The following is a 72,089-nucleotide window of genomic DNA, read 5'->3' as shown; positions in this document are numbered from 1 at the left end:
GAAGGTCGATGTTGTTCTTCCGGGTAGGTCAGTGACGAGTTCGTTGGGGACTCCGGAGAAGCCATGAGTGCAGTGCGATAACACGTCGGGACCGCTGGCGGCACGCATGCGCTGTCGGATGGAAGGGCTGTGGTCGCGAGGGTACACGACCTAGTATTCAACCGGATCCAACAAGCCTGAAGCTGATTGGATTTTAGTCCGAGTAGTGAAGCCTCCACCATTGTGACATCTCGTGGTTCTCCAGTGACGAGTTCGTATTGCTGCTCGCAGTGTCGCCGAGACGAAGAGCAGCGAGTGGAGCGCTTGGGGAAGGCGGATCTAATTAGCTTTCCTCGACTTCTTCTTGCTAATTGCTGCATTCTTTGTGTTACTGTTTGTTAAGTTCAACCAGCGGTATTTTTCCTGCCTGGTGGCCGCTAACGCCCCACTCACCTGCCCTGTAGGTTAGTGTATGTAACGGCAGTGTACATTTCCTCGCCTTGCCGCTGCTGTCCGATAAGGCGTGTAGTTTCGACAGTTTCCTTGATTTGTAGGTCGGTTGGTGTTTCTTCTGCTCTGGTTGTAGTGGTTTCTTTCGCTTTCGGACATTCTAAACACAGCCGTCTGAGAACGTAGTACTGACCGCCGGTTCCGGCCTTGACGTGTTGTTCCGTCGTTGCATTGGTCATCGGACGTTAAGTATCTTCAACAGATTATCATTAGTCATTCGTTAGATTGTCACTAATCTGAGTTACCATCTTGTGATGTGTATGCAACTTTTAGCTGCCTTCCTCATTGTTCGTGAAAGTGTTTTTGGCCTGATCTACTCACAGATCGACTCCTGGAGCACCGTCTGTGACTGGCCCTTGTGTTTTATTGTATGTTATTATTTTATTATTGTATTACCATAGTTACCATTATTTGTCTCACCTGTTTGGTGATCAGTTGCCTGTCTTTTAAATTAACTTTTCCTATTGCCTTGCTGTTCGACTGTATGTTTGTTAATTTTTTTTAATAATTGCCATTCTTGGCGTTTAAGGCCTTCAGCCGTGAAACAACTCTTAATTTATTGCCAGTAAGGCCTTCAGCCGTGAAACAATTCTTGCTTTATTGCCATTACGGCCATCAGCCTGAGTGGCGTTACTTGTCTTAAAATTCAAATTTGGCAATTGTATTTTTGCAGCGAGCTTTAAGCCGTTTTGGTCACTTGTCTTTTATATTTTAATAACTGTAATTGTAAGTTGCAGCAAGTTTAAACAATTCTTAAATTATTACCATTATTTTTGTTCCTGATTTTGGATAAATTGTGTATGATAAAAAAAGTCAACCAATAGTAACTGATTACGGACCCGTCCACAATCGTAACCGAATCCTGCCTTCCTTGGTTACCATTTTTCAATGATTTACATTTACAGAGAAACAGGATGATAAAAATTTAAGAAAAATTGAATGATTTGTTCAAGAGAAAGTGTTTCACATATTGAGCAAACCAATAACATGTTGGCCTGTCTTCGCCCCTTACGCAAGCAGCGATTCAGCTTCATATTGATTCATAGAATTGTTGGACGTCCTCCTAAAGGGTATGATGCCAATTCTATTCAACTGGCTCGTTATATCGCCAAAATCCCGAGCTGGTTTGAGGGCACTTCTCGCAATGCTCTAAGCAATTGGGGAAAGATCAGGTGACCTCGCAGGCCAAGGCTGAGTTTGGCAAGCACGAAGACAGGCAGTAGAAACTCTCGCCGCATGGGGGCGGGCAATATCTTGCTGAAATGTAAGACGAGGATGACTTGCCGTAGTGGCCGAGCGGTTCTAGGCGCTTCAGTCTGGAACCGCGCAACCGCTACGGTCGCAGGTTCGAATCCTGCCTCGGGCATGGATGTGTGTGATGTCCTTAGGTTAGTTAGGTTTGAGTAGTCCTGGGTCCTAGGGGACTGATGACCTCAGATGTTGGGGCCCATAGTGCTCAGAGCCATATGAACTTGCCGTAAAGGGCAACAAAACAGGGCGTGAAGTCTCATCGACGTAGCACTTTTCTACAAGAATGCCACGGATAACAACCAAAGGGGTCCTGCTATGAAAAGAAATAACACCCCAGACCATGACTCCTGACTGTTAGGCCATGTGACGGGCGAAGGTCAGGTTGGTATCCCGCCGCTGTCCCGGGCGCCTCCAGACACCTCTTCAGCCTGGCATCTCATTGGCTAGAGTTGGGGTGCCTTCAGTAATAATGAGTCCCGCTGCGAGCTGATCCCCGATGACCACCGAGGATCTCTCCCCAACTGAGAACGTTTGGGGCTTATTGGGCTGAGCATCTCCAACCATCTCGGGAGTTTGACTATCTAACGCGTCAGTTGGACAGACTTCGGCATTCATCAATTCTGTCATTCAATGCCAAGCCGCATAAGTGCTTGCATAAGGGCCAGCGATGGAGCATGACGTAATTGACTGAATGTGTTTGTGAACCTCTTTCTCTTTTATAACTCATCCAACTTTCCCGAAATCGTAATCATTTGTTTGCACATGTACATCACATCTATCGTTTTACGTCCCAACCAGTTTTTAATGAAGAGCTGACTTTAGTAAAAACTATTGCAGCTGGTAACGGCTAGGAACCCTTGTTACTTTAAAAGATCTTGAAAATTAAAACTGACGATAAAGTGACCAGTTTAGGCATCAGTGCCGTTTCTAACAGTAACGAGTATAAAAAAGTGTTTTCGATTACATTTTCAGGTCCTATTTCTAATACGATTCGTCGTTTTCTAGCTAAAAAGTATGGGTGCAAAGTTATCTTTTCCACGACCAATAACTAGCATAAAAATCTTATTCACAATATCAAGTCCACAGTTGCTCCTATACACAGTTCAGGAGTTTACAAAATTACTTGCGATACGTGTCCCGTTATTACATAGGACAAACTGGAATATCTTTCAGCGTCAGATACAAGGAATATTTATAAGGAAAAAGGGACATTAACCTGCGTAATTCCACTTTTGCTGATTATTCATTTGTTAATTTCCGGTGACAAGCCAAAAGGCGTTGAAGAAATTTCCATTTTACATAGGGAAAAGAAGGGTTTAAATGGCTCTGAGCACTATAGGACTTAACATCTGAGGTCATCAATCCCCTAGAACTTAGAACTACTTAAACCTAACTAACCTAAAGACATCACACACATCCATGCCCGAGGCTGGATTCGAACCTGCGACCGTACCGGTCGCGCGGTTCCAGACTGAAGCGCCAAAACCGCTCGGCCACATCGGCCGGCGGAAAAGAAGGGTCATAGGCTCGACGTAATCGAAGAGCTGGGGATTTTCAAGCATATTTCTAAGAACGAAGGCTCCATCCTCAATGACCAGTTACAACTGCGTAACAAGTATTTTGTCAAAGGCTTTAATCCACTACTCCTGGAATTTTGATTCCTTCATTTTCTACTATCTTTCCCTGTCTCTACGGGAGGACGACGGTTCAATCCCGTCTCCGGCCATCCTGATTTAGGTTTTCCGTGATTTCCCTAAATCGCTTCAGGCAAATGCCGGGATGGTTCCTTTGAAAGGGCACGGCCGCTTTCCTTCCCCATCCTTCCCTCACCCGAGCTTGCGCTCCGTCTCTAATGACCTCGTTGTCGACGGGACGTTAAACACTAATCTCCTCCTCCTCCTCCCTGTCTCTAGTTCCGAAACACCTTTTTCTTCGAATCTCATAGTTGTGTGGTACTAAAGTTACCTTCACGCAGATATTTTTTGGATTGTACAGCTGTTTGTATTAATATTCTATAATTAACGTTTAATTCAATTATTTCTGTTATAATGTCTCAAATGGGCGCATGTCACTGTCCGCACCCGGTAGGCCGCACAGCTTGTATTGTTTCCGTGGTAGCAATGTAAGCTAGCGGGCCGATCAGTCTGATGTTGTCCCTACCAAGGCATACCTGCCATAGGCTGGAACGAGTTTAATTTTAATTTTTCACTTGAGCATATCTGCTCAAAACTTTGACCATTGCCGTGTCGCAATGTAATTTTACAAAAGTAATCTTTGTATGTCATGGAAATTTTCATCTTGGTTAATGTTTTTGTCAAACTTAATTTTCTATGTCTTATTTTATAGGGTTTCTTAAAATTTCATGGCAGTGAAGACATCCGTATAGGTGTCGTCGACGCCTGGGTCAATATATCAACCAGTTGGCTGTGTGATTCCTATGCTCAAAGTTATATACGGTTGCTGAGAGACAACCATGTTTAAAACTGTATTAATTCAGTTTCTTCATTTGACTGTCCAAGGACTAGCTTCCTACGCAGTATGAATTACATATTATCAGTGTACAGTGTATCACTGTAAAAGCAGGCAGGTAGTGCTTTAAACACATACTGACCCAGTAGTTTCACAGATTCAGATTCACATTCATTATTGGTAATGTTGTGTCCGATTCACTGCTCTTCCTGACTCACCTTGTAGTGGACGTGATACAGTGTTGTACATTATGGTTTCGTATTCGAATCGAGAGATCCGGCCGGCCGCTGTGGCCAAGCGGTTCTAGGCGCTTCAGTCTGGAACCGCGCGACCGCGGCATGGATGTGTGAGATGTCCTTAGGTTAGTTAGGTTTAAGTAGTTCTAAGTTCTAGGGGACTGATGACCTCAGATGTTAAGTCCCATAGTGCTCGGGGCCATTTGAACCATTTGAATCGAATTGTCGACGTGGTGTTTACTTACGGAAATGGAAATGGCAACGGGCGGCGTGCAACAAGGTTGTATCAGGAGACCTATACCCGCAGATAACAACCACAACATTCAATGTTTGCAACAGTTTTAAAAAAAAAAAAAAACTTAATTGCTAAGGTCATCAGTCCCTAAGCTTACACACTACGTAAGTTAAATTATCCTAAGGACAAACACACACACCCATGCCCGAGGGAGGACTCGAACCTCCGCCGGGACCAGCCGCACAGTCCATGACTGCAGCGCCTTAGACCGCAACAGTTTTACGCCGTTTGTCTGAGACAGGTTCGTTTCAGAAAGCAGGAAATCATGAAGGACGTACGCGAAATGTTCGGACACCAGACCAGAAGGATAATGTGATTACACTGTGGAAGGCTACTGCCGAGTCTGTACCAGGCAGCCAGCCCACTAGTACAGGGTAAGCCAGACGACCGTGTGGAACATTCTCCCTGACAATTGTTACTACCCTTATCATTTACAGCGTGTGCAGGGCTTACCAACGACCGATTTTCCACATCGGGAGCAGTTTTGTCACTGGTTTCTTCACCAGGCAATCACGATTCCGGGATTTGTTTCATCAATCCTATTCACAGATGAGGCAACCTTTACGTGGAGTAGTACTTTCAGCTTTCATAACAGTCATATGTGGGACAGTATGCAGTACTCCCATGTTGTGGTGACAGCGTATCCTCAGTATTGGTGGAGCCGGAATGTGTGGGTCGGGATAATTTGCGACCGCATTTTGGGACGAGTCTTTCTTCCACGACGCATAATAGGCTGGAACTATCGTCATTTCTTGAGGATGACTTTGCCTTCCAGGCAGGAAGAAGTGCCATTGATGATTCGAAAGGATATGTGGCTGCTACATTGTGGTGATCCAGCCCACTTCACCGTTAACGTCCGGACGCATCTCAGTCGTGTCATCCCTGGTCAATGGATAGGACGAGGGGGTCCAGTTGCATGGGCTGCTCGTTCACCGGATCTCAACCCGTGCGATTTCTGGTTTTGAGGCCATCTCAAAAGTGTTGTGTATGCTGGTTGTGTTCCAGAGGTGGACAAAATGGTTCAAATGAATCTGAGCACTATGGGACTTAACATCTGAGGTCCTCAGTCCCCTGGAACTTAGAACTACTTAAACTTAACTAACCTAAGGACATCACACACATCCACGCCAGAGGCAGGATTCGAACATGCGATCGCAGCGGTCGCGCGGTTCCAGACTGAAGCGCCTAGAACCGCTCGGCCACACTGGCCGGCCCAGATGTGGACACACTCGAGAAGCTTATTCATGCTACCTTTGGCACTTTTCTGATGCAGCCTGGCCGATGTGAACGTGTGAGACAGAACATGTTACGGCGCGTACACACGTACGTCAAGGTACGTGGAAACCATTTTCAGCATGGTACAGGGGTATTAGACTGTAGTCTCCGTAACAATGAAAGGTTGAATAAATGGTCTCTAGAATGGAAACCAAGCATTTCCGGACATATGTTCATTAGAACTATTTTGTTTTGTGCCCTTTCATTGATAAATTCCTATAATTTGTACACGGTGGATAACTCACCCTGTATAAGCTTAGTGATAATTTTAACAGGAAAGGAGAAATAATTAAACTCAATGGTATATGGAAGTGGCTCTACAGAATCGATTGATTTTATCCTTGACAGGTGACAATCGATGGTTAAGTTTTATCGCTGACAAAGGTTATCTCAGCTGATCACGTGTATATTCGACCAACCGTACTTTACGCAGCATTTATGTCTCTCTCCGTATACCAAGTCGCTAGTCGGCAAGAGTTAGCGTCGCCAGGAGCACCTCCGAAGACGTCCAGCGCCGTTCTGAATGAAATACTAGGGACCGAAATGTTCCTTCGACCACGGCCTTACAGCCCGAAAGAGTTATCAGGAACTGTGATCGGCCGTCAAAGCCTTCACTGTGTGATCTAATAGAGAATGTCACGGAAATGCTGAAAGAGCTGTCACGAAGAAGCCTGGCACTCTTCTACTGCAGCCTGGACGATGTGAACGTGTGAGACAGAACATGCTATGGCGCCTACACACTTACGTTGAGGTACATGGAAACCATTTTCAGCACATACTGTAACTGTGACTGCATGATACAGAGGATTTCAAGGAACATCTTTAAGTGATGATTATAGGAATACACTATAACCCTCTGCGTATCGCTGCCATAGGTATCACAACGACTAAATCAAACTAATTACAACGGGCAGATAACCGTTTAAACAGTCATTTCTCCCGCGCTCCATACACGAATGGAATGGGAGGAAACCGTAATAACTGATACAATGGGAATTACCCTCTGCCATGCGCCTATCTCTGGTTTGCGGAGTATGGATGTGGAATTACGGTCTTGTATCTCACAAGGGAACCTCCCCATCGCATCCCCCTCAGATTTAGTTATAAGTTGGCACAGTGGATAGGCCATGAAAAACTGAACGCAGATCAATCGAGAAAACAGGAAGAAGTTGTATGCAACTATGAAAAAAATAAGCAAAATATACAAACTGAGTAGTCCACGCGCAAGATAGGCAACATCAAGGATAATCTGAGGCCAGGAGCGCCGTGGTCCCGTGGTTAACGTGAGCAGCTGCGGAACAGGAGGTCCTTGGTTCAAGTATTGCCTCGACTGAAAACTTTACATTCTTTTTTTTCGCAAAGTTATGATTTTTCCGTTCGTTCATTGACGTCTCTATTCACTGTAATAAGTTTAGTGTTTGTGTTTTGAGACCGCACCGCAAAACCGTGTGATTAGTAGACGAAAGGACGTGCCTCTCCAATGGGAACCGAAAACATATTGCCCACGAAATACATCTCACGTATTTAATGCACTCTCGTCCAAAGTAGCGAACAGGCAGCTGCCAGCCAGGGAGCCTCGTTAGCAGGAATACTGTGCGCTGTAGTCGACTGACGTCGCGTGTTTCGATGTTTGTTTAGGTGTAGCGCCCCCATACTACGGCGCAGTTACCTCGCGTCGGACGGATTGTCTGAAAATGAAAAATTAAAATTTTTCACTCGAGGGAAGACTGGAACCAAGGACTTCTCGTTCCGCAGCTGCTCACGCTAAACGCGGGACCACGGCGCTCTTGAGCTCACGGCATCCTTGTTGTTGCTTATCGTTCGCATGGACCACTCAGTTTGTATATTTTGCTTATCTTTTTCATAGTTCCACACAACTTCTTCCTGTTTTCTCGATTGATCAGTGTTCAGTTTTTCAAGGCCTATTCACTGTGCCAAATTATAACTAAATCTGAGGGGGGTGCGATGGGGAGGTTCCCTTGTCAGTTTAATTAACACAAAGAAGTCGCCATTATATTAGCAATGTTTCTGGGATACTAAAAATTCTGCGATATGTAGGCCTTGTTATTATTGCACGAAGTGTTTGTAAACAATAATGTGCTGTTCCATACATGTACCTGGAGAGCATTGAAAATGCAGAGTTGTTGACGACGGTTTCGATTCGGCGGAGAACTATGACGTGCGGGCCGCTTCTCTGAATAGAGAGCAGGTGGCGCCACTGAATGAAAGCGGGCGCTGACCCAGAATCTGCCCGTTATTCATGCCGCAGGAGTCGGCGGGAGGGGACCCGGGATATTGGCAGATCATGTATGCTGGCTGCTCTGTGTCACGTTCCGGCCGTGCTCCGCCCGACATCTCCGCGAGAGGCAGATTTTGCGCAGTTCGTAACCCTACCGAGCTCAGTTACTCTGCTTTCTGCTCATGGGGTTCATTTCCCTTGCAAGAACCAGTAACAGACCCATCTCCGATTCTTTAAGTAATCGAATCCCTGTAAAAAAAAAATTGCAAACGTCTGATTCTTTTTACAAATGTGTTAAGGTATGGTAACTGAAGAAAGCTTCGAATACCAAGATCGATTAAAAAGCATTCTATTGAATGGCCGGTTTCGACAGAGCTGTCCTGTCATCATCGGATCTGCAAGAGGACAAACGAAAGTTGATGGAAAAAAAAGTCTGTCATGATATTACCACTTGATAAACTGTCTTGTTACATAACCTATGGAATTATCATGCTTTTGAATTTTTACAACATATTATCTGCTAGTGTTACAAATAGCTTCATATTGCATAAGCAGTTCCCACTACCACGAAGCTCACCACACATCGGCAAATTAAAAACTATTACGTTCAAACATAAACGTAGCTATATTGCGCCGACTAGAAGTATTCATGTTCACTACTCGCCGGCAACTGACAGAACTGGTGTACACACCACGGCTTCCACGCACGTCCACTGGATGGCACTGTGGCTGTTGACTGGATTATCGTCTTGTATACAGCATAAAACATGGATACATAATTCTACGTAATTGGGAATACATTATTAAGGACCATTTCTTTACATTATTATAGAATCAAAATCAGAGAAATATAGGAACTTTTAGATATAATTAATGAAAGTACGGAGTTCATTCAATAATTATAGAAACAAATAGGTCTGAGAAAAAAACTGTTAGTAGGGCAAGTTTGGTACTTTAAAGGTATTAAGTTGACATCACTGGGATGAGTCCTGATCAGCTGATGCATCAACATTGTTTTGTTTATAACCTCAAAAATACATTTCAAGATGGCGAGTCCGCTTGAAACGCCCACATTAGTTGAACAACGTTCTGTTATTTGATTTTTACTTGCTGAAGGCGAGAAATCAGTGAATATATACTGTCGAATGTTTGAAGTTTATGGTGAAAGTTTTATGAATCGAGCAAATTTTTACAAGTGGGAAGAGCATTTCGAAAATGGTTGCGGCTCAGTGACTGACGAACACTGTTCTGGCCGACTCCCTGACTTGAAAGTCGAATTGATGACATAATTCGTGTCGACCAGCATGTGACTGTGGAAATGCTAGTTGATAAGGTTCAAGTTACTGGTACAGTAACATTGTCTGTAACAAGCTGAAGTACCGTAAACAAAATGGTTCAAATGGCTCTGAGCACTATGGGACTCAACATATTAGGTCATAAGTCCCCTAGAACTTAGAACTACTTAATCCTAACTAACCTAAGGACATCACACACACCCATGCACGAGGCAGGATTCGAACCTGCGACCGTAGCAGTCCCGCGGTTCCAGACTGCAGCGCCAGAACCGCTAGACCACCGCGGCCGGCAACCGTAAACCTGTGCAAGATGGGTCCCAAAGCAGTTGACGCGGCTACACAAGGAAACAAGGTTGATAGTATGCACAGAGCTAAAGGAACGCTATGAAAGAGAAGGCGAGCATTTCGTCAACAAAATTTTAACTTGTGATGAAACTAGGATTATCTAATACGACCCAGAATCAAAAAGCATGGAGTGGAAGCACGCAAACTCACCTGTCAAGAAAATTGCAAAACCCAAGCATCAACAGGAAAAGTCATGTTAACGGTGTTTTGGGATGCTGAACGTCCAGTTTTTTTTGTGATTATCTCGAAGAGCATCGTACAATGCCAATACTACTCGGATTTGCTTTTAAACAAGGTGACGCCAGCCATGAGAGAGAGACGTCTTGGATCTCAGAGGAGAGGTGTGATTCACCACCAAGACAACGCACGTCCCCACATTGCTCAACTAACCGTAAAACCGTAGACAAAATGGGCTGGGAAGTATTGCCTCATCCCCCTTACAGTCCTGATTGACCACCTAGTGATTTCCATTTGTTTGCTGCACTGAAGGAAGCATTACATGGGGAAAGATGTTCCAGGACAACGAGGACGGGATAAAGTTTGTGGGAATTTGGTTCAAACATCAAGATAAAGAGTTCTTTGCAGCCAGAATAAAAAAAATGCTTGTAGCCTGTCGCAACAAGTGCATAAATGTTCAAGGAGATAATATTGAAAAGTAGATGAAGTGTTGCTTTGTAAAAATAAACGCTTTTTTCCACAGACTGATTCGTGTCTTTAATAATTGAATGACTCTCGCATCTTTGATAATTTTGAAGGATAAAATATGTATGGCATACATTAGGAAAGGTATCAGATAGATTATATAATGGTAAGACAGAGATTTAGGAACCAGGTTTTAAATTGTAAGACATTTCCAGTGGCAGATGTGGACTCTGACCACAATTTATTGGTTATGACCTGTAGATTAAAACTGAAGAAACTGCAAAAAGGTGGGAATTTAAGGAGATGGGACCCGGATAAACTGAAAGAACCAGAGGTTGTAGAGAGTTTCAGGGAGAGCATAAGGGAACAATTGACAGGAACGGGGGAAAGAAATACAGTAGAAGAAGAATGGGTAGCTTTGAGGGATGAAGTAGTGAAGGCAGCAGAGGATCAAGTAGGTAAAAAGACGAAGGCTAGTAGAAATCCTTGGGTAACAGAAGAAATATTGAATTTAATTGATGAAAGGAGAAAATATAAAAATGCAGTAAGTGAAGCAGACAAAAAGGAATACAAACGTCTCAAAAATGAGATCGACAGGAAGTGCAAAATGGCTAAGCAGGCATGGCTAGAGGACAAATGTAAGAATGTGGAGGCTTATCTCACTAGGGGTAAGATAGATACTGCCTACAGGAAAATTAAAGAGACCTTTGGAGATAAGAGAACCACTTGTATGAACATCAAGAGCTCAGATGGAAACCCAGTTCTAAGCAAAGAAGGGAAAGCAGAAAGGTGGAAGGAGTATATAGAGGGTCTATTCAAGGGCGATGCACTTGAGGACAATATTATGGAAATGGAAGAGGATGTAGATGAAGATGAAATGGGAGATACGATACTGCGTGAAGAGTTTGACAGAGCACTGAAAGACCTGAGCCGAAACAAGGCCCCCGGAGTAGACAACATTCCATTGGAACTACTGACGGCCTTGGGAGAGCCAGTCCTGACAAAACTCTTCCATCTGGTGAGCAAGATGTATGAAACAGGCGAAATACCCTCAGACTTCAAGAAGAATATAATAATTCCAATCCCAAAGAAAGCAGGTGTGGACAGATGTGAAAATTACCGAACAATCAGTTTAATAAGCCACAGCTGCAAAATACTAACACGAATTCTTTACAGACGAATGGAAAAACTAGTAGAAGCCGACCTCGGGGAAGATCAGTTTGGATTCCGTAGAAATACTGGAACACGTGAGGCAATACTGACCTTACGACTTATCTTAGAAGAAAGATGAAGAAAAGGCAAACCTACGTTCCTACCATTTGTAGACTTAGAGAAAGCTTTTGACAATGTTGACTGGAATACTCTCTTTCAAATTCTAAAGGTGGCAGGGGTAAAACACAGGGAGCGAAAGGCTATTTACAATTTGCATAGAAACCAGATAGCAGTTATAAGAGTCGAGGGGCATGACAGAGAAGCAGTGGTTGGGAAGGGAGTAAGACAGGGTTGTAGCCTCTCTCCGATGCTATTCAATCTGTATATTGAGCAAGCAGTAAAGGAAACAAAAGAAAAATTCGGAGTAGGTATTAAAATCCATGGAGAAGAAATAAAAACGTTGAGGTTCGCCGATGACATTGTAATTCTGTCAAAGACAGCAAAGGACTTGGAAGAGCAGTTGAACGGAATGGATAGTGTCTTGAAGGGAGGATATAAGATGAACATCAACAAAAGCAAAACGAGGATAATGGAATGTAGTCGAATTAAGTCGGGTGATGTTGAGGGTATTAGATTAGGAAATGAGACACTTAAAGTAGTAAAGGAGTTTTGCTATTTGGGGAGCAAAATAACTGATGATGGTCGAAGTAGAGAGGATATAAAATGTAGATTGGCAATGGCAAGGAAAGCGTTTCTGAAGAAGAGAAATTTGTTAACATCGAGTATAGATTTAAGTGTCAGGAAATCATTTCTGAAAGTATTTGTATGAAGTGTAGCCATGTATGGAAGTGAAACATGGACGGTAAATAGTTTGGACAAGAAGAGAATAGAAGCTTTCGAAATGTGGTGCTACAGAAGAATGCTGAAGATTAGATGGGTAGATCACATAACTAATGAGGAAGTATTGAATATGATTGGGGAGAAGAGAAGTTTGTGGCACAACTTGACCAGAAGAAGGGATCGGTTGGTAGGACATGTTCTGAGGCATCAAGGGATCACCAATTTAGTATTGGAGGGCAGCGTGGAGGGTAAAAATCGTAGGGGGAGACCAAGAGATGAATACACTAAGCAGATTCAGAAGGATGTAGGTTGCAGTAGATACTGGGAGATGAAGAAGCTTGCACAGGATAGAGTAGCATGGAGAGCTGCATCAAACCAGTCTCAGGACTGAAGACCACAACATCAACAACATTAGGAAACAAGAATTAGGTTCGCAATATACTAAATTCAGACAATTTTTAATACGTGATTCTTCAAGCAGTATGTCTATTCTGGTGCACTCTGTGAAGTTACCAGTCATCGAAGATCGTCCCCAGACTAATGGTCAGGGACATATAAATATGTTAAACATTTTGTTTTAAGCACATAAGCACAAAAAAGTTAAGGAGAGGTTTGAAATTACACTTAAAGTTTGTTGGAAGTTGCCTAGTTTTTCAATACAGGGTGAATACAGTTTTAGTAATTTGCGCTCCATTTTAAGCAAAATCTAGTTGGTCACGCATCACAGTGTTTGAGGTCATATCTCCTGAACTGTGTGTCGCACAACGATATAACTTTGCAGATACGTTCAGTGGTGTATTTCGATGCTGTCTGTAAACTGTGGTACGAATAGAGTAGACAGTTATGAAGGAATAAGTTAAGACGTCATGCCTGATGCTGTAGTTTGACTGTATAAACAGCGAAAATGTGGAGTTTTCAGCGGTGAAAAATTTTTCAAAAGCGTTTAAATTATTTGTAACATCTGTTGATGTCGCTAAGTGCTGCCATTCACAAATAGTGGGTGAATTTAGGCTGAGTGTATGCGAGTCGTCAGTTACGCTGCCGCGAGACAAACACTCTATCTTTAATGCTTGTCTTATTGTGTTAAACCTTCAGCATATGATAATACGTCCTAATGAGTAGTTTATATCATAATAATACACTAGTGGCCCTTAGAACTGCTACACCACGAACATGACGTGCTACAGACGCGAAATTTAACCGACAGGAAGAAGATGCTGTGATATGCAAATGATTAGCTTTTCAGAGCACAACAACAGAGATTAAGGCTGGCGCCGGTGGCGACACCTACAATGTGCTGACATGAGGAAACTTTCCAACCGATTTCTCATACACAAACAGCAGTTGACCGGCGTTGCCTGATGAAACATTGTTGTGATGCCTCGTGCAGCCTCCGTGGCTGCAGTTCCCCTTGACGCTGCATCACTGACAGAAGCGCCTGCGATGGTGTACTCATCAACGAACCGGGGTGCACGAATGGCAAAACGTCATTTTTTCGGATGAATCCAAGTTCTGTTTACAGCATCATGATGGTTCAAAATGGTTCAAATGGCTCTGAGCACTATGGGGCTCAACTTCTGAGGTCATCAGTCCCCTAGAACTTAGTACTTAAACCTGACTAACCTAAGGACAACACACACGCCCATGCCCGAGGCAGGATTCGAACCTGCGACCGTAGCGGTCGCGCAGTTCCAGACTGTAGCGCCCAGAACTGCTCGGCCACTCCGGCCGGCATCATGACGGTCGCATCCGTGTTTGGCGACATCGCGGTGAACGCACATTGGAACCGTGTATTCGTTATCGCCATACTGACGTATCACCCGGCGTGATGTTATGGGGTGCAATTGGTTACACGTCTCGGTCACCTCTTGTTTGCATTGACGGCACTTTGAACAGTGGACGTTACATTTCAGATGTGTTATGACCCGTGGCTCTACCCTTCATTCGATCCTTGCGAAACCGTACATCTCTGCAGGATAATTCATGACCGCATATTGCAGGTCCTGTACGGGCCTTTCTGGATACAGAAAATGTTCGACTGGTGCCCTGGCCAGCATTCTTCAGATCTCTCACCAATTGAAAACGTCTGGTCAGTGGTGGCCAAGCAACTGGCTCGTCACAATACGCCAGTCACTACTCTTGATGAACTATGATATCGTGTTGAAGCTGCATGGGCAGCTGAACCTGTACACGCCATCCAAGCTCTGTCTGAGTCAATGCCCAGGCGTATCAAGGCCGTTATTACGGCCAGAGGTGGTTTTTCTGGGTACTGATTTCTCAGGATCCATGCACCCAAATTGCATGAAAATGTAATCTCATGTCAGTTCTAGTATAATATATTTGTCCAATGAATACCCGTTTATCATCTGCATTTCTTCTTGGTGTAGCAATTTTAATGGCTAGTAGTGTATTAATATTGTGGTATATTAAGAATAGAGAAGGGAAGAGCTGTCGTATTGAACAGGAGCATGAAATTACTCACAACACTCTTTGAAAGTAACGTAATTTTGCTGTATAGCAATCTACAGTTTATCTGTTTTCAATTTAAAAAGTTCGTGATAGTGAATTATCCTTGAAACTACGATGGGGATAACAGTTTGCGTGGCAGTGGGCCTACAGATCAAATATTGTTTATCCGCTTATATTTGGTATTCTTGTGTATTTTGCCGCACGAAACGAACAGCAGCTCACTTTTCGCGCAGACAAGTATGGTGAAGTGCGAGATAATACCATACGCTTGCAGGCCGTTATGAAACCAACTTCCTGTAACTGCAGCTTTAAGTCCGCCTGATCCAGGTCATTAGAAGAATCGCAGTAGCTCACTGAAACGTTCTAGTGGGGCTACACCTACGTCTACATATGTACACCGCAAGTCATCTTACGATGTGTGACGGAGTGTAGCTTTGCTACCCCTATCATTTGCTATCTTTTCTGTTCCATTAGCGTATGTTGCGTGAGAATGACTTGTCAAACTCCCGTATGAGCACTGGTTTCTCAGATTTTTTTCGTCGTGGTCATTTCATCTTCGATCTTACATTCACGGAAGTTCAACAGTAGCCTTCTCCGTGCTACACATCACCTCTCGTGTAGTGTCTGCCGCTGGAGTTTCTTGGGCGTCCGTAACGGTCTCTTGATTACTAAAGGATCCCGTGACCAAATGTGCCGATTTTCGATGGATCTTCTCTCTCTCTCTCTCTCCTGATAATCCTTAATCCTACTTGGTGACGGTCCCAGATTGATGAACAATACTCAAGAATCGGTCGAACAAGTAATTTGTAAGCCACTTTTTTTGTGGATGATTTACAGTTCTTTAAGATTCTTCCAAATCAAACTCACAAGGGGACCGCCTCTACTGGTCATCACCGATTTCGATCAAATTTATGATATAGGCACAGCTTGGCCGCAAATGAAAATGATTGAAATAGGAGTTCCAGATGGGCAAAAGTCTAGGAAAAAAAACATTTTTGTCGGGGGTCGTGCGAAGCATGAGCCATTTATGCTGGTGCAGTTCCGAGGAAGCAACTGGCGCAGCGGATCATGTACTGAAAGATAAACAACGGGTGACGGGGTCGAGTCCCCTTGTGGAAACACTTTTTCAGTGTTTTTCAGTGTTTGCGGTACTTACACTGAGAACAGAAAATGAACTAAGTAGCCGACTCGTATACAACGGAAAAATTATTGCTCATGGTCTACAAACTACGCTGTTTTGGTCCGAGGACTCAGAAAACGGTGGATGAATACGCGGCAAAATGTAGGAATGTCGCCATTATTTCGTCAAAAACTGGGAAACTTGCAACATCCTTACACAAAAACTGTTTGGCTGATGTGATGAAACCCTGCCCAACGACCTGGCCACAATTGTAACACCGGTTCCCGTCGCATCACCGAAGATAAGCGCTGACGGTGTGTGGCGGAGGGTACTTTGAGTACCTCTATCGGTTCTCCCTTCTATTCCAGTCTCGTATTGTTCGTGGAAAGATAGATTGTCGGTATGCCTCTGTGTGGGCTCTAATCTCTCTGATTTTATCCTCATGGTCTCTTCGCGAAATATACGTAGGAGGGAGCAATATACTACTTGACTTCTCGGTGAAGGTATGTTCTCGAAACTTTAACAAAAGCCCGTACCGAGCTACTGAGCGTCTCTCCTGCAGAGTCTTCCACTGGAGTTTATCTATCATCTCCGTAACGCTTTCGCGATTACTAAATGATCCTGTAACGAAGAGCGCTGCTCTCCGTTGGATCTTCTCTATCTCTTCTATCAACCCTATCTGGTACGGATCCCACACTGCTGAGCAATATTCAAGAAGTGGGCGAACAAGTGTACTGTAACCTACTTCCTTTGTTTTCGGATTGCATCTCTTTAGGATTCTTCCAATGAATCTCAGTCTGGCATCTGCCTTACGGACGATTAATTTGATATGGTCATTCCATTTTAAATCACTCCTAATGCCTATTCCCAGATAATTTATGGAATTAACTGCTTCCAGTTGCTGACCTGCTATATTGTAGCTAAATGATAAAGGATCTTTCTTTCTGTGTATTCGCAGTACATTACACTTGTCTACATTGAGATTCAATTGCCATTCCCTGCACCATGTGTCAATTCGTTGCAGCTCCTCCTGCATTTCAGTAGAATTTTCCATTGTTAGAACCTCTCGATATACCACAGCATCATCCGCAGAAAGCCTCAGTGAACTTCCGATGTTATCCACAATGTCATTTATGCATACTGTGGATAGCAACGGTCCTACGTCACTCCCCTGGGGCACACCTGAAATCACTCTTACTTCGGAAGACTTCTCTCCATTGAGAATGACATGCTGCGTTCTGTTGTCCAGGAACTCTTCAATCCAATCACACAATTGATCTGATAGTGCATATGCTCTTACATTGTTCATTAAACGACTGTGGGAAACTGTATCGAATGCCTTGCGGAAGTCAAGAAACACGGCATCTACCTGGGAACCCGTGTCTATGGCCCTCTGAGTCTCGTGGACGAATAGCACGAGTTGGGTTTCACACAATCGTATTTTTCGAAACCCATGCTGATTCCTACAGAGTAGATTTCTAGTCTCCAGAAAAGTCATTATACTCGAACATAATACGTGTTACAAAATTCTACAGCTGGTCGACGTTAGAGATATAGGTCTATAGTTCTGCACACCTGTTCGACGTCCCTTCTCGAAAACGGGGACGACCTGTGCCCTTTTCCAATCCTTTGGAACGCTACGCTCTTCTAGAGACCTCCGATACACCGCTGCAAGAAGGGGGGCAAGTTCCTTCGCGTACTCTGTGTAAAATCGAACTGGTATCCCATCAGGTCCAGTGGCCTTTCCTCTTTTGAGCGATTTTAATTGTTTTTCTATCCCTGTCATCTATTTGAATATCTACCATTTTGTCATCTGTGCGACAATCTAGAGAAGGAACTACAGTGCAGTCTTCCTCTGTGAAACAACTTTGGAAAAAGACATTTAGTATTTCGGCCTTTAGTCTGTCATCCTCTGTTTCAGTACCATTTTGGTCACAGAGTGTCTGGACATTTAGTTTTGATCCACCTACCGCTAAGACCAAAAGTTCTTAGGATTTTCTGCCAAGTCAGTACATAGAACTTTACGCTCGAATTCATTGAACGCCTCTCGTATAGCCCTCCTCACACTACATTTCGCTTCCCGTAATTTTTGTTTGTCTGCAAAGCTTTGGCTATGTTTATGTTTGCTGTGAAGTTCCCTTTGCTTCCGCAGCAGTTTTCCAACTCCGTTGTTGTACCATGGTGGCTCTTTTCCATCTCTTATGACCTTGCTTGGCACATACTCATCTAATGCATATTGTACGATGGTTTTCACCTTTGCCCACTGATCCTCAACACTATCTGTACTTGAGACAAAACTTTTGTGTTGAGCCGTCAAGTACTCTGAAATCTGCCGAGCGCTGTTGGCAAGCCCGGATGCACCCAGCCCTTGTGAGGCCAACTGAAAAGCTACTTGATCGAGGAAAAGCGGATCTTGTCACGAAAACTGACAACGTGCCCCTAGGTTGAGGATGACACGGCGGTCAGTCGGTACCGACGTCAGTCGGTTCAAACTGGTTCAAATGGCTGTGAGCACTATGGGACTTAACAGCTGTGGTCATCAGTCTCCTAGAACTTAGAACTACTTAAACCTAACTAACCTAAGGACAGCACACACATCCATGCCCGAGGCAGGATTCGAACCTGCGACCAGGTCAGTCGGTACTTGAGGTCTTTTCTGACGGAATTTAGACGAAACTGTACGTGTAGGAGGGTTTCTTCTATTATTTTACTCGCGAGAAAGAGAGAAAAATCCACAACAGTGCGACAATATCTATCAAGATGAATAAGGATTGAAATCGTGCAGTATTAAAATGATTCCCCCGAAACGCACTCCGCTAACGCAATCTTTCGATATCTGTTTTTATCGTCACGTAAGCAGTTTGGTCAAGAGCCTTCAAAACTGCTCTTATCTCATCCAGAGAGAAAATCCCGAGAAGACTGCATCAAAATACATTCCGTTGTATATTACCAGGTATGCTCGGAATATTTTACGAAAGGATACGTCAGGTGTGGTTTGTTGCCAAACTGTACGATGTGAGCGACTCTTTTATGATTCGAAACCAAATTTTAAAACAAACGTGTAATTGTAAGAACGAGGCTTTCGTAACGTGTGCAAGATGCAAATAAAGTTGCAACTCCCAGCAAGTGTAATTAATCAAATTGTAATTCATCAAATTTAATTTTACACACGAAATTCTTGTGTACACCTCATAATCCCTTGCTGTAAATCTATTTCCAATCTCAAATATTCCTTTTTCTTTTCTTTTCATGCCTTTCGTAAAAAATATTAGTAAAAATAACATACTGAACATTATTTCGATTTGTTTGCCTTGTAAGTAACGTAAAAATGGAAAATAAAGCTAAGCTTCTACATAGGGACCTGACTCGAAGACCCTCGCACTACCGTTCTGGACTCTTTCCGGTGCGCTAACCGCTGCCTATGAACTTGGCCAACATAAATGGCTCGTGCCTCGTCAGACCCGTGCCAGGACGCTGCTTTCTTTTTTCAAACGCTTGTCTATCTTGAGTTTCCCACTTTGTTCCATTTCTGGCCATGTACCATAAATTTGGGCGAAATCAGCGCTGACCAGTCAGCGTGCCCCCCTTGACAGCCTTTTCCTGCAATCTACTTTTTGGTCATTCTACTTAAACTCGATCCGTTCGGCCACTCCTAGATATTTTACGATTGCTACTGTTTCCAGCGAGCTTTTACCAACAGTGTAATCGAACAGTAATGGTTATGTCGGCTTCTGTCTTGGAGTTTTGTACTCAACGTTTGTTTGATAAGTTTTCTGACGTTTCGCCAGCACGAGAGGCTGCCGTTGTCAAAGCTTTACCGGCCATTGATGGTGGTGGTGGGTGAAGCTTTGACAATGCCAGCCACTCGTGCTGCCGTAACGTCAGAAAAATTACCAAACAATCGTCGGCCGAAGAACCCGAGACAGAAGCCAACAGCCAATTTGCCAGCAAGTGGCCACGAAAGCCTTAACAATTCTGTAGTAATGGATGTCTTCGGCTACTTAGGCCCACTATGTCACGTTTATTGACGTTGAGGGTTAACTGCCAGTCCTTGAACAAATAATGGCTCCTCTACAGGTTACTCTGTGTTTCGCTGCAGTATTCATGCTCTGAAACCTTCCTACAGCCAACAGCATTGTCAGCAAGAAGCCTTTGTAGGAGGTGAGGTACTGGCAGAATTGAAGCTGTGAGCACAGGTCGTGAGTCGTGCCTGGGTAGCTCAGTTGATAGAGCACTTGCCCACGAAAGGCAAAGGTCCCGATTTCGAGTCTCAGTCCAGCACACAATTTTACTCTGTCAGGAAGTTTCAACCTTTATAGAGTTTTCTAAGTTATTCACTACTTATATATATATATATATATATATATATATATATATATATATATATATATATATATATATATATATATATATATATATATATAATGTAAGATGGCAAGAACTATGCCCCTTATGTGAAGTCATTAAAGATCATCTAACTCACACTGAGCGATCAGTAGGGCTGAACAAAATGACTGACAAGGCACATTGCATCTTGTAGAGGGTATAGTATGGAAGTATTGGAATAATTAATGTCGGGTGATGCTTTTAAAATAATTCACATGACATGAAAACTTTATGGAAACGAGTAGCTTTACTGTATGCTAGTTTACCCCAGGGAAGTATTTAGAGTTGACCGTGGCTGGCTGGGGAACGGCGAAGGGAAGCGACAATAGGCAGCTTAGGGCGCCTCAAGCTCTGAGAAAGCGGTAACGCAGCACGGCCTCCAGCCGCCTTAAGATGAGTGACAGCATGGGTCGTTGACCCCTACCCCACGCTAGTGTACCGGGAAGCAGACGGAGAACTTGTACGCCTGTTGATAAATGTCCGTCGTCCCGTTTGCAGGGAAACATGCGAGAAAGCCGCGCAAAGCTACGGTGGGACGGTCAACAGAGGTCAAAATATGCGTGTTCGTGACTATAGCAACTTCACTCTGAATTCACGGTCCACAGAGTCTGAAGTAAATCAGGTGAAGAGCGACAGAATGAAATACGGCGGCCTCTGATGGGAACATAGGACCGAGGAATTTGAAGTACTCTCCTGGGAATCAGAATTCCGGAAAAATTGGTGTTTGCAGACGCTAACCTTGATGGGTGGCCTGGGAGGAGCTAAATAACAGAAGTTGAGTGGAAGGGAAATTTTGTGGGAATTTGTTCACTTCCCAGAGCAGGCATTGGTCGGCACTGGGAAGCGATGCATAATTGACGTGACTTGCGCTGCAATTGGCGTACGTGATTTTGCTGGAGGGGAAACCGAGGCGAAAAGCAGACTGGGAGAAGTCCCCGTAGAGGTCTTCCGTTCCCAGCTTGCCTAGAGTGCGGATGTGGCGTTCTTTACTCAGCTTGCCTGAGAAAGAGTGAGCATCTCTGCAGTTTAGGACTTAGCAAATGGAACGATTGAGCTTGGAGACAGAAAGTTTTGGGTTCAGCTATGTACTGAGCAAGATAGCTAGGAGTGAATAGACGAGCGCAGCCTTGCAGCACCACGAGGTCGGCCGACGTCCGCACAACGACGCCGCTCCGCAACGCTGCATTCGGTGATATTGCGCCCGCTCCGGCCACTGATTAATTTGTTGGGTCACGTCGGCAAAGTTTCCATGAGGGTTTCATGGGCCTTATATTGTAGATTTCTTCTCGCACTTCGCATTGCGCCTGGGTCAGTCGATAGGAATTACTTTTGATTTATCGCGCTTTACTCCACGCAAACGCAATTTATTACCACTGCCTGTTAGGAGAGTCATGTAATGTGATGATTGAAGGTCTTGAGTTAAAATAAAGCTTTACTAATCGACTGCATCTGTTTTGAATCAAGTAGTTGAAATCCCAAGTCAATTTCTTAATTAATTTTATGTTCAACATTTGCATCTAGTGTTCAATAGCTGAATATAACATCAATGTGCACCCCTTTTTAATTAAAAAGGATCAATTCTGAATCAATTAATGTCAACAATGCCACCGCAGTTCAATCAGGAGTCACAGGGCCTTATTATTTTCTTTGCGTTATCCGACATTGCGGCAGTTTTGCACTCTCTGTTGATCTGTTAGTCAATTACCTGGTGTGAAAACACGCCAGAACCAGATAAGTGACGGGTGGGGTGTTACAACAACAGTAAATTGTAAGGTCCACATAGCATTCCCTCGTGGCATTTGTGGATTTCATTCCGTACTGAGTTACGCCTCTGAAAAAGTTCTGAATACAGTCACAAATCTGCTCCTATTATCTGTAAGCTCACTTTTTCTTCACTGTTGTATTCAATGCCTTCCGAAAATCGATGCACAAGGTATCCTCGTGTACTCCTTTATCTACGTCACTCTGGGTTTCGTGGACGAAGAGAGCAAGATCTCCTTTTAAGGCATCTACGTTCGTCTTTAGAGAGGAGATTTTCGCTCTCCAGAAACATCCTTATCTGTGAGTTCGCAATTCTACAGCAGATTGGCGTCAGCGTAACAGGTAGTAATGCGTTGCTTCAGGTAGCGCGTTCTTCTTCTTCTTCTTCTTCCGTATCCGGATGCACCAATTATATATTCCCTTCCCAGTAATTAGCAACGTAGGTTGCTTTGTCATTGACTTTCAAAATATCGTCTTTAGTGCATGTTATAGACATGTATGGGCAAATCAATAGGTGGTCCAAGTCCTGTATTGCTCCGCATTCACACTTATCGCTATTACTGTAGCCCCATTTAAATAGGTTCGATTTTCATCCAGTTACTCCAGTGCGCAGCCGGTTTAATGACCTCCAAGTTGTAAAAGGTAGTTGAAATCCTGCAGATCACTCCTCAAGCAGTTCCATTGGGGAGTGTGGCACCATTTCTTCCCAAAGAGATAGCCGCCTTGCGGCGGGCTTGGTGGCGAGCTCTTCAGTAGTTTCAATGAAACTCCTGCGGGATTTCAGCCGGACACGTTGTTTTCGGTGCATATTCATCTGGTGTCGAGGAGCATTCTTTTGTTTTGATTTTTCGATCTCGGCGGCTACTTGTCTGCGGATAGTGGGTGGTGCTATGCCTATGACGGGATAAATTTTGTCTTTGGGAGTTGGTTTGAGGCATCCTGTGGCAATACGTGGCAGAGTTCCATCAAACTGGCGCCGCGTATTCCGCTGCTGCGATACTCAGCGCCAGACCCGTGGTGTGCAAAACGTGTGGTTGAGCTCCCCACGATGTACCTGTTAGCTTCCGCAGTATGTTGTTCCTGGCACAGACCTTTTTTTTAGTGTTGTAGGTAGCGCGTTTACGCCTGTGGTTCCAACGTTCCCCACAAGTGTTTACCGTAACCGAATCTTACCACAAAACTGGAGCCACGTTACTACGATAGGCTCCAGGGCCACCAGCGACCGACGGAGAACGCTTCCGCGCCTTCGTGCCTCTAATAAGTCCCGCACACGCAGTGCTGTTCACTGTGGTGTTTGCACAACAGACTTTCTGTTTGCTCTCATCTGTTCACAAACCTGCAGCAGCGCCCGTTGGGTATTTTCGCTGTGTGTTTGCTTCGGTTTTATTTCCAACAAATACCGAGGCGCCTTATTTCGACCCCTTCTCTGTAACAACCGTAATATTTACTTAACTGTGGATTGTGCTAAAACCGTTGATCAGCTAATACGGTGCATGCTACTAAACCTCAGGGTGTGGTGTAAGCTGCGCTCAATGTAATTTGCGCTCAGGAAAGATAGACGAAAGGTCCTCTACCTCTTGTATGAATTCCGCAACTTTCCTGATAGGTAGAAGAGCGAAGGCTCTTTCGCAATGTACTAATGGAAAGTACTGTAGATGCCCGAAGAAAAACAGTAATCCCGAAATTTTTAATATCACCAGTACTCATAATTTATTTCATTTTCTGTCCAACACAATCATAGAATTTTTACTTATTCTGGCATCTTGAGAAACTACAATGGAAAAAATAAAAACCAAATTATAAGTATGGAAACTTCCTGGCAGATTAAAATTGTGTGCCTGACCGAGACTCGAACTCGGAACCTTTGCCTTTCGCGGGCAAGTGCCCATTTGGTAGAGCACTTGCGCGCGAAAGGCAAAGGTCTCGAGTTCGAGTCCCCGTCCGGCACACAATTTTAATCTGCCAGGAAGTTTCAAAACCAGCGCACACTCCGCTGCAGAATGAAAATTTCTGGAAACATCCCCGAGGCTGTGGCTAAGCCATGTCTCCACAATATCCTTTCTTCTAGTAGTGCTAGGACCTGCAAGGTTCGCGGGAGAACTGTGAAATTTGGAAGGTAGGAGACGAGATACTGGCGGAAGTACAATTCTGAGGACGGGTTCTCAGTCGTGCTAGGGTAGCTCAGTTGGTAGAGCACTTTCCCGCGAAAGGCAAAGGTCCCGAGTTCGAGCCTCGGTCCGGCAAACAATTTTAATCTGCCAGGAAGTTTCAAAACCAGCGCACACTCCGCTGCAGAGTGAAAATTTCATTCTGTATAAGTACGGCATTTAAAAACCGTATCTTTTTTACTTGACATAGCATACTTCGAAACAAATATAAAATAATTTATCGTCTTTACGCAAGGATCAGCACATGGAATACGTAATGTGCCTAAGAGGCACTGCTATACTAACTGAAAGGCTAGGAGTATATTACCACACTTGCTTTTAATTTCACCGAAGGTTGTTCTGACTTTCCTATACGCTGACTCAGTACTTCGGACAATCATTTCTTTTTCGATTTTTTCACATTTTTCATGAAGTCACTTCGCATCTGCTCCCTTGCATTTGCCATTTATTTCATTCCCAGGAGACCTGAATTTCTGTATTCCTGAATTTCCCTGAATGTTTTTGTAATTTCTATTTTCGTCGATCAACTGAAGTATTTCTTCTGTGACCTAAGGTTTCTTCGTTGTTACCTTCTTTGTACCTTAGATTTTCTTTCCAGCTTCTGTGATTGCCCTTTTTAGTGATGTACGGTCCTCTTCAACTGAACTGCCTAGTGTGCTATTCCGTATCGCAGCATCTATAGCCTCACGGAACTTCAAGAATTTCCCTTCATTCCTTGCGCACTGATCCTTCCTGACTAATCTCTTAAACTACGGATTACTCTTCTTCACTACCAAATTGTGATCTGAGAATGTATCAGCACCTGAGTAAGCCTTACAATCCACTATCTGATTTCGTAATCTAACCGAACTCTTCCGTATCTCCCGGCCTTTTCCAAATATATCTCTTTCTTTTGTAATTGTTGAATAGAGTATTCGCTATTACTGGCTGAAATTTATTGCAAAACTCAATTATCCTTTCTCTTCTATCACACCTAATACCAAGCCCATATTCCCCCGTTACCCTTTCTTCTGCTGTTTCTCCTACAACTGCATTCCAGTCCCTCCTTTGACGTATTAAATTACCTGTTCAGTATGCTCATACTCTCTCTCTATCTCTTCATCTTCTGCTTGCAAGGTCGACATGTGAACCTGAACTATCACGGTCCCTTGCCCGCATCTCGTGGTCGTGCGGTAGCGTTCTCGCTTCCCACGCCCGGGTTCCCGGGTTCGATTCCCGGCGGGGTCAGGGATTTTCTCTGCCTCGTGATGGCTGGGTGTTGTGTGCTGTCCTTAGGTTAGTTAGGTTTAAGTAGTTCTAAGTTCTAGGGGACTGATGACCGTAGCAGTTCAGTCCCATAGTGCTCAGAGCCTATCACGGTCGGTGTTGGTTTGCTGCCGATTCTGATAAGAACAACCCTATCACTGAACTGTTCACAGTGACACACTCTCTGCCCTACCTTCCTGTTCATAACGAATACTACTCCTAACAGATTAATCTGTCGCTGTAATCTCTGACACCAGTAAATAGTCATCCAATAAATTATTGATAAAGGACTGCAACTGATAACTAAATGAAACAATAATTTCAAATAACTCAATTTAGTACATGTAATTAATCAGATTCACAATAAACAAATTGAGATCGATAAATTAAGGCCTTGGCAAGCTTGGACAAGGGATCTGGAATGTTATTCAAGTGCACGCTTATGTGCACAAAAGTTATATTCATGGAGGATATCCTGTGATTGACGTCAGTACACAGAAGGATATGTGTGTGTGATCTATTGACAGCGTTGAAAGCATGTTGAACCGTGTGCACAAAATAAGTCGTCGAGTTGAAGACTGGAATTACTAACTGTGGTGTCACGGGCAGACACCACACTTGCTAGGTGGTAGCTTTTAAATCGACCGCGGTCCGCTAGTATACGTCGGACCCGCGTGTCGCCACTATCAGTGATTGCAGACCGAGCGCCGCCACACGGCAGGTCTAGAGACGCTTCCTAGGAGTCGCCCCAGTTGTACAGCCGACGTTGCTTGCCATGGTTCACTGAGAATTACGCTCTCATTTGCCGAGACGATAGTTAGCATAGCCTTCAGCTACGTCAATTGCTACGACCTAGCAAGGCGCCATTTATCTTTTGCTGGTTCTCTTATAAAGCCTGTACCGTCAGACCTATGTTCTCCAATTATGGAATAAAGTTAAGTATTCTACCAGTTACGTCCTGTTTGCTAGTCTTATTTCTTTGACCTGTTCCAGACCTCACGACAGTTTGCGTGAGCTTTCACAGCGTGCATTTCGGCCTCCTCCAGCTACAAGGTGTTGGCTCTTCTGCCAACACATCACTAACCATTATTACAAAAAACTTCGCCTTTCCCTGACGCTCGCCGGCCGCTGTGGCCGAGCGGTTCTAGGCGCTTCAGTCCGGAACCGCGCGACCGCTACGGTCGCAGGTTCGAAACGTGACTCGGGTGTGGATGTGTGTGATGTTCTTAGGTTAGTTAGGTTCAAGTAGTTCTCAGTTCTAGGGGACTGATGACCTCAGATGTTAAGTCCCACAGTGCTCAGAGCCATTTGAACCATTTTTTTGTAATAACCTGAAGTAAATCGATGAAGAACTTCTCTAGATTTTTGGTAACAATTTTAAACAACGACTAGTCTTTTAGTGTTTTAGATCTAAGCTTATTCGCTACACCAAGGATATCTACTTCAAAGATACTCATGCTGCCAAAGTAGGCAAAGAAAGTCCGAATTTTTTGTGAAAGGGATAAATTACAAAATCATTTTCGTTGCGTAAGAATTAATTTCACACCCGCAGCATCAAGCCCCAGAAGACTATTACTCCCTCCCCCTTTCCAGCTACCACCATCCTCTCATCTCATCATCCAGCGTTGCCGCAGACAGACTAATGCGAAGAGCTGCATCAAACCAGTCTTCGGGCTGAAACTGCAACAGCAACGTTTTAAATGGTCAGTCCACCCCTTCTGGGGAGATAGATATATCAGCGTGCGCTAGCGACCTAAGTCAACAGAGGAGGTAGTTTTGCAGCGACGACAGGTGTTGGAGACTGATAGCTGGCAGTGGAGCGCAGACACACAGTGAACTTTTGAGGGCGGGCGCATGCCGGAGAACGGTGAAGCTGGGCGTAACTAAGGGGATGACGCGGCCCGCCGCTCGGAATCACGCGATTACGCGTCCAGCGCGCGCCGTGACGCACGCGCCGTTTTCCCAGGCGACGCCGACGTCACAGCACGCAGGTGCCACGCACGGCGCCCAGGTATGCGTGGCCGGCGTGCCCTCGCGTGCCACACGCGTCTGCCGGGACACCCTGCGTGCAGGCGCCACCTGCCACACTCTGGCGCGACTCTCTGCGGCACATGACCTACATCCGGACGTTGCCGTCATTCCATCAAATTCGTACTGTGTAGGTGCAGAGGAGGTGCGGCCAGGAGATTGAAGGATATGGCCAACTGAAGAGAGTTTTTGTGTCGAAAGAGGTAGTTAGAAATTAACTTATACAGGGTGAGACACCTAACGTTACCGCTAGATAAACAGGGTGATTCAAAAAGAATACCACAACTTTAGGAATTTAAAACTCTGCAACGACAAAAGGCAGAGCTAAGCACTATCTGTCGGCGAATTAAGGGAGCTATAAAGTTTCATTTAGTTGTACATTTGTCCGCTTGAGGCGCTGTTGACTAGGCGTCAGCGTCAGTTGATGCTAAGATGGCGACCGCTCAACAGAAAGCTTTCTGTGTTATTGAGTACGGCAGAAGTGAATCGACGAGAATCCGCGGGAAACAACTCAGTATGAACGTGACTCGCCTAAGGTGAACGTTTTCTGTGCCATTTCAGCCAATAAAGTTTTTGGTCCCTTTTTCTTCGAAGGTGCTACTGTAACTGGACTACAGTATCTGGAGATGTTAGAGAATTGGCCGTTCCCGCAGCTCGAACAAGAAGCACAACAATTCATATTTCATATTTCACTGGCCTCCAAGAAGCCCTGATCTTACCCCCTGCGATTTTTTCTTATGGGGGTATGTTAAGGATATGGTGTTTCGGCCACCTCTCCCAGCCACCATTGATGATTTGAAACGAGAAATAACAGCAGCTATCCAAACTGTTACGCCTGATACGCTACAGAGAGTGTGGAACGAGTTGGAGTATCGGGTTGATATTGCTCGAGTGTCTGGAGGGGGCCATATTGAACATCTCTGAACTTGTTTTTGAGTGAAAAAAAAACCTTTTTAAATACTCTTTGTAATGATGTATAACAGAAGGTTATATTATGTTTCTTTCATTAAATACACATTTTTAAAGTTGTGGTATTCTTTTTGAATCACCCTGTATTTCGTAAACCACATCAAATACTGACGAACCGATTCCACAGACCGAACGTGAGGAGAGGGGCTAGTGTAATTGTTTAATACAAACCATACAAAAATGCACGGAAGTATGTTTTTTATCACAAACCTACGTTTCTTTAAATGGAACCCCGTTAGTTTTGTTAGCGCATCTGAACATATAAACAAATACGTAATCAGTGCCGTTTGTTGCATTGTAAAATGTTAATTACATCCGGAGGTATTGTAACCTAAAGTTGACGCTTGAAACCTCCGACGTTCAGTTGCGTGTTGTAACAAACACTTCATTGCAGGGGCCCAAGCAGCTGCTACATACATCGCGTTTCTACAGAATGATCTGCCAACGTTGCTCTAAACTGTCCCACTGGAAACGCGTCGACGTATGTAGTATCAGCATGATGGTGCACCTTCACATTCCGCAATTAACACTAGGCTGACCCTTGACAGGATGTTTGACAGGCGTTTCATAGGACGTGGAGGACGCATAAATTGTCCAGCCCGTTCTCCTGATCTTACGCCTCTGGACTTCTTTCTGTGGGGTACGTTAAAGGAGAATGTGTACCGTGATGTGCCTACAACCCCAGAGGATATGAAACAACGTATTGTAGCAGCCTGCGCGATATTACACCAGATGTACTGCGGCGTGTACGACATTCATTACGCCAGAGATTGCAATTGTGTGCAGCAAATGATGGCCACCACATTGAACATCTATTGGCCCGACATGTCGGGATACACTCTATTCCACTCCGTAATTGAAAGCGGAAACCACGTGTGTACTGTACCTCACCCCTCATGGTAATGTGCATGTCCGTCAGTGAAAAAGACCAATAAAAAGGTGTTAGCATGTGGACATAATGTGCTGTTCCAGTCTCTTCTGTACCTAAGGTCCATCACAGTTCCCTTTGGATCCCTACGTAATTCGGTGCTCTCCGATACACACGATCGAACAGCGGAGGAGTGGTACTCAAGCGTCAACTTTAGGTTACAATATCTCCGGATGTAATCAACATTTTCCAATGCAACAAACGGCACTGATTACGTATTTGTTTATATGTTCAGATGTGCTAACAAAACTAACGGGGTTCCATTAAAAAAAACGTAGGTTTTTGTTAAAAAACATACTTCCGTACATTTTTTTATAGTTTGTATTAACCAATTACACTAGCCCCTCTCCTCACGTTCGGTCTGTGGAATCGATTCGTCAGTATATGATGTGGTTTACGAAACATATCCAGCGGTAATGTTAGGTGACTCACCCTGTATACTGCCGGCGCCGGCCGGAGTGGCCGTGCGGTTCTAGGCGCTACAGTCTGAAGCCGAGCGACCGCTACGGTCGCAGGTTCGAATCCTGCCTCGGGCATGGATGTGTGTGATCTCCTTAGGTTAGTAAGGTTTAAGTAGTTGTAAGTTCTAGGGGACTGATGACCACAGATGTTAAGTCACATAGTGCTCAGAGCCATTTGAGCCCAATTACTACTTGGCCGATTTCTCTCCACTCCAAATTTTACCTTCGCTTGTCTCAACACACTAACATTCCTAGAGTCCTCGCTTAACGTTAGCGCAGATGCAGAAGTAACAACAACAGAGAGTCCTTCCCAGGACTTCGGGGGTGACTTGAAAATAAAATTTATTTTGAAAGCAGCCGCCATCCCTTCCGAAGCTACTGCAACTAATTGTTCTTCTGACAAATCACTTAGCAAGGCCTGCGAAGCTACCCTCACCCTTTCCACATACCTCGACAAATCTTCACTAGCGGCCTGCACCTTCCAAATATACTGACATTCTAGATGTTTCCTAAAACCCTCTGTGAGTCTCTCAGCGATTATTAGTTGTCTAAGTTGTCCGAAAGAGCTCTAGAAATTAATTCGTTACACTTCCCCTTTGCTAACGGGTACAGTAGAGCTAGCAGGGTGGAGCGCGATATTCGAAAAGGAAAGGAATGCTGCTCAAAATAAACCAGTAACCACAGAATTTCCTGTATCTTCGCCAACGATTCTACACTTAATTCTCCAACATCCTTTAACAGAAGTGCAATCGGGTTAGGTAGCTTTGCGAAAAACTCCGAGTCAGGTTCAATTCCGCGGATTGGGTTATTTAGTTCGGTTCCTGTTCGTGCCGGATCGACTTGGACCTGCCCACTAGATTCTTCGGAGCTAGACTAACCCAGTTAACCTAACCTGCAACGCTGCCACCTTTCGCTGCAAATTGTTCTAAATCAGAGACCCGGTTAAACACGTGCACAAAATTCGCGGGTGGTCACAAAACCAGTCTAAATGTTGTTGGAACTCACCGACCTCTCCTCCCGCCGCTGCCATGGCTGTCGGAAAGGAACCAATAAATTCCGGTGAAATTTGGACCGGATTGGGCAAGGCATCTTTTAAATCTGCAAGCAACTCAGGAACAGTGCCTTGTTTGTTTATATTACGAATGCGCAACTCATAAGATTTGATTTTATCGCAACAGGCCGAATCCTGGACATTCTCTGGCCGCCATGACAACCTGAAACAACAGCTAAACAGTCACTTGGCCAAAGCGAAATATTACTAAATTATAAAATAAGTAGTACTATAATTCCACCAGTTACTCAAAGAGTAGTAGCAAGAACGCTAACCACGCTCTGCTACCAGTAATGAAGCGTGAATTTACTTTCAAAACCTTTTCTTAAGAATTTACTTTATTTACTAGCGACTCATCAAGAACATTAACACATTCAATCACACTATGTGAGCGTGGAAGTAGTTGCTAGGGTGTAACTGATCAAATCAAAATGAAATTGCTTTTAACAAATGGGAATTTTATTCCTAAATTTTTTTTTAAGAAACAGATTTAAAATTATAAGCAGAAAGCACCCTCTAAATATCAAGTTACAATTTCTTCAGAGACAGGAAGAAACAAATTTTTGACAGTATGAGCTTTCAGGCTGAGAACCTTGCCACTCCCTTTTGACACGGCCGCAGTCACGACCGCTCAGAACAACCTCTGAAACACTACACAGGTCCAAATTTGCAACACACCAGATTATCTTAAAGTTTTAATAATTCACACAAGCACAAAAACTATGCACCCCGTAGGAGGGATGGAAATGGTACAAAACACTAAAATTAAAAGATTAACTTGCCATCGAAGGTGCACCTTGATTTTAACTTCTAAGAAAAGTATTACAGTGGAAGGGTGGCAACTTTATATACTAAAACGATCATTTAAATAAGAGCCAATAAAATGCAATCTTGCATAAAATTATACAAGGTTGGCCAAACATGCTCTACAATACATATATACCGCCTCTCAAGATGAAAGGCAATATAAAAACATATTTCAGGAATAAGGCCGTTACACTTCAAGCAATAAATTCGTTAACACACCGAATACGACAAACATGACAGAGGCAGCTATTAACGTATGGCAGATTGATAGGGGGATTACCGAACAACCCGAACTGGAGGTTGCTCTAACCAACCCCTACTCCACAAGGGAAAAACGGACCACCCAATTCATAAATAACCACCTTCCCGCGGGTGGGCAAACGGAGAAAAATGGTGGGACGACACCAAAACAATGCGGCTGGTGACCTCACCAAGAAAACAAGTAGAATTTAACAAGTAAATGAAACAACATATCACCAATCACTGAACTTCTAGTAAACTGCGATTTTTGGCGAAGACCTGGCGCAGCACCCCCAAAGCCCTCTCCCGAACCGTCCGCTGCCAGTCGCTTCAACGGACGCAGGAATGAGCGCCGATCTCCCGTCTCACGGCATCGCAGCTCGCACCGGCCAGACCGATGTCGCGGGTTGACTCCTGTTGCTCTCGTATCGGCCGCGAAGCCACTACCCCTCGCTCTACGCCGCGGCCCACTGGACTCACGTGGCGACCTCACATGTGCCGACGCTCAAGGCGGACAAGTCATCTCGTGTCTCAGTGCGCGACCGACCACCCGATCGATCCAACCGCCAATGACCGTTGCCTGAGCAAACTCGAGCAGACTGGCGGCCTAACGCGCAGACTCAGATGCAGGAACTAAGCCCCCGACCGAGCGACCATTCGTTGAGTTCTCGCACTGCGCCACAAATTCGGACGAGAGACAGACTAGCAAGCTGGGGACGAGAGACTGACCCCAGACTGACTCGAAACTCACCCAGACTGACCAACTGGTGAGCGCCTAGCGCCCCTTAAATGCACGTGAACAGGCAACCTTTCCCCTTTCCCACCAGAGGGAGACACCAAGGCTGCGACTGCCACAGCGGCGCCACCGCGAGAAACGGAGGGCGACTGCTTCACACAACGCTCTGCGGCGCGCTCTTCAAAACAGCAATTTTTACCACGGTTCAGTGCGTGTTTATGTACTATGTTCACTGACTGTATTTGTTTTTTTAATTTTTTGTGGTTAATTTGGTGACTAGATCTGTATTGAACCCATTGTTTGTTGCTATTTGTGTGAAGATGTCTAGTTCTTTCTGGTCATTTTCTGTGCTGAGTAGTACTGTGTTGAGTGTACGAACCATGTATATGAGTGCTCATTGTTTCTGTGAACGTGATTGATTAAAAGTCTGATGTAGGATTGTGTCAGTTGTTGTAGGTTTCAAAGCTGTTCTGATTGCTTTCTTTTTTAATTGTTATATCTAAAAAGTTTATTTGGTTGTTCTGTTCTTTTCCCATTGTGAATCTTATCTTTCTCTGTATTGTGTTTATATTTGTATGCAACTGGTCAATTTTTGCCTGAGGTTCATCTATTAAACAAAGGATGTCATCCTTGTATCTGACCCAATAAAGTATGTTCTACAGGGCTATTACAAATGATTGAAGCGATTGCATAGATTCACTGTAGCTCCATTCATTGACATATGGTCACGACACACTACAGATACGTAGAAAAACTCAAAGTTTTGTTCGGCTGAAGCCGCACTTCAGGTTTATGCCGCCAGAGCGCTCGAGAGCGCAGTGAGACAAAATGGCGACAGGAGCCGAGAAAGCGTATGTCGTGCTTGAAATGCACTCACATCAGTCAGTCATAACAGTGCAACGACACTTCAGGACGAAGTTCAACAAAGATCCAGCAACTGCTAACTACATTCGGCGATGGTAGGCGCAGTTTAAAGCTTCTGGATGCCTCTGTAAGGGGAAATCAACGGGTCGGCCTGCAGTGAGCGAGGAAACGGTTGAACGCGTGCGGGAAAGTTTCACGCGTGTATCTGGACATGCTGGAAAATTGACTCATGCCACAACTGGAGACCGACAGCGCCGACTCCATCTTTCAACAGGATGGTGCTCCACCGCACTTCCATCATGATGTTCGGCATTTCTTAAACAGGAGATTGGAAAACCGATGGATCGGTCGTGGTGGAGATCATGATCAGCAATTCATGCCATGGCCTCCACGCTCTCCCGACTTAACCCCATGCGATTTCTTTCTGTGGGGTTATGTGAAAGATTCAGTGTTTAAACCTCCTCTACCAAGAAACGTGCCAGAACTGCGAGCTCGCATCAACGATGCTTTCGAACTCATTGATGGGGACATGCTGCGCCGAGTGTGGGAGGAACTTGATTATCGGCTTGATGTCTGCCGAATCACTAAAGGGGCACATATCGAACATTTGTGAATGCCTAAAAAATCTTTTTGAGTTTTTGTATGTGTGTGCAAAGCATTGTGAAAATATCTCAAATAATAAAGTTATTGTAGAGCTTTGAAATCGCTTCAATCATTTGTAATAACCCTGTAATTCTTTTTTGATAACATTTTTGAAAATTAAGTTTTGTACATGGTTTATGAAAATGTTTGCTAGGGCACGTGGCACTGGTGATCCCATTGGTAAACCCATCTTTCTGTAAATAGTATTCATTATTGAAATGAAAGTAGTTCTGTTCAGTTATCAGTTCCAGCAACTTGTGTATTTCTTTGATGTGTTCATCTGGTAGCCGACGATGGTCATCCGGGGTAGCCCAGAACCGCGATTCAGCGCTGACCACAGTGCCACACCGTTCATCAGCAGTCGTGCTTCCTGGTCACGACACCATTTCCAATGCAGCCGTTTGTGTTGTAGTGTTTTCAGCAGCCTATGCTTTGGATGGTAATTACGTGTTCGGGCTGCTTCTGGGCTACGGCCTATGGTGCGTGATGATACAGAATGGTGCAGGCAGTCTGTCACTTGTTCTCGGTTAGCAGGCGTGGTCTACTGGAAACTTGACGACGGCTATACCTGCCTTCACGTTCGCACGCAGTCCAGTATGGTGTCACTGTCACGTATGAATGCTTCAAAAATCTGGATACTGCACGATTCGACCAGCTGGCCAAACGGAAACTCACAACGCGTCCCTTTCAAACTCTGTCTGGTGCTGATAACGCTGCCCCTTCGAGTACATAGGGTCTCCGTGCCCTCCTCAGTGATCAGTTAACATCCGACGCTATTCAAGCCTCTTATGTACCCTACCAGACCTGGCAACAACAGTAAGCATGGCCATCACTACTTCACTGTAGCAGTCGTTCTACCTTAATCAAATGGTTCATATGGCTCTAAGCACTATGAGACTCGAACATCTGAGGTCATCAGTCCCCTAGACTTAGAACTACGTAAACCTTACTAACATAAGGACATCACACACATCCATGCCACAGGCAGGATTCGAACCGGCGATCATAGCAGCAGCACGGTTCTGGACTGAAGCGCCTAGAACCGCTCGGCCACAAGGCCGGCCTACCTTACTCATTTACATACGCGGCGATGCACAAGATTCATGTACGACGTTATGTAGATAGCTGATCATCTCTTACGGATGCTTCACTTCTTTTGTCAGGCAGTGCATTATTTGCCTGTCTGTGCATTTTAGTCCCAACCTTCTGAGGACTGTTAACATTTAATTCCAACTACACTCTCAAAGACTTCCGCAGGTCCACACTACTTGCAAAAAAAAAAAAAAAAAATCAGTCCCCTAGAACTTAGAACTACTTAAACCTAACTAACCTAAGGACATCACACAACACCCAGCCATCACGAGGCAGAGAAAATCCCTGACCCCGCCGGGAATCGAACCCGGGAACCCGGGCGTGGGAAGCGAGAAGGGTACCCCACGACCACGAGATGCGGGCTACTACATGCAAGGTACGCTTTTTTTTATTCAGTATGTCTTCCATTACCAAGGGCAGTGTCATAATTGCTCCTCTTGTACCTTTTCCCATCTTCAAACCAAACTGATCTTATTCCAGTAATTCTTTAGTTTTTCTTTCTGTTCTTTTATATATTGCTCTAGTCAACAGTTTACAAGCCTGTGTTGTTCAGACTAATCGTCCATTACCTTCCCTTTTAATTTGCGCCTGTCTTTTTTGGTGATGTTCTGATTAAGCACTCCAAAGCTGGTTGCGCGTTGCTTTTCATGAATACATTAATTATTTTTTATCTCAGCCGTGACTGCTCATAACATTAAAAATGCCCGGTACAGCACTAATGGTTGCTTTTGCGCTTAAAGCAGAGCAGAGGGCGAAATTATAAAACTCCTTATCACTCACTGACCACCACACTCGTCGATCAGTTAGAATAGTAACAGACGTGTTCTTATTTATGTACGTCACAGGATCTTGAGTGAGGTTTCGCGTGGGTGAAGACAGCGAGGAAAGCATAATTAATCAAAGCAAAAGAATTTTGAAAGCGTGTTCTGTCAGTGCAATAGCTTTTTTGCTTTCACTTCTTATGCGAATTGTTTTCATTAGCAACCACTGATCTTTTTTGATAACCATTTTAGGGAAGTAGCACAGCGGTATGCCTATGATCAAGTGATGCAGTTAATTTATATACATCAGGCTGCCCTCCATGGGGTGGGTGCACGCAACCACTGTGGTTATATTGGGTTAGATAGAGCAGCAATCAGTCGTAGAATTAAGTTGCTTTAATATGACATTTATAGTCACAACGCAAATGAGATTTCGACCTGTGTCAGATCGTTATCAATGCTAAAACAAATACAGGAGTATATATTACAATGTGATTTACAAAAGTTATAAGTCCATCACAGCGTTGTCTTTTAATGTTAACATTACATACCAGTGCGGAATTGTAGCAGTAGTTCGTGCTCAATTGAATGCTTACACAGTTCAACCATTACTGTCGTAAAATTATATGTTGGTTTCACAGTACACATCGGTTTTGCGTATGGCGCCCTCTATGAGCTGCGCCTGAAGTTTACAGTTTTGACGACATTTTTTGTAATATTTATGTTGAGAAGTAACTAAGTAGTAACATGAAATTATTATCTACATCTACATTTATACTCCGCAAGCCACCCAACGGTGTGTGGCGGAGGGCACTTTACGTGCCACTGTCATTACCTCCCTTTCCTGTTCCAGTCGCGTATGGTTCGCCGGAAGAACGACTGCCGGAAAACCTCCGTGCGCGCTCGAATATCTCTAATTTTACATTCGTGATCTCCTCGGGAGGTATAACTAGGGGGAAGCAATATATTCGATACCATCCAGAAACGCACCCTCTCGAAACCTGGCGAGCAAGCTACACCGCGATGCAGAGCGCCTCTCTTGCAGAGTCTGCCACTTGAGTTTGTTAAACATCTCCGTAACGCTATCACGGTTACCAAATAACCCTGTGACGAAACGCGCCGCTCTCCTTTGGATTTTCTCTATCTCCTCCGTCAACCCGATCTGGTACGGATCCCACACTGATGAGCAATACTCAAGTATAGGTCGAACGAGTGTTTTGTAAGCCACCTCCTTTGTTGATGGACTACATTTTCTAAGGACTCTCCCAATGAATCTCAACCTGGTACCCGCCTTACCAACAATTAATTTTATATGATCATTCCACTTCAAATCGTTCCGCACACATACTCCCAGATATTTTACAGAAGTAACTGCTACCAGTGTTTGTTCCGCTATCATATAATCATACAATAAAGGAACCTTCTTTCTATGTATTCGCAATACATTACATTTGTCTATGTTAAGGGTCAGTTGCCACTCCCTGCACCAAGTGCCTATCCGCTGCATATCTTCCTGCATTTCGCTACAATTTTCTAATGCTGCAACTTCTCTGTATACTACAGCATCATCCGCGAAAAGCCACATGGAACTTCCGACACTATCTACTAGGTCATTTATATATATTGTGAAAAGCAATGGTCCCATAACACTCCCCTGTGGCACGCCAGAGGTTACTTTAACGTCTGTAGACGTCTCTCCGTTGATAACAACATGCTGTGTTCTGTTTGCTAAAAACTCTTCAATCCAGCCACACAGCTGGTCTGATATTCCGTAGGCTCTTACTTTGTTTATCAGGCCACAGTGCGGAACTGTATCGAACGCCTTCCGGAAGTCAAGAAAAATAGCATCCACCTGGGAGCCTGTATCTAATATTTTCTGGGTCTCATGAACAAATAAATCGAGTTGGGTCTCACACGATCGCTGTTTTCCGGAATCCATGTTGATTCCTACATAGTAGATTCTGAGTTTCCAAAAACGACATGATACTCGAGCAAAATTATGAGTGCGACATATTGAAATGATGCTTGCAAGCGCTACTAGCGCCAACAAAGTGCATTTTGTAAATAAAGTTCACGTTATATCTTTTGTCAAGTAACAACTAATTGAGTTAACACAGGTCACAACACGACAAAATATGCAATACTTCCTATAACGTACTTTACGTAGCCATATCAGTTTTATAATTAATTTTAACCCATGAGGCGTAAACTGTCACTGTTACGTGCTGTTGTAATTTAAACATCCAGCACATTACAGACATGTGAAAAAATAAGAACTGTAATTTTACATAGTTTTACCCATAATAATTTCATGTTACTACTTAGTTACTACACAACATAAATATTACAAAAAATTACGTCAAAACTGTAAACTTCAGGCGCAGCTCATAGAGGGCGCCATACGCAAAACCGATGTGTACTGTGAAACCAACATATAATTTTACGGCAGTAATGGTTGAACTGTGTAACCATTCACCTGAACACGAACAACTGCTACAATTCCGCACTGGTATGTAATGTTAACATTAAAAGATAACGATGTGATGAACTTATAACTTTTGTAAATCACATTGTAATATATACTCTTGTATTTGTTTTAGCATTGATAATGACCTGACACAGGTCGAAATGTGATCTGCGTTGTGACTATAAATGTCATATTAAAGCAACTTAATTCTACGACTGATTGCTGCTCTGTCTAATCCAATTTAATCCTTTTTTTTTTTTTTTTTTTTTTTTGTAAAGAAAGCTTCAGATGTGAAGTTTTTATTGCCGTGATCGCGTGTATGTACACTTGATTACTAGTTTCAGCAGGACTAAGCTGTCATCCTCAGATCCACAGTGTACAATCTATGAAATTATGCTGTACAATAAACTGCACGCTTATCTTCGGATCGTCGTAACGGATCACAATAAAAAGAGAGCAGAAAATCAAAATATAATGTGTATCTACAGGGCAAGACCGTGTCATTCAAGTGTGGTGTATAGGGAAGTGCCCGGGTTGGGGATTTTCTCTGCCTGGGGACTGGGTGTTTGTGTTGTCCTCATCATTCCATCATCATCATCATCATCATCATCATTTAAGACTGATTATGCCTTTCAGCGTTCAGTCTGGAGCATAGCCCCCTTTATACAGTTCCTCCATGATCCCCTATTCAGTGCTAACATTGCTGCCTCTTCTGATGTTAAACCTATTACTTCAAAATCATTCTTCACCGAATCCAAGTACCTTCTCCTCGGTCTGCCCCGACTCCTCCTACCGTCTACTGCTGAATCCATGAGTCTCTTGGGTAACCTTGTTTCTTCCATGCGTGTAACATGACCCCACCATCTAAGCCTGTTCGTCTTGACTGCTACATCTATAGAGTTCATTCCCAGTTTTTCTTTGATTTCCTCATTGTGGACACCCTCCTGCCATTGTTCCCATCTACTAGTACCTGCAATCATCCTAGCTACTTCCATATCCGTAACCTCATCCTTGTTGATAAGGTAACCTGAATCCACCCAGCTTTCGCTCCCATACAACAAAGTTGGTCGAAAGATTGAACGGTGCACAGATAACTTAGTCTTGGTACTGACTTCCTTCTTGCAGAAGAGAGTAGATCGTAGCTGAGCGCTCACTGCATTAGCTTTGCTACACCTCGCTTCCAGTTCTTTCACTATGTTGCCATCCTGTGAGAATATGCATCCTAAGTACTTGAAACCGTCCACCTGTTCTAACTTTGTTCCTCCTATTTGGCACTCAATCCGTTTATATTTCTTTCCCACTGACATTACTTTCGTTTTGGAGATGCTAATCTTCATACCATAGTCCTTACATTTCTGATCTAGCTGTGAAATATTACTTTGCAAACTTTCAATCGAATCTGCCATCGCAACTAAGTCATCCGCATATGCAAGACTGCTTATTTTGTGTTCACATATCTTAATCTCACCCAGCCAGTCATCATCATACTCAATATTCTTGTCGGAGGCTAGATTGTACTGTGAAAAAAATTGGACAGTGAAATAATTGGGACTTTGTATGGGCGCTGATTCCCGCGCAGTTGAGCGCTCCACAAACCAAACATCATCATCATCATCATCATTAAGAAGTGTCGCATGTTTCTGACTCAGCAAAGGCTACGCACTCAGTACAGTGAGGGTCTGAAGATAGCAGCTTAGTCCTCTCGACACTAGTAACACAGTCTATCTACAGGGTGTTTCAAAAATGACCGGTATATTTGAAACGGCAATAAAAACTAAACGAGCAGCAATAGAAATACACCGTTTGTTGCAATATGCTTGGGACAACAGTACATTTTCAGGCGGACAAACTTTCGAAATTACAGTAGTTACAATTTTCAACAACAGATGGCGCTGCAAGTGATGTGAAAGATATAGAAGACAACGCAGTCTGTGGGTGCGCCATTCTGTACGTCGTCTTTCTGCTGTAAGCGTGTGCTGTTCACAACGTGCAAGTGTGCTGTGGACAACATGGTTTATTCCTTAGAACAGAGGATTTTTCTGGTGTTGGAATTCCACCGCCTAGAACACAGTGTTGTTGCAACAAGACGAAGTTTTCAACGGAGGTTTAATGTAACCAAAGGACCGAAAAGCGATACAATAAAGGATCTGTTTGAAAAATTTCAACAGACTGGGAACGTGACGGATGAACGTGCTGGAAAGGCAGGGCGACCGCGTACGGCAACCACAGAGGGTAACGCGCAGCTAGTGCAGCAGGTGATCCAACAGCGGCCTCGGGTTTCCGTTCGCCGTGTTGCAGCTGCGGTCCAAGTGACGCCAACGTCCACGTATCGTCTCATGCGCCAGAGTTTACACCTCTATCCATACAAAATTCAAACGCGGCAACCCCTCAGCGCCGCTACCATTGCTGCACGAGAGACATTCGCTAACGATATAGTGCACAGGATTGATGACGGCGATATGTATGTGGGCAGCATTTGGTTTACTGACGAAGCTTATTTTTACCTGGACGGCTTCGTCAATAAACAGAACTGGCGCATATGGGGAACCGAAAAGCCCCATGTTGCAGTCCCATCGTCCCTGCATCCTCAAAAAGTACTGGTCTGGGCCGCCATTTCTTCCAAAGGAATCATTGGTCCATTTTTCAGATCCGAAACGATTACTGCATCACGCTATCTGGACATTCTTCGTGAATTTGTGGCGGTACAAACTGCCTTAGACGACACTGCGAACACCTCGTGGTTTATGCAAGATGGTGCCCGGCCACATCGCACGGCCGACGTCTTTAATTTCCTGAATGGATATTTCGATGATCGTGTGATTGCTTTGGGCTATCCGAAACATACAGGAGGCGGCGTGGATTGGCCTCCCTATTTGCCAGACATGAACCCCTGTGACTTCTTTCTGTGGGGACACTTGAAAGACCAGGTGTACCGCCAGAATCCGGAAACAATTGAACAGCTGAAGCAGTACATCTCATCTGCATGTGAAGCCATTCCGCCAGACACGTTGTCAAAGGTTTCGGGTAATTTCATTCAGAGACTACGCCATATTATTGCTACGCATGGTGGATATGTGGAAAATATCGTACTATAGAGTTTCCCAGACCGCAGCGCCATCTGTTGTTGAAAATTGTAACTACTGTAATTTCGAAAGTTTGTCTGCCTGAAAATGTACTGTTGTCCCAAGCATATTGCAACAAACGGTGTATTTCTATCGCTGCTCGTTTAGTTTTTATTGCCGTTTCAAATATACCGGTCATTTTTGAAACACCCTGTATAAGCGATCAAGGCAACAAAAGCTTCAAATCTGACGCCTTCATCACACCGATCGCTCTACAGCCGACAATGTCACGTATTTACAGCAATAATTTTTATTCAGTGTAGTAAACACAATATGTCCAGTAGAAGTAAACAGTTTCACATAGTAAGACGTCTTTTACTTAACTCTACTTGAGGAACTACAATCCTAGAGCTTTCGTACACACATCACAGTACATTTAACAAAGTGACTGAATCTGTAATCATTCTCTGGTTACAAAAAGAGATGCTATCATTGATTTCTTTCTGTGTTATGCACGGTAACAGGACAAATATTCATCGCTGGATACGAAGAGTAAGTCAAATATCGCCCTTATTTGTAGAAAACTGCTGTGACACTTCGACAATAATTTAAAAAGTACAAGAGGCTGAGATCAAGCCAATTGCAGAGATGCGTTTTTTCAGCGGAAATATTTGGTAGAGGTTGGGAGATTCGGTATTCCGCTTATAACCAAGGAAATCCTTCTGATAACGTTGAATGGGACAGGCAGATTGGAGATATTTGTAATTTTTTTCTGCGACAGTATGTTCGAGATAAAATTATGTGTGTTTTTATATCTGTTTGTGTAATACACTCCTGGAAATTGAAATAAGAACACCGTGAATTCATTGTCCCAGGAAGGGGAAACTTTATTGACACATTCCTGGGGTCAGATACATCACATGATCACACTGACAGAACCACAGGCACATAGACACAGGCAACAGAGCATGCACAATGTCGGCACTAGTACAGTGTATATCCACCTTTCGCAACAATGCAGGCTGCTATTCTCCCATGAAGACGATCGTAGAGATGCTGGATGTAGTCCTGTGGAACGGCTTGCCATGCCATTTCCACCTGGCGCCTCAGTTGGACCAGCGTTCGTGCTGGACGTGCAGACCGCGTGAGACGACGCTTCATCCAGTCCCAAACATGCTCAATGGGGGACAGATCCGGAGATCTTGCTGGCCAGGGTAGTTGACTTACACCTTCTAGAGCACGTTGGGTGGCACGGGATACATGCGGATGTGCATTGTCCTGTTGGAACAGCAAGTTCCCTTGCCGGTCTAGGAATGGTAAAACGATGGGTTCAATGACGGTTTGGATGTACCGTGCACTATTCAGTGTCCCCTCGACGATCACCAGTGGTGTACGGCCAGTGTAGGACATCGCTCCCCACACCATGATGCCGGGTGTTGGCCCTGTGTGCCTCGGTCGTATGCAGTCCTGATTGTGGCGCTCACCTGCACGGCGCCAAACACGCATACGACCATCATTGGCACCAAGGCAGAAGCGACTCTCATCGCTGAAGACGACACGTCTCCATTCGTCCCTCCATTCACGCCTGTCGCGACACCACTGGAGGCGGGCTGCACGATGTTGGGGCGTGAGCGGAAGACGGCCTAACGGTGTGCGGGACCGTAGCCCAGCTTCATGGAGACGGTTGCGAATGGTCCTCGCCGATACCCCAGGAGCAACAGTGTCCCTAATTTGCTGGGAAGTGGCGGTGCGGTCCCCTACGGCACTGCGTAGGATCCTACGGTCTTGGCGTGCATCCGTGCGTCGCTGCGGTCCGGTCCCAGGTCGACGGGCACGTGCACCTTCCGCCGACCACTGGCGACAACATCGATGTACTGTGGAGACCTCACGCCCCACGTGTTGAGCAATTCGGCGGTACGTCCACCCGGCCTCCCGCATGCCCACTATACGCCCTCGCTCAAAGTCCGTCAACTGCACATACGGTTCACGTCCACGCTGTCGCGGCATGCTACCAGTGTTAAAAACTGCGATGGAGCTCCGTATGCGACGGCAAACTGGCTGACACTGACGGCAGCGGTGCACAAATGCTGCGCAGCTAGCGCCATTCGACGGCCAACACCGCGGTTCCTGGTGTGTCCGCTGTGCCGTGCGTGTGATCATTGCTTGTACAGCCCTCTCGCAGTGTCCGGAGCAAGTATGGTGGGTCTGACACATCGGTGTCAATGTGTTCTTTTTTCCATTTCCAGGAGTGTAGAATAAAGTCGATAACTTGCTCAACATGTACACTGCTCTTTATTGTCATTACTATCAATAATAATCGCATTTTATCCCTGCTCATTAAAGCACGAGGTTCTGTTGTAGAACTTATTTTTCATCGGCCAAAACTTCTCGGATGCTGGAATCGGAACATGGGGATTCTTAACTGGGAATGACTGGAAGATTGTTTCCAGTTACTGCGTTCGCGTGATAACCATGGCCATCCGCCTTTGACGAAGCCGGTGAGATTAACTGTTTTTAATTTCATCAGGTTACCCTCCATTCAGAGGCTGTTGCACACAGCGACCGTTATTTTGATTTGCAAATAATAAATTTCAGCTACCAGTCGTCCTTTGGAACTTTTATTGGCAGATGTAGATTTCAGCTAGAAACTTGCCATTCTCAATGCACTATCATTTTTGGTCAATGCATGTAATGCCTGTTGGTTTGCTCACAGTTCATTGACTACTTTTTATTTTTTTAAATTTATTTCTGAAGCGCCCCAGAACGTCAAAAATGTGTGTGTGGTTTTATTTTGAATTGATTTTTTTTCATCTTTCACCGCTTCCCCGGAAGGGGGAAGTTGGGCAGACGGAGACCGTTGTTCATGTGTGCTTTGACTTAACTAATGTTATCGTGGTTCGACTCTCTTTAGTTTCGAAAATGCAGAAAGGTATAGCTCTTGCTTGAAGAGGAGGAGCGGTTTAGCGAGACGGAAGTCCCCGAATTTGCCTCGCAGGCAACGGAAAATGTACTTTTCAATAACTTCAGCTACATAAATGTTTAAGTTTCGTAGACGAAATGCGGAATTTAAAGCTCTCCCATTTGTTCGGCAGATAATATTGTATTTCCGTTACAAATTTATTTAATTATCCTGAATGTTCAACATAATTTAGTTTCACGATTTCTTTCAGTCAGCTACTGGTGATATACCATCTGACTCTCGGAAGAACATCATTCACGCAGTTCCGAAGATTACAAAAGTTGACAAGTGCGAGACTCATTCCACGATCAGCGCAACAGCTCACGCATCCAAGTTGCTGACAACAATAATAGACAGAAGAATGGAAAAATGAGGAAGTGTTATATGGTGATCAGTTTGGCTTAATGAAAGGTAAAGGCACTGGAGAGGCAGTTCTGACATTGCGGTTGATAATGTAAGCAACAGTAAAGAAAAATCAAGACAAATGTATCGACCTCGAAAAACCATTCGACAGTGTAAAATGGTGCAAGATGTTCGAAATTCTGAGAAAAGTAGGGGTAAGCTATAGGAAAAGACGGCTAAAGTACAAGATGTACAACAGCCAAGAGGGAACAATATGAGTGGAAAACTAAGAACGAAGCGCTCTTATTAAAAAGGGCTTACGACAGGAATGTAGTCTTTCGCCACTACTGTTCAATCTGCCCATCGAAGAATCAATAACGGAAATGAAAAAAAAATTCAGGTGGGGTGTTAAAATTCAAAGCGAAAGGATATCAATGATAAGATTCGCCGATGACATCGCTATCATAAGTGAACGTGAAGAATAATTGCAAGATGTTCTGAATCGTCTGATCAATACATTAGATGGATTGAGAATAAATCGAAAAACAAAACGAAAGTAGTGAAAAGTAGCAGAAATGAGAACAGAGAGTTACTTAGCATCAGGATTGAGATCATGAACCTGGTAAGTTATCCAATTCTGCTACCTAGGCAGCAAAGTAACCCATAACGGACGAAGGAAGGACGACACGAAAAGTAGACTAACACTGGAAAAAAGCCATTCGTGGCAAAGAGAAGTTTACTAATATTAAGCATAGGCCTTAATTTGTGGGTGAAATTTCTGAGAATGTACGTTTGGAGCACAGCATTGTCTAGTAGTAAATATGGGTCTGGGAAAACCGGAACAGAAGACAATCGAAGCATTTGTGATGTGATGCTGTAGAAGAACGTTGAAAATTGTGTGGGCTGTTAAGGTAAATAAGGTAAAGGAATAAGGAGTTCTCCAAAAAATCGGTGAGGAAAGGAATGCATGGAAAACACTGGCAAGAGGAAGACAGGATGGTAGGACATCTGTTAAGATATTACGAAATAACGTCCATTGTACTAGAAGGAGCTGCAGAGTGTAAAAACTACAGAGGAAGAGAGAGAGACAGAGAGAGAGAAAGAGAGAGGAATACATCAAAAAAATAATTGAGGATGCAGGTTACAAGTACTATTCTGAGATGAAGAGGTTGGCAGATGAGAGGGCAGCATTAAAAAAAAATAGGGGGGGGGGGCACGAAAAGTCAAATCATATAGCGTCATTACTTGTTATCCTTATACGCGCTGGGCAAAGAAGAAACGTTTCTCGGCAGCAGGGGAATCTTGGTTTTCCGTGAACCGCAATCGTATTCTACGTGTCTATGTGGACTGAAGACAGCACACTTCCATAGGTTGAAATAGCAGATGTCGTTAATTTGTCCATTCACATTTGACGCACTTTCGGAAATTTCACAAATAACGATTTCATTATTGGTTGCAGGTAGTTTATTGGCAGAAAACAGCACAGGTATTAACGTAAAGAAATGCCCTAGCTAATGAATTCTTTCAAATATTACAAATGTTCTTAATATCACTGAGCGTAAATTACAATTAATATTTCCGCTTCAAGTGTATGCTCAAACACAAGCCACATTTCCTCGTAACATTTCAACTTGTACATTATACAAGATACGCTTCGCAATATTATGCATTCCTCTGGTGTAAAACTACTTCAGCTTACCGGTAATATAAAGCGTAAATTACAATTATTCCCTCAGACGCAACCAACATTTCCACGTAACATTTCAACTTCAGAGATTGTTTGCATTTATTAGTCAGTGTTTGTATTCGCTGCGTACGTAACACTCAGGTGTTATTATCTGCTTCTCCCAGAATGTTTCACATATATACAGTATGTATAAGACCACCTTGTCTTCTGTAAACTGCACCCAACTTCACAGCACAGCAGAGTACTTGAGAACTTTGCACAGCAGCAACCTACTTACCGCTGTACTAGCGTTACCATGTCTCGTCCCCATAACGTCCCAAAACTATGTCTCGAGATATGAAAGTTCGCTTCTCCAGTCTGTGGGGTAAGATCATATGCGCGCCTAAAAAATGTACACATCTTCAGCTGTATCTTTACTCTGCAATCCATCTTAAGGTGTATGGTGAACGTTTTTTTTAGTACTCCCTCTCCTGCTCCATTAGCGAATTGTGAGTATGCTTACACTTAGTTGTGAACATATTTCACCAAAACGGGTCAGCTCAATATCAGTGGATGAGCAGACTTATTCTTGTCCCCCTTCGGAGGGACACTCCGGCGTCGTGCGCAGCGTCGTAAAAAACAACATGCATTAATGGTTCAGCAACTGTGTTGTTGTCTGTAGGTGAATAAAAACTGTAATAGGTAGCGTGAATGGAAGACTTACATTTAACTGAGTGCACAGATTTCTGTTACCACGCACATTTATTGTTCTTTCCACTTTTAGACAATTATGCCTTCACCACCAGCCGGATTTACCACAATTAAAATTGCGTAGACGCTTTGTGTGTATGGCTTTCAGAGCTACTTGTTGGACTGCAGTAGTGTACAAGAAACTATATTAGTACAAGGATCAAAGTCGTGTTGATACTTCGACTGCTTCGATAAATATACATAGCTTTCAGTGTCTATAGGCTGCTCTTCCAGTCGTGTTTACATCATATACAGTTTGCATAAAATGAACTAAGGAAAGTGACTTAAGCCACACACACACACACACACACACACGCACACCATCAATTTAATTAAAAAAAAGAAAACAATTTAAAATGTTAAAATTTTGCGACTGTAGGTAGTGTTATTATTTTATGTTTTCACTTGTTAGTTATCGGATGTAGTCATGCCATTTCATCGGCAATCTGGAAAGTATGTCCATGGTCTCAGCTGGCCCATTACAGAGTAACGACATTTCGAATGATTTCTTTCCCCCATTCATTCTTGTATCTATTTTGCGCTGGAATATGTGCACAACTTTATCAAGTTTGATGGTATGTGGTGTGTGGCTTGTCTGAAAACAAATTTGTTCTTTTCAGTCACGATATAGACTGTCGGTAAACTGAAGAGCGAGCGAATGAGTCCCCACTCTGCCAACCCAGCTACGTCACAAGACGCCTCTACAGGCTGTTTCACAACGTAGTACCGGCCCTGCAGCGGTGCGCTCTTTAAATCTGTGGCGACTCCGTGTACAGATACGTTCCAGCAACGCTTATTTTTAGACAAATGCGTTAAGACCATAAGGAATACACAAGACGATAGCTTCTACCGAAACACAACATCATAGAGTAAATAATATTAACATAAACACAGAAGTCAAGATTCTACTACAAACATTTCATGTGAACGTATGTTCCTCTATCGATGTTCGTGAAACGAGCCCCATATGGTGCAACCAGTCTGTAGAATTTAAGGCTTATTCTTACTTTGTGTTTCTATTAAAAGCTAGAAGTTTTATTTGAAGGGCTGCCTTGAAACTCAACAATTCTTGCAACACGAAGAGTGTTTAAGAAGTAACGAGAAATTTATAATTTCGTGTATTGTATTAGTCCGATTTTTTGTCACTGTATTCGTAAACATGTCTGAAAAGTATGTGTACAATGTTATGCGTATTAGATATTTACTCTATCGTCAGCTGTCGAAAAGGTTACACATGTTTTGGTAGCGTCAACGATTACTTGTTTTGTATAAAAATAGATTAGAGTATCTGTATTAAATTTCGTTACAAGAATGGAATAAAGTGTATCGAATTTTTAGAAATGTTAAATATTGCCTTTGGTGAGTCTGTTATGAGTAAAGCAATGGCATAAAAGTGGTACAAACATTTCAAAGCAGGTCTTAAGGGACAGCGGTTTTTAAAGCATGGATGAGATTAAAAATGTTCAGTTAAGAGATCTATGAACCGTCCCGAAGAAACAGTACCTAAAGTGTTTCGGGAATTGGTAAAAGCACTGGCATAAGTGTGTAGTATGTAATGGTGAATATTTTGAAGAAGATAACATTGCAGTAGATTAACAAATAAAGTTCTTACCAAAAATAAACATTAATATATGAACGCACCTCGTATGTCACGCTTTTTACATAGAAGTCCAGAATCGGTGTACATGTTTCTAAGCACATTTCAGTAACGTTTACAATAGTTAACACGCACATGTTTTAAGCAATATGTCTTAGAATCAGGTGAATAGTAACCGAGATAGAGATTTAGTGACAGAATACATTCAAATGCTGCTGTTCCATAAGCATCAAAAGTTTTACGTGGTTGAATCACATTCTACTAGCGAAAAATTAATTAATTTTACCATGAAATTCTTAAATTATTACTGATTTTGTACAACTAGTGATAAAGGTATTTATTGCTTTGTACCACATTTGACTGTATTTATCTTGGAAAACTGTTTAACACTTTTACTACCATGTAGCACATTTCTACCAAGAGAAACTTTATGGCACATGAGCAGAGTCAGTCCTGAAAGCACACACAAAGTATTTTTTAAGAAATTATTCGTTTCCTATTTACATACATAGTATTTTAGAGATCACCATCAACAGTGTCCTGTCATTGTTATCGTCGTCGTCGTCGTCACTTTCTAAATTAATAACTATGGCATCTAGTATGTCTTCAATTATCCCTTCCTTAACCCAGTCCTCTCAAGTTTCTCCATGTGGAGGCGGGATACACTCCAATCATCTTGTGTTAACGTTTCAAAACCTGTAACAATTGGGATGAGTGTTTGTATACAGGCTTTTTTTCGGTTACTGTCAAATTTAGTCTTGAATAAAAAGTGGAAGCTCAGAAAATTGCTACATACCTTCTTTCACCAACTGCAACAACTTCGTCATGCAAATATCTCCAAGAGTATTTCTTCCTCTGAAGAAATTTCTGAGTTTTGCTCCCACCATTTCAATTGGATTTAATTCACAGTTCTATGGTGGACGTCGCAGCAGGGTGTCTCCATGAGCTTGAAGTATTTTATTAATTGTCTTCCGGCCTGTGTTGTTTAATTAAGTTAAATAATTTTGTTTTTCTCACTGACAAAACAGCTTCCGCCTTATTTTTTAAAAACCATTCAGTCACTTCCCTTTTGTTCGAATACCTAGTTGTAGCTTTGTTATACTCCATGTTGTGAAATGAAGCGTTGTCCGTAACAATAACACAGTTCGGTGGCAGATTCAGAATAACTTTAGTCGATATGCAATTTGAAAAATTTTCGTTCACATCCCGCTTTATAAATCAACTGTGAGGAAACCCATCTTTTGATGCAACATTGACCTCTATAATCTTATTGTTTCCGATAACATTGTTCCAAATGCCATCAAAGCCAAGGCCCCGCCAGCGTTTTCTGTAAGTAATGTTGTTGTCCCCCCAAGTTTCATGAATATAAAAAAATTTTCTTCCTAGCGCCCTTAATTTTCTCACTTGGATCGGGTACTTACATCGCCAGTCAATTATATCTCTTCTTTCTAACATTTCACGCAGTGTCTTGTGTAAAACATCTTTCTTCCAAGGAAAATAGATTTTTTGTTTCACGGCAGTAAGTAATTTCCGTAATGTCGGCACTATTTTTTGGTTTATGTAAAAGTCCTCCATCTTTCGTTGAACGACCGATTTTGTGACACTGTCTATAACGATGGGTTTCCTCCCAAAATTATTAGATTTCCTTCTTGGCGATTCCAGTAAACCATTCGGTTTATTTTCGCGTTCCTTCTTTAACGTCCTATTGTGGCGAGGCTGACGCTTGCATAAATTGCAGCCCTTTGATTGGGCCTTGTAATATTAGCCAACAGTTCTTTCTGTGTCGCCTCCTTAACACACGCTGTAATAACATTAAAGACGATCGAACGCTCGTTACTCCGCAAATTGTAAGTAGGCTGTTTATGTTTTCTTATTGGCAACGTTACGTAGCGCTCTGTATGAAAATCACTGGCTGTGCTGTGTGCAGTCTGTGGCTAGTTTGCATTGTTGTCTGCCATTGTAGTGTTGGGCAGTTGGATGTTAACAGCGCGTAGCGTTGCGCAGTTGGAGGTGAGCCGCCAGCAGTGGTGGATGTGGGGAGAGAAATGGCGGAGTTTTGAAATTTGTAAGACTGGATGTCATGAACTGCTATGTATATTATGATTTTTCAACACTATTAAGGTAAATACATTGTTTGTTCTATATTAAAATCTTTCATTTGCTAACTATGCGTATTAGTAGTTAGTGCCTTCAGTAGTTTGAATCTTTTATTTAGCTGGCAGTAGTGGCGCTCGCTGTATTGCAGTAGTTCGAGTAACGAAGATTTTTGTGAGGTAAGTGATTTGTGAAAGGTATAGGTTAATGTTAGTCAGGGCCATTCTTTTGTAGGGATTTTTGAAAGTCAGATTGAATTGCGCTAAAAATATTGTGTGTCAGGTTAAACACAGTCATGTATAAATTTTTCTAAGGGGACGTTTCAAAATACCTCCTTTTCTTCGTATTCTGCACATTTTCTTGCAATGCAGGGCGATTACCATCGCTTCCGGGTACCGAAGTATATCAGTGGGTGCACAAAGTTAACTGACTGACGCTGGCAACTAAGATCCCACGAACAGAAACGACGTATTGGATGCCACTGCACGCCGATCTACACCGCTAGACAGGTAATAGGTAATCGAAACTGAGTGCCCCTATAGGCCAGTGGCAGGGTTCTTCCGGAAAAGGCCACTTACCTCACCAAAAGCGCTATTTGTTCTTGAGTTCACACACAGACTATATTTGCCGTTGATAACAGTAATGCCATTTTACTTTTGTTCTCAAAATTACATTCAAGACTACTCGTGTCTACGTCTCGTTTGTTTTCCTGGCAGTGTTAGCTACTCGTCGACAGTGATACGCAACAGTATGAATAGGTTTACTAACAAAGAATTGGTTCAAATGGCTCTGAGCACTATGGGCCTTAACATATGAGGTCATCAGTCCCCTAGAACGTAGAACTACTTGAACCTTACTAACCGAAGGACATCATACACATCCATGCCCGCGGCAGGAATCCAACCTGCGACCGTAGCAGTCGGGCGGTTCCGGACAGAAGCGCTTAGGACCGCTCGGCCACCATGGCCGGCACTAACAAAGAGCTGACCATTATGAACCCTGCGTATGTGTTCACTGAAAACAAAGCAAGAGTTGCTCCAGCAGCAACGGAAACAACAGAACAGTAGTTTAGCAGATGTACGTAGCCGCCGAGTCGAGATATGCAACCATCCAAGCGAACGACTGCTCGAGACATGCGCCACGTCATGGACAGAGGTCACTAGGGAGCAGCATGGTGCTACGCGAGGCATTCACCTGGGCGTAGCAACCGAAGGCACCATATTTGTGGACTGCGTAAAGATATACTCCTGGAAATTGAAATAAGAACACCGTGAATTCATTGTCCCAGGAAGGGGAAACTTTATTGACACATTCCTGGGGTCAGATACATCACATGATCACACTGACAGAACCACAGGCACATAGACACAGGCAACAGAGCATGCACAATGTCGGCACTAGTACAGTGTATATCCACCTTTCGCAGCAATGCAGGCTGCTATTCTCCCATGGAGACGATCGTAGAGATGCTGGATGTAGTCCTGTGGAACGGCTTGCCATGCCATTTCCACCTGGCGCCTCAGTTGGACCAGCGTTCGTGCTGGACGTGCAGACCGCGTGAGACGACGCTTCATCCAGTCCCAAACATGCTCAATGGGGGACAGATCCGGAGATCTTGCTGGCCAGGGTAGTTGACTTACACCTTCTAGAGCACGTTGGGTGGCACGGGATACATGCGGACGTACATTGTCCTGTTGGAACAGCAAGTTCCCTTGCCGGTCTAGGAATGGTAGAACGATGGGTTCGATGACGGTTTGGATGTACCGTGCACTATTCAGTGTCCCCTCGACGATCACCAGTGGTGTACGGCCAGTGTAGGAAATCGCTCCCCACACCATGATGCCGGGTTTTGGCCCTGTGTGCCTCAGTCGTATGCAGTCCTGATTGTGGCGCTCACCTGCACGGCGCCAAACACGCATACGACCATCATTGGCACCAAGGCAGAAGCGACTCTCATCGCTGAAGACGACACGTCTCCATTCGTCCCCCCATTCACGCCTGTCGCGACACCACTGGAGGCGGGCTGCACGATGTTGGGGCGTGAGCGGAAGACGGCCTAACGGTGTGCGGGACCATAGCCCAGCTTCATGGAGACGGTTGCGAATGGTCCTCGCCGATACCCCAGGAGCAACAGTGTCCCTAATTTGCTGGGAAGTGGCGGTGCGGTCCCCTACGGCACTGCGTAGGATCCTACGGTCTTGGCGTGCATCCGTGCGTCGCTGCGGTCCGGTCCCAGCTCGACGGGCACGTGCACCTTCCGCCGACCACTGGCGACAACATCGATGTACTGTGGAGACCTCACGCCCCACGTGTTGAGCAATTCGGCGGTACGTCCACCCGGCCTCCCGCATGCCCACTATACGCCCTCGCTCAAAGTCCGTCAACTGCACATACGGTTCACGTCCACGCTGTCGCGGCATGCTACCAGTGTTAAAGACTGCGATGGAGCTCCGTATGCCACGGCGAACTGGCTGACACTGACGGCGGCGGTGCACAAATGCTGCGCAGCTAGCGCCATTCGACGGCCAACACCGCGGTTCCTGGTGTGTCCGCTGTGCCGCGCGTGTGATCATTGCTTGTACTGCCCTCTCGCAGTGTCCGGAGCAAGTATGGTGGGTCTGACACACCGGTGTCAATGTGTTCTTTTTTCCATTTCCAGGAGTGTAGTTGTGGACCAGTTGCATCCCTTCAGGCTTCACGTCTTCCCCGTTAACGATGGCATCTTCCAGCATGATAACTGCCCATGTCCCAGGCCAAAATCGTAATACAGTGATTTGAAGAGCTTGACAGTGAAACACGTTGAAGTCTTGGCCACCAAATTCGCCTGAGCTGAACCCGATGGAACGAACTGAAACGCTATCGGACGGAAAATTACCAGGTAAAATTTACTGGACTGAGTCCACAGATATCTGGTGCTACATACCGCGGGAAACCTTTCAATATCTTGTCGAATCGGCGCCACGTAAAATTTCTGCTTTCTTGTACTCTAAAGGAAAACCAACACGCTATTAACTATGGGGTCATAATATTTTAGCTCATAAATGTGTGCCGTGCGGGGTAGCCGCGCGGCCTAAGTTGCCTTGACACGATTTGCGTAGCTAGCCCCCGTCGGGGGTTCGAGTCCTTCCTCAGGTATGGCTGTGTGTATTGTCCTTAGCGTAATTTAGTTTATTTTAAGATTAAATAGTGTGTAAGCCTAGGGACCTATAACCTCAGCGGTTTGGCCCCATAGAAACTTACCACAAATTTATCACCATAAATGTATTTTGACCGAAATGAAGGTAATGGGGTAAAAAAACGCATAAATCATAATGAAAATATTGCTCTGTAATGAGCCACTGGAGATCTCAAGCCCATTTTACCAAAATACTCAGCAAATACCACTGAAAAACGCTGAAACGTTGGTGGTGGACTTCGGGTTCAACTTGTGTACTGAAGTACCTACTCTTACTCTCCCGGCCAAACAAAGTGCAGTCGGTTTTTGGTCTGGTCAAGTAGCCTCCTACAAAGCGTTCTGTCTTCCTAATCTTCCTCCATTGCTCTAATTATCTGAATATCATTAGCCACTTCGTCTCTCCAGCTTATTTTCGGTCTGTCATAAGGTCTTCGTCCTTCGAATTCGTATTGCGATACGTCTATGAACTTGATTCCTCCTTTCTTTTGTAGATATTGTCAACTCATCTCAGTCCCACGACTTACTTTCCTCAACAAGATCTGGTTGGTGATGTATCTCCCTGAACTGCTTGTTCTTTCTTCTTCTCCATTCTCCTGCCTCACAAGTTGGTCCAGCTATCTTCTGCAGAACATTATTTTTGAAAAACCTTAATCTTTCTCTCTGCATACTCACCTAATCGCCGTATTTCTACCCCATATAGTAACAGTAACACTGCTCTCATTATTCTCTTGAAAAAGAATTCAGATGACAATTTGTTGACTGAATAAGATGCCGTGGATGCAGATTTCATCTTCACTTCTGTTTCTTATGTTTCACCAATCCTCTGTTGTATTTCAAACCCCTGATATTTAAACTGGTTATCAGTCTTCACGGTTTTCTGCCTTTATGTCGTCCAATTAGTTTCTATCCTGATGATTCTCGTTTTTCCGTGATGTCGCTCATTGCATCCAGTGCGTCCTGTTTTACTGTACTGAACGAGACCATTGGTGTTCTGTTTCCTTGCCTGATTCCTGTTTTAAATGAAAAGCCGTGGAATATTCTCCTTGCATTTTCACTATCCCTTTTGAGCACAGTTGCGCTCTACCGAAGCTACAATTCGGTAGTTTCGGTACACTACACAAATCACATAGTAAATGGAAGGGTTATCTCTGGTACTGGTAGGGACGGAAACTGAAATGAATGTCTTAGAGAGAAGCTGCGAACCGACAACTTCCCTTTGTTTTTTTGGGAGTTTGTTTCTTTCTTTTCCACATAATTTCAACCGCACATCATTCAGTGCTAGTTCACTGTGTACTTTACATCCTTACAGAAATTTCTTTTGCACATAATTTCAACCGCAGATCATTCAGTTTTAGTACACTGTGTACTTTACATCCGTATAGAAAAAAATTTAATTTTATAAGTAATTAAAATTAGTTTATCGTGTAATTTCTGCGCTTTTATGTAACCAAAGCAATTACTTTTGAAGCAAGTACAGTATGCATGCAGAAACATTAAAAATGTGTATAATTATTGTTATTTTTTTGTACTCAGTAGAAAGTTCATCTTCATGATCAAAGGCAAGCGTTATTGATAACTGCGGAACTTCTTTATGAATAACCGAAACATGTTTAATGTAAGTTTGACCAAGTATTGAAATGAATTTTGATATATTGTTTTGTGGGTTTTTTATTTTACCTTTTTGTTAAAGAAATTGCGTTTTCTAGCGCTATTTGAAAGTCTTCATTGTTTCTTTTATTTCTACTACAACATCCTTCTGTTTCACATTATGAATTTCAGAATTTTAGAATAAAGCCTGACTTACACAGTGACAGTTTCAGCTCGTGGCCTAGTGGCTAGCGTTGCTGCCTCTGGATCATGTTGTCCTGCCTTCGATTCCCGACCAGTCTGGTGATTTTCTGTGCCCAGGGACTGAGTGTTGGTGTTGTCATCATTTCATCACCACCATGATCATCATTGCCAGCAGGGGTGGCCGAGCGGTTCTAGGCGCTACAGTCTGGAACCGCGCGACCGCTACGGTTGCAGGTTCGAATCCTGCCTCGGGCATGGATATGTGTGATGTCCTTAGGTTAGTTAGGTTTAATTAGTTCTAAGTTCTAGGGGACAGATGACCTTAGTGCTCAGAGCCATGATCATCATTCGTGGCAGTGGCTCCCTTCGACTGTGTAAAAGTTGGAATGTGTAAAAGTTGGAATGTGTAAAAGTTGGAATGTGTAAAAGTTGGAATGTGTAAAAGTTGGAATGTGTAAAAGTTGGAATGTGTAAAAGTTGGAATGTGTAAAAGTTGGAATGTGTAAAAGTTGGAATGTGTAAAAGTTGGAATGTGTAAAAGTTGGAATGTGTAAAAGTTGGAATGTGTAAAAGTTGGAATGTGTAAAAGTTGGAATGTGTAAAAGTTGGAATGTGTAAAAGTTGGAATGTGTAAAAGTTGGAATGTGTAAAAGTTGGAATGTGTAAAAGTTGGAATGTGTAAAAGTTGGAATGTGTAAAAGTTGGAATGTGTAAAAGTTGGAATGTGTAAAAGTTGGAATGTGTAAAAGTTGGAATGTGTAAAAGTTGGAATGTGTAAAAGTTGGAATGTGTAAAAGTTGGAATGTGTAAAAGTTGGAATGTGTAAAAGTTGGAATGTGTAAAAGTTGGAATGTGTAAAAGTTGGAATGTGTAAAAGTTGGAATGTGTAAAAGTTGGAATGTGTAAAAGTTGGAATGTGTAAAAGTTGGAATGTGTAAAAGTTGGAATGTGTAAAAGTTGGAATGTGTAAAAGTTGGAATGTGTAAAAGTTGGAACGTGTAAAAGTTGGAACGTGTAAAAGTTGGAACGTGTAAAAGTTGGAACGTGTAAAAGTTGGAACGTCTAAAAGTTGGAACGTCTAAAAGTTGGAACGTCTAAAAGTTGGAACGTCTAAAAGTTGGAACGTCTAAAAGTTGGAACGTCTAAAAGTTGGAACGTCTAAAAGTTGGAACGTCTAAAAGTTGGAACGTCTAAAAGTTGGAACGTCTAAAAGTTGGAACGTCTAAAAGTTGGAACGTCTAAAAGTTGGAACGTCTAAAAGTTGGAACGTCTAAAAGTTGGAACGTCTAAAAGTTGGAACGTCTAAAAGTTGGAACGTCTAAAAGTTGGAACGTCTAAAAGTTGGAACGTCTAAAAGTTGGAACGTCTAAAAGTTGGAACGTCTAAAAGTTGGAACGTCTAAAAGTTGGAACGTCTAAAAGTTGGAACGTCTAAAAGTTGGAACGTCTAAAAGTTGGAACGTCTAAAAGTTGGAACGTCTAAAAGTTGGAACGTCTAAAAGTTGGAACGTCTAAAAGTTGGAACGTCTAAAAGTTGGAACGTCTAAAAGTTGGAACGTCTAAAAGTTGGAACGTCTAAAAGTTGGAACGTCTAAAAGTTGGAACGTCTAAAAGTTGGAACGTCTAAAAGTTGGAACGTCTAAAAGTTGGAACGTCTAAAAGTTGGAACGTCTAAAAGTTGGAACGTCTAAAAGTTGGAACGTCTAAAAGTTGGAACGTCTAAAAGTTGGAACGTCTAAAAGTTGGAACGTCTAAAAGTTGGAACGTCTAAAAGTTGGAACGTCTAAAAGTTGGAACGTGTAAAAGTTGGAACGTGTAAAAGTTGGAACGTGTAAAAGTTGGAACGTGTAAAAGTTGGAACGTGTAAAAGTTGGAACGTGTAAAAGTTGGAACGTGTAAAAGTTGGAACGTGTAAAAGTTGGAACGTGTAAAAGTTGGAACGTGTAAAAGTTGGAACGTGTAAAAGTTGGAACGTGTAAAAGTTGGAACGTGTAAAAGTTGGAACGTGTAAAAGTTGGAACGTGTAAAAGTTGGAACGTGTAAAAGTTGGAACGTGTAAAAGTTGGAACGTGTAAAAGTTGGAACGTGTAAAAGTTGGAACGTGTAAAAGTTGGAACGTGTAAAAGTTGGAACGTGTAAAAGTTGGAACGTGTAAAAGTTGGAACGTGTAAAAGTTGGAACGTGTAAAAGTTGGAACGTGTAAAAGTTGGAACGTGTAAAAGTTGGAACGTGTAAAAGTTGGAACGTGTAAAAGTTGGAACGTGTAAAAGTTGGAACGTGTAAAAGTTGGAACGTGTAAAAGTTGGAACGTGTAAAAGTTGGAACGTGTAAAAGTTGGAACGTGTAAAAGTTGGAACGTGTAAAAGTTGGAACGTGTAAAAGTTGGAACGTGTAAAAGTTGGAACGTGTAAAAGTTGGAACGTGTAAAAGTTGGAACGTGTAAAAGTTGGAACGTGTAAAAGTTGGAACGTGTAAAAGTTGGAACGTGTAAAAGTTGGAACGTGTAAAAGTTGGAACGTGTAAAAGTTGGAACGTGTAAAAGTTGGAACGTGTAAAAGTTGGAACGTGTAAAAGTTGGAACGTGTAAAAGTTGGAACGTGTAAAAGTTGGAACGTGTAAAAGTTGGAACGTGTAAAAGTTGGAACGTGTAAAAGTTGGAACGTGTAAAAGTTGGAACGTGTAAAAGTTGGAACGTGTAAAAGTTGGAACGTGTAAAAGTTGGAACGTGTAAAAGTTGGAACGTGTAAAAGTTGGAACGTGTAAAAGTTGGAACGTGTAAAAGTTGGAACGTGTAAAAGTTGGAACGTGTAAAAGTTGGAACGTGTAAAAGTTGGAACGTGTAAAACTTGGAACGTGTAAAACTTGGAACGTGTAAAACTTGGAACGTGTAAAACTTGGAACGTGTAAAACTTGGAACGTGTAAAACTTGGAACGTGTAAAACTTGGAACGTGTAAAACTTGGAACGTGTAAAACTTGGAACGTGTAAAACTTGGAACGTGTAAAACTTGGAACGTGTAAAACTTGGAACGTGTAAAACTTGGAACGTGTAAAACTTGGAACGTGTAAAACTTGGAACGTGTAAAACTTGGAACGTGTAAAACTTGGAACGTGTAAAACTTGGAACGTGTAAAACTTGGAACGTGTAAAACTTGGAACGTGTAAAACTTGGAACGTGTAAAACTTGGAACGTGCAAAACTTGGAACGTGCAAAACTTGGAACGTGCAAAAGTTGGAACGTGCAAAAGTTGGAACGTGCAAAAGTTGGAACGTGCAAAAGTTGGAACGTGCAAAAGTTGGAACGTGCAAAAGTTGGAACGTGCAAAAGTTGGAACGTGCAAAAGTTGGAACGTGCAAAAGTTGGAACGTGCAAAAGTTGGAACGTGCAAAAGTTGGAACGTGCAAAAGTTGGAACGTGCAAAAGTTGGAACGTGCAAAAGTTGGAACGTGCAAAAGTTGGAACGTGCAAAAGTTGGAACGTGCAAAAGTTGGAACGTGCAAAAGTTGGAACGTGCAAAAGTTGGAACGTGCAAAAGTTGGAACGTGCAAAAGTTGGAACGTGCAAAAGTTGGAACGTGCAAAAGTTGGAACGTGCAAAAGTTGGAACGTGCAAAAGTTGGAACGTGCAAAAGTTGGAACGTGCAAAAGTTGGAACGTGCAAAAGTTGGAACGTGCAAAAGTTGGAACGTGCAAAAGTTGGAACGTGCAAAAGTTGGAACGTGCAAAAGTTGGAGCGTGCAAAAGTTGGAACGTGCAAAAGTTGGAACGTGCAAAAGTTGGAACGTGTAAAAGTTGGAACGTGCAAAAGTTGGAACGTGCAAAAGTTGGAACGTGCAAAAGTTGGAACGTGCAAAAGTTGGAACGTGCAAAAGTTGGAACGTGTAAAAGTTGGAACGTGTAAAAGTTGGAACGTGTAAAAGTTGGAACGTGTAAAAGTTGGAACGTGTAAAAGTTGGAACGTGTAAAAGTTGGAACGTGTAAAAGTTGGAACGTGTAAAAGTTGGAACGTGTAAAAGTTGGAACGTGTAAAAGTTGGAACGTGTAAAAGTTGGAACGTGTAAAAGTTGGAACGTGTAAAAGTTGGAACGTGTAAAAGTTGGAACGTGTAAAAGTTGGAACGTGTAAAAGTTGGAACGTGTAAAAGTTGGGACGTGTAAAAGTTGGGACGTGTAAAAGTTGGGACGTGTAAAAGTTGGGACGTGTAAAAGTTGGGACGTGTAAAAGTTGGGACGTGTAAAAGTTGGGACGTGTAAAAGTTGGAACGTGTAAAAGTTGGAACGTGTAAAAGTTGGAACGTGTAAAAGTTGGAACGTGTAAAAGTTGGAACGTGTAAAAGTTGGAACGTGTAAAAGTTGGAACGTGTAAAAGTTGGAACGTGTAAAAGTTGGAACGTGTAAAAGTTGGAACGTGTAAAAGTTGGAACGTGTAAAAGTTGGAGTTTGTAAAAGTTGGAGTTTGTAAAAGTTGGAGTTTGTAAAAGTTGGAGTTTGTAAAAGTTGGAGTTTGTAAAAGTTGGAGTTTGTAAAAGTTGGAGTTTGTAAAAGTTGGAGTTTGTAAAAGTTGGAGTTTGTAAAAGTTGGAGTGTGCAAAAGTTGGAGTGTGCAAAAGTTGGAGTGTGCAAAAGTTGGAGTGTGCAAAAGTTGGAGTGTGCAAAAGTTGGAGTGTGCAAAAGTTGGAGTGTGCAAAAGCTGGAGTGTGCAAAAGCTGGAGTGTGCAAAAGCTGGAGTGTGCAAAAGCTGGAGTGTGCAAAAGCTGGAGTGTGTAAAAGCTGGAGTGTGTAAAAGCTGGAGTGTGTAAAAGCTGGAGTGTGTAAAAGCTGGAATGTGTAAAAGCTGGAATGTGTAAAAGCTGGAATGTGTAAAAGCTGGAATGTGTAAAAGCTGGAATGTGTAAAAGCTGGAATGTGTAAAAATTGGAATGTGTAAAAATTGGAATGTGTAAAAATTGGAATGTGTAAAAATTGGAATGTGTAAAAATTGGAATGTGTAAAAATTGGAATGTGTAAAAATTGGGACTTGGTACAGGCACTGAAGACCGTGCAGTTGAGCGCACCAGAAACCAAGCATCGCCATCAGGGAGATGGTTCACTGCTTTCGGATTTTAGGGGAATCTGCTAAGACACTGGTCGCAGAAATAAAGGAAGAGATCGTTATGAGGTAAGGCCCAGTAGGTATGCAACATACCTAATGTATCGATAAGACGACTACGACGTTAAGTGACCAGTACCGTAGTGTACGCTTGCTCATGACAGTTCACAGTAACCTAGGATAGTTTTATAGCTTTACTTTCGAGCTTAGGAGATCTGTAATCTCCTTTTGTATTCCAAACTCTTCCACTTTCCCCATAACTTTTCTCTGTTTTTGATATCATAAGCTTTCTTAGAATGAGCAGCCTACGTTGCCATTGTTCTGTGATGTTACCAGTGTTTTGATACTGCTTGTTTTAGTAGAAACATTTGACTTGTAAGATTTGACTTGGAATATCAGACCAACTGTGTGGCTGGATTGAAAAGTTTTTAGCGAACAGGGCACAGCATGTTGTTCTCAATGGAGAGACGTTGCAGCATTAGAAAATTGAAGCGAAATGCAGGAAGATCTGCAGCGGATAGGCACTTGGTGCAGGGAGTGGCAACTGACCCTTCTCAAAGACAAATGTAATATATTGCGAATACATAGAAAGAAGGATCCTTTATTGTATGATTATATGATAGCGGAACAAACGCTGGTAGCAGTTACTTCTGTAAAATATCTGGTAGTATGCGTATGGAACGATTTGAAGAGGAATGAAATTAATTGTTGGCAAGGCGGGTGCCAGGTTGAGATTCATTGGGAGAGTCCTTAGAAAATGTAGTCCATCAGCAAAGGAGGTGACTTACAAAACACTCGTTCGACCTATACTTGAGTATTGCTCATCAGTGTGGGCTCCGCACCAGGTCGGGTTGACAGAGGAGATAGAGAAGATCCAAAGAAGAGCGGCGCGTTTTGTCACAGGGTTATTTGTAAGCGTGATAGCGTTACGGAGATGTTTAGCAAACTCAAGGGGCAGACTCTACAAGAGAGGCGCTCTGCATCGCGGTGTAGCTCGCTGTCCAGGTTTCGAGAGGGTGCGTTTCTGGACGAGGCACCGAATATATTGCTTCCTCCCGAGGCGATCACTAATGTAAAATTAAGAGAGATTTGAGCGCGCACGGAGGCTTTCCGGTAGTCGTTCTTCCCGCGAACCATACACGATTGGAACAGGAAAGGGAGGTAATGACGGTGGCACACAAAGTGCCCTCCACCACACACCGTTGGGTGGCTTGCGGTGTATAAACGTAGATGCAGATGTAGACGTTGGTAGAGGTTGAAATAACTAGTCTGAAAATTACGAAAAGAGACGAGTCTGTGACGGGAATGGCTCCAGTAGTGCTGTAGCAGCGAGACCGGCGCGTCCGCGGCCGTTACCAGCCGGTCATCTGCTTTAACACGCGGCCGGCCGGCCCCGGCCTGTGATTAATGCGTCGGGGGCGGACGGCGTGGCACAGTGGCGGCGGCGGCGGCGGCGGCGGCGGTCGCGTTTCATTAGGCCGGCAGGCTCTGCCTTTGCTTAAACAACATCGCCGCAGGTCTCCACCGCAGATGAAGACCTCGCCCTCGTCTCCACACACACACACACACACACACACACACACACACACACGACGCAGAGCTCAGAATAGACCCCGACTCCGGGTGGCGTGTGTAGAGTTGCCCGAGGTCTTGTGCCACAGTATGTTTGGGCGCATACACACTAGGCCGACGGACGACGGCCAGTCACTTAGTTGAGCGAGATTTGCATAGTGTGTACGAGCGTCAGATTTTGCATGGGGGCTTAATTAAATATTATGCAAATAATTTCGCTGTGTGTCCGGTTACGCAGTCTCGTAACCGGTTGGCCCTGACTAGTATTAGTACGCAATCTGACTGCATAGAATAACAACAAAGAATGAAAGAAAACTTCCGTTAACACAATTAATTAATTAAGTCCCCAGCAGCTATAAAACCTACGAAACAACAAAGCACAAGTGTAACTGTTCTGTGTGTGGAAGTGTGATTCAACGTACACATCTGGCACGGTTCTTCCTCAATAAGACAAGATCTTTTAAACACTATTTATACTGAAGTAATTAAAAAAACCTGAAATACAATAATTGCACATAGAAACCAGAAATACAGTCTAATACAAGAACACGAGCCAGATGTTTTGTTGACTGAACCTGTGACCAAGAGGCATTATTGTTTAAGACATTGAAATAATAAAAAAAAAGGAATTTTTTTTACCTTCATATATGTTGACGAAAAGCACACTCTGATCATTACAGCATCCCCAATCCAACAATATCTGGTGTCTAGCCCATCAAAACAATATGACAACATCTGAACAAGCACTCTCCATGGGAACTTCTCAACAACGACTCTCCACTACTACATCTCAACAAGCACTGCCTACTGATACTTCTCAATAAGCACTCTCCACGACGACTTCACGACAAGCACTGCCCACTACCACATCTCAACCAACACTGCCAGTGGAGGCGGCTGAATAATACTCTTTGGTGCAATCTCTGGCGCTGTGACTCAGTGTAGCCACCTTTCAATTGGAGCCAACGAAGTGGTTGGCCTTGGTTGTGCTTCTGTCTGCTGCGTTGGCGGTGGGATGGCGTAGGGACCCCTCTGCTAATGTGGGTTCCGGGCAGAATTTTCGGTGGTTCAGTAGCAATCTGTTATGTCTCTAGAACTCGTGTGTATTCAGGTTTTTCAGGACAGCCAAAAGTCGCACTCAGTATGTTTAACTGAACAGCTTACGACACCCTCATTGGCACTGTAGCGAGAAGGAAGTACTTCTCTGGGTGGTATCACTAACCTGGTGTCTTGCTGCGTCGGTAAGTCCCTCCTAGCACAGTAGTAGCGCTCAGTCGCCAGCTTCCATGTAGGTGGTGATCGTGCTGGAGTGTTTAGGGATGCCAGTTGTTAATTGTCAACAACGTTTCAAGTACACTTGTTTTAATACAGAAATTACTTTGTCACACACGTCACAGAATCAGCATTTGCAATATGGCAGCTCTGGACTACGCCGTTATTTTCGACCCTTTTACACACATTAACACAGTTTTCTGACGTTACATAATGATAGACACTGCCCACGACACGTGGCGTTCTTATTGACTATTAACTTCACTTTACATCTTGTTTAACATCTGAAATATGCACTCGCGGCCGTTCTTTTAGAGCCGCCCCGGTTACTCGACCGTGCGTTTTGAGTGTGACTCCTCGCGACCAACTCACCCTGCCTTCCCGAGTAGTCGGATCTTGTCCCTGCTAAGGTTGCACAGCATTGCCTCCTATAATTTCTTCACTAATGCTCCTTACTGACGCTTAATTGTTGAAAGTACATGTATGCTGGCTGCTACTCAGCGTTCCCGATCACATAAATATTCATAATACTTGGCTTAAACATGTGAATGGAATGCACATATGCATTACAAGCTATAGCTCTTTAATTTAAGAAGAATATCATCGGGAAATAATGGAATTTGCAGTTCAAATTACAGTAGTTGGGTGTTCAATTAAAGAACGGAAACTGTTAAAAAGCATACTCAGTGCGACTTGTGGTTGTCGTCAAAAATTTAATTTCAGCAGTCGTTGTTTCCCCTCCAGGCAATGCCTGCTCTCTCTAAGGGTGGGTACTTATTGTGTTTACAAACATTGCAGTAGAGAATGCAACTCCCCCACCCCCCACACCCACCCTCCCCCGTGAACCATGGACCTTGCCGTGGGTAAGGAGACTTGCCTGCCTCAGCAATACAGATAGCCGTACCGTACGCGCAACCACAGCGGAGGGGTATCTGTTGAGAGGCCAGACAAACGTGTGGTTCCTGAAGAGGGGCAGCAGCCTTTTCAGTAGTTGCAGGGAAAACGGTCTAGATGACTGTCTGATTTTTCGTAGTAAAACAGCACCATAGTTACCAAGGCGGTGGGTTACTCTGTAACGTTAATGTTAACAAATAAATGCCGGCCGGAGTGGCCGAGTGGTTCTAGGCGCTACAGTCTGGAACCGCTACGGTCGCAGGTTCGAATCCTGCCTCGGGTTTGAATCTGTGTGTTGTCCTTAGGTTAGTTATGTTTAAGTAGGTCTAAGTTCTACGGGACTGATGACCTCAGAAGTCAAGTCCCATAGTGCTCAGAGCCATTTGAACCATTTTGAACAAATAAATAAATGTTCCTCGCGGAATAGTAGGCCTACATTGCATCTTTACAGTGCAGTTTGCTCACATTACGCGGGATCACTAAATTTTTTCTGCTAACATAGTGGATGGACTAACTACCTCAACTGACCGATGTAGCAGATGGCTACATTGTTATGACTTTTATCGGCGCTACCATCCGTGTCCTGTAACTTACAGCCATTAAGAACACGCAGTAAACTCCAACAATAAGACAGCCTAAAACACCGAATGCTGCACATTAATCTTCAGAAGAGGACGGTCCAAAAGCAATAGGTATTGCTTTGCGGTCAAATAATTATAGGAAGTTTCCTTCTAGTTTTGACCAGTACTGCATCCTGTTGCAAAATGTGGCACTTTTTTTTAACAATCTGTATGTTTATGATGAACGGCAATGGCCCTAATGCCTCCTTGAAGTACTTCCCATCTTACCTTCATATTTGATGACATCGCCCCGTTTACGTGTTGAGTCGTAGGCCTACCTTCTAGGAAATCTTGAAGCCAGCCACGAAACTGATCTGATTTTCTGCGCAGTATGGAACTTTGCTGCATGCCTTCTGGAACTCAAGGAAAACGAAATCAACCTGTAGACCAGTGTTACGGCTCTCTAAGTTTCAAGGATATTTGTATAAAGAAATCACGAATAGTCATATAAAGGAGATTAGCGTTCACAAGAAATGTCGTAGCACGCCAATATAAAACGTGCTGTATAGTGTGATTCACAGACAGGGGAAATTGAAAAAAATAAATATTGCCATGGAACTAATATTTTAGATAAATTTTTTATAGAATAAAAAAATGTTCAAATGTGTGTGAATTCCTAAGCGACCAAACTGCTGAGGTCATCGGTCCCTAGACTTAAACACTCTTAAACTGACTTTTGCACACCCATGGCCAAGGGAAAACTCGAACCTCCGGCGGGAGGGGCTGCGCAATCCGTGGCGTGGCGCCCTAGGCAGCGCGGCCACTCCGAGCAGCATTTTATAGAATAAATTTCATTTATTTCCATCTATGGTCACAAAATTATTAGGTTTTTAGACTACCGGTTTCGATCAGCGAGGACCATCTTCAGTATTAAAAAGTCCCATATTTACCTTGTGTATACCTTTTGACGACGCCACTTTGGCCTCATTATATTACGACTCGTTTCTGAAACAGGTCTGAAGATGGTCATCGCTAATCCAAGCCGGTAATCATAGATAGGTGGTTCAAATGGCTCTAAGCACTATGGAACTTAACATCTGAGGTGATCAGTCCTCTAGACTTAGAACTACTTAAACCTAACTAAGGACATCACACACATCCATGCTCGAGGCAGGATTCGAACCTGCGACTGCAGCAGCGGCGTGGTTCCGGATTGAAGCGCCTGGAATCGCTCGGCCACAGCGGCCGGCCATAGATAGAAATAAAATAAATTTATTCTACACTTTCTGAGTCGCTGTTCTGTTCTGATTTATTTATATCACCTAATTGTAAAACATATGCAACTCAACAAAACATTAAGTTATTTCATGAAAGTGGCATCTGGTAGGTGAGTTCCATTTCCGTGGAAACAGTCCTGCAGTCTTTTAGATATAATGTGCATGGTCCGAAGTAGCAATTGACTACGATACGATTTACTTCTCATGGTGTCCCCCCCCCCCCCCCCCAAGATGAAATCGCACGCTAACAAATCAGGGAAGCTGGGAGGCCGTGGAACGTCACCGCTTCTCGAAATTTTGCGGTTTTGCCACCAACTGGCGTACAGCAGCCTTGGATATTCGTACTGTGAGTGCCGTTGTTCGGTTTGCTGGTAGTCGTGGTCAAAAATTCTTGAAAATGTAGGTGGTTTTAGTGCAACATAGAATTCTAGCATTGCGACGTACCGATTCGCAAACCCATTCTCGTCCTTAAAAATAAGGGACTACGGTGTCATATTTTATGATGCTACAGAATACCACATTGTGATTTTGACGCTTTGCAATGGATCCTGCTGTAGCTCAGCTGGATTTTCTTGTGCTCAGTAACGAAAATTTTGAATGTTGTAGATTTCATTAAAACCTTTATGTGGCCCAGATTGGAATGTATGAAACACTGATTACTAGTTTCAACCGTTTGAACGGTCCTCTTCATATTTGGAAACTGTTACAAAAAATCACAAGTCAAAAACATCTCGGAATACAATGGCATTAGCAACAACAATTATGCAAATGCTCTTAGAAGAGTATGCCAGGAAGCAAACGTGAAGTGTCTATATCAGCAGGTAAGACATTTTGTCGTTACTGTATTAATATCCTTCAGGAAAGGTCAACTATAAAACAAAATAGAAGAAAATTACATGGCCATAATCTAAAGCCAATGGTACGAAGCAGCGTGCCACAAAATTACAGTGAAAACATATCTTACACTCATATTTACTATATTCGTCTCAATATGTCAGGTAATTATAACGGAAATTGTGTTCATTAAAATAACAGTTAAGATGGAAATGAGCTCCGTCTGTGTTCAGTTATTGTACGATCTGCAACTTCTATAGATGGTAATATTAAGACCTGTTCCGACATTCGTTGAACTCTTGAGCTATGCAACTACAAAGACGTTGCATGATGATGGATTGAAAGGTGTGGGCTGCTCATAAAAGAAGCCTCGAACAGATTCAATATTGCCTGGTGTACAAACGGTTCGCTCAAGGCCAGGAGGTGATTTTTCCATTGCTAACTCTGTTCGCTCAAAAATACATATCCTCCTGTTAACTGTATGTGGTAATGGAACGAGATTCTGCCGTTTTAAATAGAGATGGTGGTGAAATCCTCTGCGTGCAGCATCCACATTGTCACTGCGTTTGTAAGTAGCTTTGATGGCAAAGGCACATTTCGAACCACTTCAAATATCCATGTTAACTAAATGACAAGATGGCGTGAGCTGGCTTCCGTATGTTACTAAGCGTTAATAATCGCTTAAGGGTTAGGACTGTTGATATTTTTAAAAATATCGGGATCCGATATATCGATATTTGAAAAATGTCGCTATCGGCCCTCAATATAACGAAGAAAGTACCCATGTATCGAAGTAGAGACCTGTAAAAATATCGGCTGCCGGTTTTAGACTGAATATCTAAGTATTAATTTATTATTAAATATTCTGTACATCAACACGGTAGCAGCCTGGTTATCCCCCTCAGAGCAAGAACTGAAAGGAAAACGATGCACGTTCACGCTTGACGACAGCCACTTTGATAAGAATGGTAACTCCGTGGAAGTGGGACAACAGATGGTGTCCATCGTTCCGTTTCGTCACACATCGGATTAGTCAAGAACACTTCATATCGACTTCCCTGTTTTATATATTTATTGATTTTTTTTCATTTCTGCCAACGCTAGCGACCTAGCACTTGTAGTGTCAAAACTGCCTGGTGAAGTTCAATGCTGGACATTCTGTTGGTGGCGCCGAGCGTCGATTACGTCAGGATCTCCCCTCACACGTCTCCGCCAACCGCAAAGACCAATCTTGTCATTTAGACTTTCGTTCATCATTTTCAGCAAGTGTTTTTCATGAATACTGATGTGATAAAGTAGCACACTAGTTGTATTAAAAATTGTCCTTTTTTTTACGCAACTGGTGCGCTACTTCTTGACATCGGGGGAATTTTGTTATCCCATTCGCACCGTAACCCCCCCCCCCCCCCCCGCCCCGCCCCCGGGCAGCGGAACTTCTTTGTGTAATCTGCACTCACCAAGAGGAATAGTGGTACTGATGAAAGCTCAAAAAGTAGTAAGACTCCTTCACATAGTGAAAGTAAAATTATGTTCTGCTACAATTTAAAAAGAACAATTTGAAATATTGAGAGGGAATAGTTTGTTGCATCTCATTACAATTAGTTTTTGTTGCATTATATTGATTATACTTTCAACATGTTTATAGTTTAAATAGTGTGATATCTTGAGTTAAGAGGTAGACTACCTGTTTATTTAATTCAATTCATAATTACATAAATACACTTCCTTTCCCTAATCCCACTACGTTGTCTTGGGCTGATTAAGTTTGGGTTTGTATTAAGAGTTGGTCTGCTGGTAGTGCCAAGGCAGAGATGTTGTCACCCTGTAGGTCGGTTAGTGCCAACCTAAGCCTGGAGTAAAGACAGATGATGCACCTGTTTGCCAGGGTGTAGTCCGGGGTTGGTAACAGGTCCCCCTCCCAAATGGTTCAAATGGCTCTGAGCACTATGCGACTTAACTTCTGAGGTCATCAGTCCCCTAGAACTTGGAACTACTCAAACCTAACTAACCTAAGGACATCACAAACATCCATGCCCGAGGCAGGATTCGAACCTGCGATCGTAGTGTCGCGCGGTTCCAAACTGTAGCGCCTAGAACCGCTCGGCCACCCCAGCCGGCCGTCCCCCTCCCCTCCATGTAAGGGAACGGCCGTTGAGGACCGCCAAGATAGTCACTCCTGGGGTAGTGTCTGAACTGAGCGGACGGAATCGAGGGCAATCTCCGTCTTTGCCGCCAATTTCATCGTGGGATGAGGTATTATGCTTTACATTGTTACTAATCCGCTCTTTTTCAGGACTGAAATAGTTAGCGTGTCGTTACGGCCATTCATTAATTTTTTTTAGAAATTTTGCCTTTACAGTCAAAGTTTTCAGTTAGGGTTTCTGTTTCAGAGGCGAGCATGGGGGCTCGGGTTATCCATTTATAGTGCTGCAATCACTTGGTGCCTTCAGCACAGGAGAGCAGCAATAGCTCTAAAAAGAAATCGTATGGTTTCACTTTTAGAAGCAGCGTTTTTTTGCAATGTTAAAGTAACCTGGGGCCTCACCCCGCCTAGTTAACACGTGATCGTAACGGCTGATGAGTAATTTGGATGACGATTCCGTGTGAAACCTGGTAGGAGATGCGTGTGTGACATACTTAAGGTTCTAAGCGTGTGACAAAATTTTTCTAGGCCATCTAATAAATTTTGTTCACAGTTCCTTTTTAACCCCATTTGCAAGCAGCACGTCCTAAATACTTTGATAAAGAATAGGTTAAACGTGTGAATGATTGTATAGTATGGAAAGCAAGAACGATCAGAAGGGTGAGTACAAAGAAATTAGCTATTGGTATCGGTCACCCACGTGGTGCCGAATTGCACTACCAGCGAGCTACCAGTTCGTTCTTGGAAATTAGTTAAGGTGAGGATGCTTACGTGTGCTGTTAATTGATTATTTGCGTGTGTCGTATTTCACGGGATGTTTTATTTTTTAAGAATTTGCTTTCTTTTGCGAATATGGGAGATGTTTGTGTCTGCTTTGTTCCCCCGTTTCTCCGCCAAAGAGAATTTTTGTTATTCGGTCCTAGTAGTAACCTTGGGTGCGAATTTCGATCACTGTCCCAGCAGACAGATCACAAGGGCAGCAACGTAGTCCCATCCTCTTTCCCAGTGCTTAAGTATAAACGAGATGCCTTTTAGTTTAAGCACCTTCAGTGCGAGACAAAACCAGAAGAGATTTGACTTGACTTTGTTTACTGCAATTATTAAATTTGTAAAGTTTTGGGGAATATAGATAATAAATGTCGTATAAAGTTTGTAAAATTTCTGGGATCTAGACAATAAATGACCTATAAACTGGATGTCATGGATTTAGTGGTGATTACAAACCCGTCCTGTGTCGAGAGCAATGTCATGAATTTAATCACTCTCTATATTCTCTACAATAGACTGACGTCAGCGGTATAGATCTGTAACTACGTGCATCTATCCGTCGATTCTTCCTGGACGCAGAAATGAGGTATGCGTCCACTGCTCCAGCGTCCTACCTTCTAGTTTGCCTGTGCTGGCAACTTTGCCGGCAGCGGGGCGCGAGGCATCTGTGTCGCGAGCGAAACCCACGTGGCTCCCGTCTGGCTGGCGGGTGTCCAAGCCGGCTCGGCAGGAGGTCGGCCGACATGTGGCCACGATTGCGACCGCGCATACTTCAATTGTGACGTCAGCGCCGCTGCCATCCGAGTTGTCTGAGACTCGAGGTCGCCGGCTGTCCCCAGGAGCTCAAAGAGCGGCTCCCGCCACTGCAGCTTCGTCAACATCACTGTCGCTAGTAAACTAACGTCGATAACGTTGGATAAATTAACTCTGTGGGAGACATATCCGCTGAGTCTGCAGATGTGGATCATAGCGCTAAACACAGACCTTTAGTTGTAAGTTACACTCAACTGGTGTCACCCCATTAGGTAATAGAAAGTCTGAAGGTGTATCATGTACACTGTACAAAATTCACTAGCTCAGTGCTGTTAAATAACACAATGAAGGGGGACGAGCATGTGCTCGGTAGTCTCCTTGTTTTGAATCTTTTACGTGCGGGTTCTCCAGTTGCTCCGTAGATACCGAACCGTACTTCTTTAATAGCGTTTTAGCATGATAATCTGTAACCTCAGATGCGACGTAGTTTTAAAAATTTGAAGCACACTTCGAAAGGTGATTCTTGTAATCCAAAGTAAAAATATTTTACGAAGTAGTTTGTATGCTTCAGTCGCTCTTTAGTAATATTCATTAGCACGGCGCATTCCGGCAGCTCGCTGTCATCGAAAGGCGCGTTACAGTTACATGTGCATTAGTATGATATGTGAAATGAAGATTATTTGTTGGGTGTGCCAGTGACGTTATGCACCGAAATTTAATCCCGTATAGAGTCATTTATTTTACTGTATTCCCTTGACAGAGTTGTATAAGGG

This window comes from Schistocerca cancellata, chromosome 3 (genome assembly GCF_023864275.1).
Source record: "Schistocerca cancellata isolate TAMUIC-IGC-003103 chromosome 3, iqSchCanc2.1, whole genome shotgun sequence".
Lineage (NCBI taxonomy): Eukaryota > Metazoa > Arthropoda > Insecta > Orthoptera > Acrididae > Schistocerca > Schistocerca cancellata.
This window is presented reverse-complemented; position numbering follows the sequence as displayed.